The 72,089-nt window shown below is 38.2% G+C and overlaps 2 protein-coding genes across 2 annotated transcripts; both read right to left on the bottom strand.

Moving 5' to 3' along the window:
- Positions 1-11,652: 11,652 nt before the first annotated feature.
- LOC128511719 (adhesion G protein-coupled receptor F5) lies at positions 11,653-26,725 on the bottom strand. The gene is made up of 18 exons (XM_053484699.1): positions 26,630-26,725; positions 23,047-23,095; positions 20,431-20,568; positions 19,889-20,062; positions 19,250-19,285; positions 18,566-18,672; positions 18,362-18,426; positions 18,129-18,265; positions 17,242-17,442; positions 16,922-17,125; positions 16,563-16,721; positions 15,864-16,042; positions 15,590-15,766; positions 13,319-14,671; positions 12,905-12,946; positions 12,442-12,501; positions 12,207-12,270; positions 11,653-12,021 (listed from the first exon to the last, which is right to left on the bottom strand). Exons 1-18 carry the CDS (start codon positions 26,723-26,725, stop codon positions 11,939-11,941), a joined length of 3,324 nt encoding a protein of 1,107 aa, XP_053340674.1. The 3' UTR covers positions 11,653-11,938.
- Positions 26,726-35,975: 9,250 nt separating this feature from the next.
- tnfrsf21 (tumor necrosis factor receptor superfamily, member 21) lies at positions 35,976-65,323 on the bottom strand. The gene is made up of 6 exons (XM_053484576.1): positions 65,003-65,323; positions 58,316-58,940; positions 54,998-55,432; positions 49,505-49,770; positions 39,700-39,913; positions 35,976-37,934 (listed from the first exon to the last, which is right to left on the bottom strand). The coding sequence occupies exons 1-6, from the start codon at positions 65,024-65,026 to the stop codon at positions 37,705-37,707; spliced, it is 1,794 nt and encodes a 597-aa protein (XP_053340551.1). The 5' UTR covers positions 65,027-65,323; the 3' UTR covers positions 35,976-37,704.
- Positions 65,324-72,089: the final 6,766 nt, after the last annotated feature.

The raw sequence follows: 72,089 nt of genomic DNA, 5'->3' as shown, positions 1-72,089 counted from the left end.
TATATGTCAAAAAACAGCTTGGATAATATTCCTATTCCCAGTAATAAAAGTAAAAGCTGTGTTTATAATGTTTTCAACATGTAAAAAGGCTTTTTTCAGTTGAGGTAACATATGAATAAGTGTTAAACCTATTAATTTATTATGAGTCAAAACATTAATATTTCACTTGTCTATGCCTACCTGGTGTTTAACATTTAATGGTCACATTATATGAAATTTTTGCCCTCTTCAGCCATGTGAAAATACCATCAGTCATAGGGGTCATAGGAAAATGTTGTAGAGGGAACAGCCCTCTTTTGGCTTAGGTCCTATTCGACTAAGCATTATGTTATTGTGTAAATGGTGACTCGAACTAAAGTTAAGTTCGGTGTTCCACAGTGTTCTGTTTAGGCCCACTGCTGTTTGCTGTATGCCTTTTCTGGGTAACATAATTCTAATCAAGGTTGTTTGATGACAAATATATATATTTAACTATAACAAAGTATAGTTATACTGTACGTCTCAGCAAAGCCAGATGAGACACACCAACTTAATAAAGTTGAGGAATGTGAGAAGGATATAAGACACTGGATGGTAATTAACTTCCTTCTGCTTCATTTTGACAAGACAGAAGTACAGAAGTTCCCCAACTTGTAATCATTCGAGTTGGGAATTCACAGATATTTCACAGATATTATGTAAAAATGTGCCTCTGGAAATTACATGATGCAGAAAAATCAGGTCATGCTTTTGTCTCCTCTAGGTCGGATTATTGTAATGCTTTACTGTCTGGATGTTCAACTAAACTAAAGTTCTCTATAGTAACATAAAAAGTGAAGCTACAAATATAAAGTCTGCTCAGTCGATCCCACTTATTATCATTTACAGACCCCCAGGGCCGTACTTCAAATTTCTCTGTGAATTTGCCTTTGAGAATAGCACTTACGTCCATACTGGACTCAATAGGAATAAATCAGTGTGTTACGGGACCCATTTTCATTCATACACATTTACAATTTATACAAACTTAAATTATTATTTTGGTTGTGTAAAGCTGCTTTAGGACAATGTTAATTGTTAAAACCACTATACAAATAAAATTGAATTGAATTGAATAGATTGACCGAAGTGGGGTAGGGGTGTGACTCTGTAAGCATCAGCCACACTTGTGTAAACATGATCCAGTGTTTTTTGTGTCCCCTAGTGAAGCAGAAATTTTGGCAAAACAGATCTTAAGTTTCAGTGATTAAAATTTCCAGTGATCCCTTAGGACGCACTGTAAATGCTGTTAATAGCAGCACTAAATTCTTTCATGGCTGTACTAGCCTTGGGGGGGGGGGGGGGGGATACATTGCTACCACAACAACACATGTTATACACATTCACCTTTTACATGTGACTGTAACAATGTGATTATTTGACTCATGTTGTATAGCACGGACATTTTAGTATGTGGCACTTTATGGAAGTTAGATGTTGTTTAGTAAACAGAGAGTTATGAACATAACGGTAGTGGTCTAAATTATTTATACATTCACTCTAGAGAAGAAATGAGAGGGAAACATGTTGGCAGCGGCGAGATTTTTTCTACCTGATGTCGAACGAATTTTGTCTTAGTGCTTAGCTGCGCAAAATAATGTGCTGGCGAAGAAACAAGCCCTGATTTCAGCTATATCTGGCTCTAACCTTGACAGATCCATTGGAAGGCAAAAAGGTAAAACACAGTGACATCAAAGATTCTCTAATCCGTGACAGGAATGTGTGCGGCATGAATAGTCCAACCCTAAGAGAGAGATTGTTGAGAAAGGAAAATTTGACTCTGCAAAAATGTGTACAGGTTTGCAGAGCTACAGCAAAACCATTGGGGGAAAAGGATGACCAATAAAAAGCTGTCATTAGTTGCAAATTTCGTGGAAAGACGCACGAAAGAGACAATTGGGAATGTCCAGCTTGTGGGAAAATATGTAGAAAAGCCAATCATTTTACAGCATTGTGCAAATCCAAACAAATGCCATCTAAAATTGAGAAATCCATGTAACAAAAAGTTGTACAGGCTGGAATTTATGGTCATTGATGGACATTCTGCAGTACCGTTACTAGGAAGCAGAACAGTCCAATCCAGCAGTATAATCTAAGAATATTCTGGTGGTGGATAATGTTATGACCAGGACAGACAGAGATCATGCGGTTGAACAATGGACAATGAAACAAATACCAAGATGGCTGTCTGGCTGGTCACAACAAGATAGAGATAGATCGGGGGAGTACCAGGTAAGCGCAGAGTGCCAGTTGCAATGATGGGACCACTAAAGGAGGAGCTGAACAATCTCTATGAACGAGATATAATCACACCAGTAGAACATAGCACTGATTGAAAAAACAGTTTTGTTTTTGTAAGGAAACCCAGTGGCAAGTTGAGAATCTGCATATATTCCAGACCATTGAGCAAAACTTTAAAAATGAGCTACTTCCCACAATTGAGTACATTTTACCCGAGCTGTCAAAAGCAAAAGTATTTACGGTCTATGATGTAAAAACAGCTTTTGGCAAGTCCAATTGGATCTGTATCTCAATACAGATCTCACCACATTTGCAACACCTTTTGGGAGATACAGGTGGCTGAGAATGCCTATGGAAATAAGCCCAGATGAGGTTTTGCGGAAGATGCTGAACGAGGCATTAAAAGGACTTTAAGGTATACACATGACCGAGAACAGGGGAATGCGAAACACCACGAAGAAAAACTGAGATTGTTCTCAGACAGATGCAGAGAGAGAAACATTAAGCTGATTGCTGACAAATTCAGACTCAGATAAAGCGAAGTGCCATACATTGGACATCTGCTCACGTCTGAAGGCCTAAAAGTACAGTAGATCCAGAGAAAGTACGGGCCATAAAAAAGATGCCAAGATCAACTGATGGGAAAGGAATTCTGGTCATGGTTAATCATCTGTTCAAGTTTTGCAGACACCTTTCTGATCACTGTGAAGTGCTCAGACAGCTGACACACAAGGACAGTTTGTGGGACTTGTCTGAGGTTCATGAACAAGCCTTTAAGAACATAAAAGACCTCATAACCAAGGCACCGGTACTATCCTACTACAGCCTTATTGAACAGCTAGTTCTACAAAGTAATGCCTCGGAAACAGGTCTTGGTGCAGTGTTATTGCAGACTGGAGAACCTGTTGCTTTTGGAAGCCATGTACTGTCACTGACTGAACTGGGTTACTGTACATCTAAATAGGAAAGGAGTTCCTAGCCAGAGTGTATGGCATGGAAAAATTCTATCAGTACACATATGGACAAAAAGGGATCATACAGTCTGACCATAAGCCTCTTGAAAGTATTCTCAAGAAGCCACTGCTGCCAAGAGCACTCAAGACACTTCAAAAGATCTTAATAAGGGGGGGCGCGCTAGAGAGCACCACATGGTGTGGACGTAAATTTAGAGTGCTCCCTCAAAGCTCCGACAAATTTGTGTTTTTTCTTTTATTTTCATCGTGAAAGCTTGCTTGCCATTATATAGTTGTGAAATGAAGAAGGCCAAACTCAAGAAAGATGATTCACCAACTTCCTCAGGCAAACAGCCGGCCGAGAAACCGTTGTCTAATGACGGCAAGGCGGGTGGCGATATTCGCGCGGCCACAGATTCAACTGTCATTCTATCGGCGATTCAGACTATGAGCAATGGTATGAATGACAGATTTAATTCGCTAGAAGCTACTTTATCTCAGCTGCAAACGACACTTTCTGCAACCACCTCGCGTACTGCTGACCTGGAGGGTGCTAAAGCTGAGCATGAAGCCCGTATTTCTGACCTGGAGGCCTCCTGTCAGGAAATTATTGCAGTTAACAAGGCCCTGCGTGCTAAATTGGACGATCTTGAGGGTCGTTCTCGACGAGCGAATATTAAGATCGTGGGGTTACCTCAGAACGTGGAGGCTGGCCGTCCAACCGAGTTTGTGGAACAACTCATCCCGAAACTCCTGGGTACTGAGAACTTTCCCGAACGGATTAAAATTGACCGTGCACATCGCACCGGGCCTTTACCATCAAAAGGAGGACGTCCCCGAATCATGATGGCAAGGATACATCATTATCCGGTCAAAGAGACGATACTGCGACTTGCCTGGCAGAATGCCCCTTTAAAATATGACGGAGTACTCATCTCCATCTTCCCGGACTTCATGGCAGAGGTACTTTCTCAACAGAGGGCGTTTGACGGAGTGAAAAAGAAGCTAAAGGGGGCCGGTATCCGATTTGGATTGCTCTTCCCCGCACGTCTTATTGTCACCCAGGACAATAAAAAGAAAATTTTTAGCTCGGTGCCGGAGGCTGAAGAATCCGTGAAGTCTATCGTGGAGCAAGACCCCTCTTGATCTGCAGTTCGGGACTGTTTCTCAGTGCTGTGACCATTGCTGAAAGACTTAATCTATTTGCTTACTGGCCTTTATAGGACGCTGTGAGTATGTTCTCATATGTAGAAAAGAAAAAAGGACATTCATAGATCGTTCACGGTCTGTTATTGGATTCCACTATATATGTAGTTATTAATGCCCTTGTTCACATGTGAAGGTTGAGACCGTCATATTTGTTGAATTAGTTTTTAAAATAGTTTTATAAACAGTTTTATATCGGGTAATAGAGTTCTAAATCCGTAGCTCAGGTACATTGAGCAATTGCTTATATGTTTTGGATGGAGGCTGCGAGGGAGCCCCTGTTTCTCTGTTTGAGGTTACTTTGATAGGTAGGTTTTTTGTTCACTCCTTATGCTGCCCAGCAGTTCCACTGTTCGTATGGTTTTTTTTTCCCAGCTTCATTTGGGGAAGCTGTTGAAAAGGGTGAAAAGGGAGGGGTGGGCGGTGTGTTTTTTCTTTATTGTGTATGTAGTGTGTTGTGTTTGTGTACCTCCTTCACCGGCTTGTATCTCTCCAAATTTTAAATGGTATATAAATATTATACATTATGATTTAGGTAATAGGTCTTTATCTAAAGTTGGCAACGTCACCCTTGCCAGCTGGAATGTTCGGGGTTTAAGTTAAGAGAGCCAAAGTTTTTTCTTATTTAAAGTCTATTGCTGCTGACATATTATTTTTACAAGAGACGCATATAAGGCACTCTGAACAAAGGCGACTGAGATGCAGCTGGATCTCTCAGGTATTCCAGTCTTCTTTCTTATCCAAGGCCAGGGGGGTAGCTATTTTAATTCGTAAATCTGTTACTTTTAAGCACATATCGACTATCAGTGATCCTAATGGTCGTTATGTGATTTCAACCCATGTCACATTGCTGAATGTGTATGGACCTAATTTCAATGATCCCACTTTTTTTTCGCAAAGTTTTTAATCTTTTGCCTACTACTGTAAACACACATCTGATAATAGGCGGCAATTTCAATTTAGTATTAGACTCTTTTTTAGACAGATTTCCTTCACGTGCTGATATATCCCTGACTAATTCTGCCATTGTTCTTAATGATCTGATGGCTTCCCTTGACCTTGTTGATATCTGGAGATTAAAATATCCAACAGACAAGCAGTACACCTTTTTTTCGCAGGTTCACAAATCATACTCTAGAATAGATTTTTTTTTTAATTGACTCTAAAATAATTTAATGTGTTAAATCAATTAAACAACATAATGGAATCATTTCTGATCATTCAGCAGTGACACTTTCCCTAGATCTGTCAGAAATTAGGCCCAGTTATAATTGACGGTTTAATCCTACCCTGCTTTTGGACTCCGGGTTCTGTGAGCATTTAACAGAGTTGCTTGCTGAGTTTCTCAAATTTAATGACACGGGTGAGGTTTCAGATTCGATATTATGGGAAACTCTAAAATCTGTCCTGAGAGGACATATTATTTCTTACGAATCCAGTCTTAAAAAACAAAGAGAGAAACGTCTCCTAGAAATTGATAATCGTCTTTCGCAGTTAGAAGATGCATACAGAGATTCTACAGATTCGGACTTACTTAATGAAATTGCTGCACTCAAATTAGAATATAACTCAATTCTTTCAAACCAAGTTAATAACATGCTGTTAAAAGTTAAACAAAAACAATTTGAACTCGGCGATAAACCAGACAAATTGCTTTCTCGCCAGCTAAGAGGGCTTCAAGCCAGTAGAGCAATTCATAAAATCAAAAACAACGAGGGTGTTTTTTTAACAAATCCCACTGAAATCAACAAAACATTTAAAGAATTTTACAAAGAATTATACAAGTCGAAGGGCTGCTCTGACCCCTCAGCATTAAGTAATTTTCTTCATTCAATACATCTTCCAAAGTTAGGGTGTGCAGAGCGGACAGCTTTGAATGCTGTTGCTATTAAATCTTTCCCAGGTGGGAAGGCACCCGGCCCAGATGGGTTCGATATTGAATTTTATAAAAGATTTGCACAGACACTCTCCCCTTTGCTGTTGAGAATGTTTAACCACTCATCTGGTAAACATCACCTTCCCCAGTCCTTGTATGAGGCAAATATCTCCTTAATTTTAAAAAAAGGTAAAGAAGAAACAAATCCATCATCATATCGACCCATATCTCTTTTGAACTCTGATGTTAAAATCTTCAACAAGATTCTTAATACTCACTCTGAGAGATTTATATATATATATATAGACAAAGATTTTCCTACTTTTTCTCAACTAAAAGAGAAATTCGACTTTCCTGCTTCGCATTTCTTTAGATACCTACAAATTAGAAATTATGTTCGTTCCACTATGCCGAACTTTAAAACTCTACAAGCTGATAATGAACTACACAAACTACTTACTTGCGTTCCCAATAACCCAAAGTTAGTCACAAAATTTTTAGATTTTTTTACAAGTCAGTTAGACGTCTCTACTAACCATCTGAAAAACGATTGGGAAAAGGAACTGGATATTCATGTTTCTGAGGAAGACTGGGGAAAGTGTCTTAAAAATATATACAGCTGCTCTATTATTGCTAGGCACCAACTTATTCAGTACAAGGTGTTGCATAGACTGCACTACTCTAGGGTTAAACTTCACACTTTTTACCCCACTATTTCCTCTCTTTGCAATAAGTGCGAATCTGCTGAGGGTTCGCTTGGTCATCTTTTTTGGACATGCCCCAAAATCAGTGAATTCTGGTCAGAAGTTTTTCAATTTCTTTCAGGATTTTATGCTTGTGAACTTCCCTTAGACCCTGCAACTGCTCTTTTTGGCTGGTCAGTCTCCTTGCAGCATCTTAACAATGCTTTCCGAGTGCCTATACAGTATCGTATGATGATCACAAAAAAAATCTATTCTCTGCATGTGGAAGAATAAGTCAAGGCCACTATTCAAGATTTGGTTGTCTGAATTTTTTTCCACCCTTCATGTAGAGAGGCTTAGATATAGTATGTCTGGAAATATAGATCAATTTGAAGTTTCTTGGCGGCCTCTTTTCAACTACCTGTTAAAAATCTCAGATAATCGCGAAACTACTTGAAACCTTGTAATCGTAGTGTCGGTTTTAATACACCATTTCTTTTTGTTCGTTCTCTGTTTTTATTTTTATTTATTTGTTACGGAATTACCTAATCCCATATGTGTTATTTTATAGTTTTGAAATCCCCAGTATTGTTGTAGAATGTAGAAAATAAATCACTAAACAAAAACAAAGAAATTTGCAAGTGACCCCAAACTTTTGAACGGTAGTGTATGTTCTCGAGATGCACTGAGCCAAGCGTATCTGGAGGACACCGAACAGGAAGGATCTGTGGAAAAAGAGATCGAAAGTGTGAACATGATTCAGTATCTCCCAAGATCTGAAGAAGAACTAAATGTGATCAAAAGTAGAACAGCAAAAGATGACACACTTTAGACATTAATAAAGGCATTAAGAGAAGGATGGCCAACAAACAAAGAAATCTACAGAGTGAAATAGATCACTACTATTCAATCCAAGATGAACTGTCTGTACAGGATGATATTGTGTTTAAAGATGAAAGAGCCGTGATACCAGATGTTCTCAGAAGTGACATTGTACAAGTAGTTCACTCAGCACACCTTGGTGTTGAACGATGTTTGAGGAGAGAAAGGGAATGCCTTTATTGGCCCGGAATGAATGCACAGATAAAAAGATACATTAGGAAGTGTGATCTGTGTAGAGTGCTGGAAGTAAAACAACAGAAAGAATCACTCTGACCACATGAACACAAGTGGGCACAGACCTGTTTGTTTTTAATACTCATGACTCTCTGATCACTGTGGATCTATATATTTTTCAAATTCCCGGAAAGTGGATTAATTCCAAAACACAAAGTGTCTAACAAGTGATTAACAAGCTGAAAGCCCATTTTGCCAGCCAATGTACTGTATACCTTACATGTGATAATCGCCCACAATATACGTCAACCAAATTCCAATGGATCAGTTGACGGTTGACTCAAGCACACTGGCCACTGGTCACAAAACAAGAAGAATGTGCTTAGAACACCAGATCAAACGATCACTGTACTCAGCCAAATAGTGACGTTTGACGTTTGGATTAGTGTCAGACTACAGTATTTAAAGGACTATGTTACTTAAGTTAATGTTTTAGCCTGCTCAGACTGTTGATGTGTTCATGTGTGAAGATATAGTGTGAAGTGGCACTAGTTGAAAGAAGAAGAAAAAAACGTAGGCTGTAACCATGTGATTATTTGACTCATGTTGTATGTGGCACTTTATGGAAGTTAGTTATGAACATACTGTAATTGTAGTGGGCTGAGTTATTCATACATTCACTCAGAATTTACTCCAGAAAGAACAAGAGTGAAACAATGACCATACCTACTGTACCTGCTCGCTCTCTCTCTCTCTCTCTCTCTCTCTGTTGCATGCTGTGAGTTACACTGTAAACCTGAAAGTTGGCAAAACTCAAAATATTTGAAGTAATCAGTTACATCAAATTTTTTGAGTAATGATGTTTTTAATTTAAATAAACAGAACTACCAGTTTTTGAGTTTGTTGTACTCATTCATATTTGCATTAATAAGTAGCCTAACTCATACTATTTAATAGTAATTATAATTTTTTTTAGTTGTTGCAAATGAAAGAAATTGTTGTTGGTCTTTCGCCTGCTCCCGGCAATTGGACGCCACAGTGGACCATCCAGTCCGCACACAAGTTTGGCACAGGTTTTACACCAGATGCCCTGCCTGACACAACCTTCCCACTTTATGGTCTGGGCTTGGGACAGGCTGTTCATTCAGGGAATCGAACCCAGGCCTTTCCATGCATTAGGGTTTACAGTGTACATTTGGCCTTTTTGGAGGGTGAGACCCTGTGAGGGCAGGATATCTATTCACAACATTTTTTTTCCTTCTGTGACTTAGTGAGTAGTTTGTACTGGCTTGAGTTGTATCTCGAAGTGGAGATGGTGTCTCATAAGGATAAAAACATTAGCTGTGTACCTGAAGAGAATTGCATGGTGGAGGACGTTCTCATGGTGATGTGGAGAAAAATGGCTATAAAAACATGACTTTTGCTGCCTATAGCCTACAAATAAAGCACTAGTGGTCTTTTTAAAAAAGAGAAACATCTTGCTAATCACTGGCTAGTAAGAGACGTTGTTATAAAGGATATGATGGTCCACTGTTCACTGCTGTTTATTCCCATTTATGAAAAAAAATCACAATCTCAAAATGTCCACAGTTTCTCCCCAAAAAAGCACCGGAGCCTAAGCTCTTGCGCTTCTGAAAACGTGCTCACGATATGCCGCACAAATGGCTGGCATGTACTCACAGGGGACAGAGAAAAGGAATCGTTAATGGCGGTACTGAAGAGGGTGGGGCAGCCAGTGAAGCGACTGATTGGGAGGAGCTCATTCCAGGGTGCTGTGGTGAGTCACGCGGGAGAATCTCTACACCTCGCTCTCAACCCAAGCAGGAGTTTCCCCTTGAGCGAAACAAAAAAGGGCAGCCTGTATGGAGAAAGTTATAACTACCACGAGTAGTGAGATAACGCAGAGTGATAAAAATATGTTCCAGGCAAAATATGAAGATGTTTTTTTTTTTTTAATAATGCAGATGAAAATGTGTTAATGAAAATTACCCAGTGATAGCACGAGAACCTGCTGCTGACCATAAAGCTGTGTTGTATGGGTCTTTAGATACCCCAGTCCCTGTACCCCTTAGATAAAGTAAATGATTTCCTGGATGTGACATTTGGAGACACATGGTCATGAACGATTTTTTGCTGAAGAAGATGTTGAAGTTAATGAAATCAGTGGGACAGCATAAGTAAAGTGTTGGCAAACAGAAAGACGCACGTTACAATGCTGGAAATAATAAAAAAGAAACAAATGTTCTGTGCAAAAAAATCATCCATCACGGGGTCACTCTCCAGAGAAAGTGACCACTCTTTCCTCCTTTATCTGCTCTCCTTTTTGTTCTTCCTTTTCCACTTTAATGCTAGGAGTAGGCTCTCTTAACACCACCAGAGGGAGGAATAGACATAAATGTGCACTAGTGACAGAGGTTATACAGCAAAAAAGATTTTATATTCTATTTTTCTGATGAAGTTAAATGGGCTATTGTGGGAGGGGCAGCATGCTCTTAATCATGCTCTAATCTATTCCCTACTACTATTGGGGTACACCGGTCTGCCATTTGTGGAGAATTCTTCATCCAATTCAGCAGAATTTTATTTCTATAACACTTTTAAGGCTCCCAGCAAACCTCAATGAAACCCACTAAAACATGGGGAGGAGCTCCACATGTTCAACCTTCTTCAATCCAGTAGTATACACTATCACATGTGTATACACCTAAGATGCTGCTTTGAACTTTTTAGATTAGTTTTAAATTAATTTATGTACAGTAAAGTGCTATAAATTATATATTTCATGAAAAAGACTTTTAAAACTTTAATTTATGATCTAGTGCTTGTTAGCCAACTGGCACTGCCAAAGGATATGGTAAGCAATGTAAGGCATGTCCTGAAAAATCAACAATTATTCTGAAGACAAACCTTTTGCAAAACGAAATCTGTGCTCTCTATAATGTACATTTAGCTTTGATTATCTGGCCCTTGGGGATGAATTCTTGATGCACAATGCCACGAAAAGACAATCAGCTTGCGCTTGGTCGAGCTGCAGACCTGCCTTGCCTTTGTAGGTTCCACCGTGAAGACTGTTGCTTTGTCTCAGTGTAGCACCCATACCGTACACCCATGTTTTGTAACTGGTAACACGGTAATATGCGGCACACTGACAGTTCTTGGCAGACTTCAATGGGATGTTCCTTCTGCTCCTGGTTCTGCAGTCTGGGGAGGAACTTGGCAGCAACACGGTGCATCTTCAAATCACATCTTTTGAAACAGGATTGCCTGGATTTTCCATACAAGTCGCTCAGTGGTTTAACATATAACTTGCTGACGTGGTAACACAGGTGGTCGGAATAGTACCAGTTGCACAGTCCCCCATGTACACAGGATGATGTCTTTTGGCACACTGACTTATGAAGGTCTGTGCTCCCTGTGACTGTGCGTGCTGCCTTACGCTGCCATCTATTGACGTGTTACAAAACATTGAATCGAAACTTTTTGATACCACCTCCTATAAGTAGAATGATTTATACCTGGTAGTATTTTGGCTCACAGTTGATCAGGTTCACAGATTTTTCCACAATCTACAGTAGGCCTACTAGATAAAAATCTGCATAATTTCCAACAGATTATCTAATGGAATACAAGTATTTTTATTGACCCACAGTCTTGCCATGAACAAAAAGCAAAAATCATCTCACATTGGTACAGTATTTCTTAACAGATAAGTATTATTATAGTTAAATCAGTATTATATTAATGTTAAATCAGATGAGATAATGGTAATGTAAGTCATAAATATCATGTACTAATAGTGTAACAAAGTATTCCTTTAATGTAATAAATCATTTCTAGTTCATAAATTACATTATGCATTAAATACACCTCAAGAAATCAGTTTGACTCAGGTCAAGTCAGAAATGTCACTTGCGCGTGAACCGAAACGTTTCTGTGTTGCTTGATGGTGGATTTGAACAGCAGGCTGCCGTGGATATGTTGTAACCATCTGTAAATAGCATATTTAAAAAAAAAAAAATTATTTGCAAGAACAGGCTGTGTGTAAGGCATTAGGAATATAGAACAAGCAACTTGAGATAGATTTGTAATGAAAGATATTGTTCAAAACGTGAAATAGACACGGTAATCTGCCTAGAACAATAAGAGTATTATTTGTGTATGGATGTTACTTACATCTCCTTGGGAAATTGTGATAGAAACCCTCCGGCTTAGAAGATGGTGGTCCTCCAAAGGCGCTCTGAAATGTAAAGATAGTTCTCAAGTTGCTCAGGTTATGTAACTCATAGGTTTCGTAATTAAGAAATTATGTTAAATTCTTAAAAAAAAAAATTAGTGCAGTTTTAACATGTTAGCTGTCAGATAAAAGGCCTCAAAAACTGGAGTGAACTTGGTGTGAATGTGTCTTTACCCCAGTGACGTTAGAGCCAATGTTTCGCTGCGTCCATCTCCTTAGGAGCATGCCGAAAATCTACAAAAACAACAACAAAATGTAGTCATTCAGTGTCATTTCCAGAAACTGCCATGAACATTTACAGTATTTATTTATTTATTTATTTATTTATTTGTGTGTCATGAATCTTAAGTATTCTTTGCTTTAAGTTCTGCAGGAACCCTGAAAGAGTGTTTCTGTAACATTAAATAGAACCTTTTTTTGATACCATGAAGCCTTAAAAAACCTTTTATGTAAAGAGTGTAAAGAGTTTAAATAAAAAAAATAGTTCAATGTCTTTTTGGTTCTTCAAGGTACACTAAACTTAAAAATCCACACTGACAGTGATCCAATTTAGCCAAGAATCAGATCATTTCTATAAGTCAGGTGCTTTTTGCTGAGAATTAGTCAGCACACAACCTAAGGATGTGAAAGTACGAACCTTTTTGTCCAGTAGCGTTCCAAAAACTAAAATAAAGAAACCCTTTGAAGACATAAAAGTAACAAATAACACAGAGTTATTGTATTGTTCATTTAGATAATACGCAGTGACATACACATGGATATCATGCGACATCATTTTAAAGATAAAAGTAAGACTAATGTAAAACAATTTATTGTCATCCTGATTATTATCACTTTTCTGTCATTTGTATTTAATTGCAAATATGTGTTCCTCCCTAAGTAGCATCACATTTCCAAAGCTACAGTAAGTTACATTGTCAGTGCTGTGAATTCATCATTAACTGAATTAATTAAATTAATATTTTTCACTTAACAGCTAGCCTGCTGTGCCTAATAAATTGCAGTGTTCATTTCTCTTTAGAATAAAAGTGTATAAAAATGATATTGGTACCTGTAGTGAATTAAGGACGGCAAACACCACATGAATACCAAATGCTGATGACACCATGGTTCCAATTCCAAATCCCCAAGTTAGACCAAAGAGTGGTGTTAAAATGCCCACACACCTGGCAATGATTACTATGGCATGCTTCTCATCTCGCTGACCAGCTGTTCTAAATCCACTCTTCAGTATCATATATACAATCACAATCAGCACCAGGAGATTTATAGCCACTATGACCAGGACTGGAATCACAAATGCCAACATAGCTTTAGTTTGATACCAGTTGAGCCAGCAAACATTTTCTTTTTGAATGTATCCATTGTTCCCTGCTGTCACTGCCACAGTAACAACAACTATAATTAATGGGCCTCCGTAGCCAACTGTGAAGGCTATGGCTATCATCATGGCCCTGGACAATCTGGAGAAGACTATAAAGGTGCGGTAGAGAAGCAAAAGGGCCGACAGAAGCAACCAGAAGAAGAGTGCAAGGTAAAAGAAGTGCATAAAGAACGTCGCTGTACTGCAGGGACCCACTGGTGTCAGCTGCCCTGTTTTTCCAAATGCTGCTCCAATTATAAAACATATATCCGCAATCAGAAGGGACAGAGCGATGTTGGTGATGGAGACGTGGCGCATGAACGATGTATCATTTTTTGTCACTGATTTCCAGATAAGGCTTTCAATAAGGAGGCACAAAACCAAGCTGCCCATCGAAATGCCTACACCAATGTACGTTATATATGCCAGTGTTTTGTCATCTGGGACAAATGGGGACATGAGGATGGAAAAGGAGGTTGTGTGGTTGCACCGGCATGTTAACTTTTTACTTGAATCACTTGGCTTCAGTTCACATCCAGTAGAGTCCCATGCACCCATTCCATTTAAAAGGTCAAAGTTCCAAAAGACACAGTGTGGATTTCCTAATGTCTTATTTTTAACCTCCAAAAAAAGAGAGACATTGCTTATTGTTGACTGTCCATCAATTACTACTATATCCCCATTGATGCTGGATTGAGTTTGACTGCTGTCAATGTTGGGTGCACTTCGAACAGGTAACACACTGCTTAGTGCTGAGAAAATAATAACAGTGACTGGGAACGGTGTGCCAGTCCCCGGAAGGTCTATTTGTGTTGTGGAACTTGTGTTAAACATTTCAAAGATTAAGTTGTTTAGATTCCTCACTAGCTGGATATTTGGTGTTGTTATGGAAAAATTATCCCTCGACAAACTGCTTCCAATACTTTCGATTGATTGAAGAAGCACAGAGCTTGCATTCATGTTTGCACTGTCATTGTGAAAACTCATCCATGTTGCTTGGGCGTTCTCAGAAGTAATAACGTCTACAGTTTTGAGGAAATCCTGAAAAAAGAGATTTGATGGTAAGAGAAGACATACAGTATTTGTCTTTACTATGATTACCAGCAAAAAAATAAAACTCTCACTATGATTGTGTGAGATCTCCTGTACAACAGCATATTTTATTGATTTATTTTTGCATGAGATGCTGTATGAATTCATTTAATTATCTTTAATCACATGGTCAATTAAAAGTATGTATAGTGTTAAAATTAGTGCTGTCAATCGATAAAAAAAAATTAACTAATTAATCGCACAATTTTTTGCAATTAATCGCGATTAATCATAATTAAAAGACTGAAACTTTTTGGATATGTAAATGTAAATAATTAATGTAAACTCAAGACAATTAAACTATTTAAATTCAAATATGATTGTTTATTGAAATTTTTGTTCTTCAAACACAGATTTTCTCATGTAAACAACATACCTGCAATAAACCATCAATATTCTCCAAATTAACTGTTGGCTTGAAAGCCATATTTATTACAGAAATAAAAACACAGGTATGTGCCATTTGTGTCATTTGAATTTCAAAACAATCAATGCAATTTACATTGACGAGGCCCTGTAGAGATTGTTTCGGTGGGGTGTTTTGCTTTTAAGTGATATGTCAAAGACGAATTACTTCTGTGGTATTTAAATTCGGCTTTGCAAAATGTACAGATTACTTTTGTTTTATCCACAGAACCATCCGGCAGAGTTTTATACTGAAACTTTCCGTCTAAAAGTCCTTCCTTGGTCTTATCCATACTTCTTTGCACGTTGAACACACGTCGGCCACAACAGGAAATAAAAAAAACTGCAACCGCGTTAATTGCGTTAAATTTTTTTAATGCGTTAAATATTTCAAATTAATCGCATGCGTTAACGCACTAATTTTGACAGCACTAGTTAAAATACATTAAAATGTATACGTACCGTCATCGTGACCTTGTCTACAGTAAATGATTGTGATTTCGAAATAGCAGCAAGTGTGCTGAGCAAATCAACAACTTTCAAGAGATTCACAGGGACCGTAGTTATAGTCTCAGCGTTCTGTACTGCAATGGAACTGAGATTAGCAGTAAACTGTGGCACTGCTCCTGCAGTTAAATACTGGGGGTATAAAAAAAAATAATAAATGATGTGAGATTTTAATCAGCTGATCGCAATCTGTTTATCTTTAACCGGAATTCAAAGTATTTATATATACTTCAATGTTATCTTCCAGGTTCTGGATGACACGAAGGGTGCAGTTTTTAAACCTTATGCTCCACTGTCCTGTTTTATTACATACTGCCCACTGAATGCCAATCTCATCTCCATTACATTGTGCAAATGTTGTCTGATTTACATTCCCAGAGCCGAAGGTACTGTCAGAGCAGTCGAATGCTAAGAGAGAAGAAATAATTGTATACAATTTACATGTGGGTTTTAACAGAAGCTTTAACTATCCAAGCTTAGGTCAGCAGAATCCCATTACAGTCTGAGAAACACTTATAAATGCAATTCAATTTACAAATCAACCCCAAATGGAGCCGTCACAGAAAACCCCAAGCCTCGACAGTTATACAGGCAACTCCCTACTGTATTTATAATATTTGTCATGATCCTCGTCTCATTTTGTCCATATTCCTTACCTGTACTTACCTTACGTTAGTTAGTTATTAGTAGTTTAAAAAAAAAATCTAGATATAATTTAAAATAATTATAAAAATGTTATTAAGCTTAAAGGCTTTGTCACTCAACTAACATGAAAAACCATTGCATATTTGTAGTGCCGTGATCCAGTTAAACTGAAAATGATTTAATGATAAGAGACTCTAAACATTTAAACTAATATTTGATTGGAATGAGAAGCCTCTGTAAGATTTACGATATGAAACCACAGAGAAGTAACCTGATAACTCACCTTTTTGGGTTATGTTTATCGCTATGCTTTTGGAGCTGTAATTAAACACACTCAGGCTTTTTTCCGAAAGCTGACATGTGAAAATGATTTGTTGGTCACCAGCCTGACAATCCTGTTTCAGGACAGTGTAATTATGCACGATGCAGCCGGACACTGTACCTGTGACACAGAATACTGAATTTAATTGAGGTGAATTAAATAGGCCTAATTATTGGCCAAAAGACAGGTTAATAAATGCAATGTACATGTTTTATTTTTAAGGAGAGTGTCAGTAGTATTTAGAGCAAACATGATCTGCAACATATAAACATTTAACAATTTCTGCGAAAAATATTGATTTGGTGAACTGCATGACCGACCTGTAGATGTCAGTGGAGACCCGGAGCCCTTGGTCCACTCTATTGTATAGCTGCTGTAAGCACAGCACTGTAGTAGTATGGACAAATTGTCACATTTGAAGACTTTATTAGGATCCACTTGTATGTTGGGAAAAGGCTGAATCACTATGTTTTGCCACTGGATAAATGTAAGTGAGTTGTTTTCAGTTAGGCATTTATATGTACCTGAAGCACAAGATCACACGATGTTAGGTTACAGAATCAGGCCATTACTGCTTTCAAATCTCAGTCGTAAGGAAACTTTCACAATATGACAGATGTTTAAAGATATTTAGACTCACCACTGTCGACTGCAGAGGCATGTATTACTATCAGAGTCCGGTTGTTATTAAGGATGATGTATTTAGCAGGATTTAGAGCAGGATCAAGTCCATTCACACGCCATTGAATGGTTCCCATTACACCAGTTGAAAGACCACAGTTTAACTGCACATCTTGCAGAGGATATAATGTGCCCCAGTTTTGGGCTAGATTATACTCATCTGAAAGATCAGAATATTAAGAATAATATAACAAGCCCTACAGTATTAAGGGCAGTTCCAGTATTATGAACGTGACATTGAACCTCATTTCACTGAAGAAAAAGCCTCAAGCACGGACAAGCTTCAATTAATTAATTTGGCTTACTTTTAATGTAATCTCTTAAGCAAAAAGCCCCAAAATTCCCCAAATCCCTATAATTATTTATATTCTAAAAACATACAGCATTTTAGTAGTGTTATGGCATTGAGCGTGAATTTATAAAAAGTTTATCAACACTACAGAAAGTGTTGTAGGGACTTGAAAGAGACTTGAATAAACACACAAAGTCTAGACTTTAAAAAATGTTAGTCATTCTGCAAGAACAGTTTTGCAATAAATGATTTAATTTTCAATTGTGGATGTGACATATATATGAGGATCAGCTCTTTAAAAACTGTATAAAGAACACACTACAATGGTGAATTTACCATGAAACATTTAAAACTAACTAACATGAAACATAGAAAAACTAACAATAGAAATAATAATAACATTTTTTAAATCAATTAGTGCTAACATTTTTTGGTCCGTTCCTCTTTTTCTTTTTCTTCTCTTTTTCTTTATCGTTTTCATTATGTTTGGGAAAAAAAAGAAAGCAATGGAATGTGATACAGTCAGTGAACAAGTACGGAGATAATGCACTTACCACTTAAAGCAAAAGAATTTGTTTCAACATTAAATCCATTGCTGGTAAGTATTTGAGACAGCGCTCTGTTTGCAGATTTAAAATCGAGTTGGTTTGAGGTTGTGTTAATTGTAAAGTCTACAATTACGCTGCCAGGCCTAACACACAAACACACGCAAAAACAGGTAAAACAATATCCCAAGAACGTACCAATTTAACCTAAGACACGAAGCTTCAGCAGTGATGCAGTTTACCTGAACCTTAAAACTCTCACAGAGCCAGGTATGTAGCCTGCCATGCCTCGGTAACTCTGATCAATCTAAAGAGAGTAAAATAGCACAGTGTCCTACAGAGTCTATATAGTCAGGGGTGCAAAAGAACTTAATCTATTCTACCACAAATGATTGTTTCATTCTTCATTAATTTAATTATTTATTTAAAAATTCTGACATACTTACTGCACTCTCAAATGTGGTCTTATATATGTTGTATTTCCCACTTATTTGGTTGGTAAGTGCAACGTCAAACGTTTCATTTAACGTCAATGACATACTTATTTGGATCCCTAACAAAAAAAGAAAAAAGAAATTAATTTGTATGCAGTTCTGTACAATAGTTGAAAGCACCTAATTTTCGTACAGATTTTGCCACAGATGTTTAACATCTCTGCCCAAACGTAACATTAAATAAATAAATAAATAAATAAATAAGGACATAGGGAAAGAAGTATATGAGACATATTTTCCCGCTCAGTAAAACCGAGCTCAAACAAGTCCCCTTTCTAGAAACTTCTTTAATGTAAAGAAAAAGTTCCATTTCCTTATTTTTGAAGCCATCTTTGCTTATTGCATTTTTTTGCACAGAGTACTGTATACTGTATGTGCATATAATATATATAAATATATATAAAATTAAATTACATTACATTGGCTGATTGGTGTACTGTATATTGCAGTACATGATATAATACTGCCAACTACAGGTCTATATAGGCAAGTATACGAATACTGCTTACTAAACTCCAAGTATCTAACTTTAATTCTGTGCAAAAGCCTTGTTTACAAAAGTCTAAGGACACATTATTATCAAACGTTCAACAATACAGAGAACAAAAGACAGTAATATCATCTAAAATACTTTACCTTTAGGTGGTGCTGAACTTGGACATGCGCTTCCATCTGTGAGTGAAAAGTTCAAGTTTAGTTAGGGAAATACTTTAACTGTTCAGTAATGATGTTTAATTCATCCAGTAGACAGACCCTTCCTATACTACAGTATATGTAGAAAAGAAAAAAAAACTTTGAGATAAAATAATTTTTAATTAAAAATGATGGTCATTAAGGACATCTATTTTCATTGTGTTAATTCAACTGCATACTATTTGTACTATAATTATCATAACATTACTAAACTGACTACATTTTAAGATGTATAAATAACTTTCTATAATAAATCTTTATCAGAATAATAATGATTAAAATGTTAAAAAGCTAAAAGTTAATTCACATCCAGTAAATATATATATATTGTACTGTACTGTATATAGAACACTGCTCAGTTCATTGTTTTAAAAAAATAAAGATATCAGAAACACTCTGTATTTAACAAACTGTATGTGTGTGCTCTCTCTGTCCATAGACACTCAGACACGTGCAGCAGATTTAGTATGCGACACGAACTAATTGTGGCTCTCATAAACCCTAAGCCTTTTAGTATTTGCATGCAATCTCCAGACAGCTGGACTTTTTCTAAGCAAGTGCACAGTTTCTACATGTACCTACTTGATATGTCATTCAGTGCCGGACAGAACTGTCCATCATTTGGAAAACCATTAATGCAGGAACATGAGGATGCGGTGGAGCCATCACATTGCCCATATTTCATGCACTTGTCACATGGCCAAAAATACTGATCTTGACACATGCACTGGTATCCAGTATTATTTACTTGGCAGACTGAAAAAATACAAAACAATCAATTAATTCAATTAACAGTGGTATTTTTAAAAAAAAAAAGGAAATTATGTAAAATAATTTTTAATACATCAGTAGTGTTATAGTGTAATTGTTGTTTATTCATTATTATCAGGGTTTGTAACACAAGACATTATATAATCCAGGATAAAATTTTAAACACCCCGTGTTATACTGTAACTCTGTAAGGAAGCTGTAGAACATCATCCCATGGATAGTATAATTTTCACATTTTTCTTTAAGTAACACACACTCCTAAGTAAATCACACTGTGTACTGTATACAGTCAGGTTAGGTTCCTTCCCCAGTTGTGTGTATTGTCTATAAAATACACTGAATTATAAACTTACCAGTTGTTAGATTCACAGAATAGATTAGCGTGGAGTTGTCTAGCTGAAGATTGGAGAATGATTTGAGTTGCTGTATCAAAATCACCTCAGAAACATTTATCTCCACCACCACGAGGTATTCTAGAGCATATGGACTAGCTGGAAAGACAATAAAACACAGTATGAAAAACAAAAAGTATACTGAGTTTTATACCTCATTTCAGCGAGATTAACTGACTGCATTGTTTGCATGTGTGAGTGGGTGGGATATATTACACAGCAAGTGTACACTCACTCACTCGTCTTCTATACCGCTTTATCCTGTGTTCAGGGTCGCGGGGACCTGGAGTGTATCCCAGGAGACTTAGGGCACGAGGTGGGGTACACCCTGGACAGAGTGTCAATCCATCGCAGGGCACACACATATACACACTCACACACTCATTCACACACTACGGGCAATTTGGGGACGCCAATTAGCCTAACCTGCATATCTTTGGACTGTGGGAGGAAACTAGAGTTCCCGGAGGAAACCCACCAAGCACGGGGAGAACATGCAAACTCCATGCACACAGAGACGGGAATCGAGCCTGGCCGGGAATCAGGGAGGTGCAAGGCGACAGTGCTAACCACTACACCACCGTGCCACCTAGCAAGTCTACAGTCAGTTACTAAATGATGTGTTGGAAGTAGGAAAAATTGACAAGCGTAAGGATCTGAGTCAATTTCACATGTGCCACACTGTGATGTCTACACAACTGGGTCTCCTAAACAGCAGGTCTTGTGTGGATTTCCTAAGATACAGCAGGTTAATACTTACTAAAAGTGGTTCAGGAAAAGACAAATGGTGTAGGAATCTGCTCCGAGGGTCATGTACAATGTCTGGAAGTGTAGAGTGTCTGAATGATGGCAACTGGATAGTTGAAAATTATGGAATAGTCTTCCAAATAGTGTTCGGGACACAGACACAGTCTCAGTGTTTAAGTCCAGGCTAAAAACCTATTTATTTAGCCGAGCATTTTTATAAATAGATTTGCCATAGGTAAAGGAGCAGATCTGGGGGACTCATGGACGTAGAGTATTATGGTGAACTGGTATGTTTGGATGCTGTCTTCCTCACTCTCATTGATCACTCAGGTTTGCTGACGGTGAGGTGATTGTTTGCTTTACATCTCAGTTCCCCCTCATGTCTGTGTTTCCTTCTGGCTCTCCCTTTTAGTTATGATGTCATAGTTAGTCCTGCCGGAGTCTCTGCTTGCACTCTACAGTTAATATACATTCACATTATACATTGTGTGACTGTGACCATACCTAACTGCCATCTCTCCTCTTCTTCTCTTTCCCCCCCTCTTTCTTTTTCCTCTCTCCCCCTGTCTCCCCCTTTCACTCTTTCTCTCTCTCTCTCTGTCGAGCTACACATGTCGTTCCTGAGCTGCCAGTGATCCAGACTCCCTCTGCCCTCCGGACCTGTCTGACCCATCCTGGTGCCCCGCTTCTGGCTGAAGATCTCGTCACATGGATGCCCCGTGTGTCTCTCTGGGATGCGTCTGGTGTCTGGGGATGATTCTCTCTACCTAGAAGATGGTTCTGGCCTCGACTGGTGTTGGCAACTGTTTCTCTGGGGACTTGATAGTTCGATAGTTCATGACTGGAACTTCTTACAAGTCTACCTGGGTCTTCAATAACTACCTGGACTCCATATTAACATCAATTAACATCAGCTATTATAGCTGAACTGCCTCCCACCCTACACACTGTAATAATGCAGATCATTTACTGCTTTCTGTTTCACCCAAATGAGGATGGGTTCCCTGTTGAGTCTGGTTCCTCTCAAGGTTTCTTCCTATTACCATCTCAGGGAGTTTTTCCTTGCCACTGTCGCCCTCGGCTTGCTCACCAGGGACAAACTGACCATTTTGATTCATACACATTCACATTTCATACAAACTTAAATAATTCTTTTGTCTGTGTAAAGCTGCTTTGCGGCAATGAAACATTGCTAAAAGCTCTATACAAATAAAATTGAATTGAATTGAATTGAAATGTTTAATAACTCATAATATCAGCTTCTTAAGTCTGAGAAAGACTGGTTAGGAATCCCAGTTGAAGTGGCCTGTTAGGTGGACAGTAAGAGTAGGCAAGAGTATGGGAAGAGTTGCAGAATGTGACAGCGACAACTACAATCAGTAGCAGTCTTAATCTTCCTGGATGGATGAATGGGCGCCCATTTAACAAACAAGCAGCTTAATGCTATCGCTAGTGAGAGATCCTGCTGGACGTCCATGCTTCTATTCACTGGGAGAGCGGTGATGAGTTTATTGGTCCTCAGAACCACCCTGAGTGTCTTCTGGAACAGAGAAACTCATCCCAACATAACCCTGACACCTACTAGCAGGATTTCCTCACAGTAGGCAAGAAGGAAAAAAAGATTGTTTTGAGAGCATGGTGTTTATGGTGAACACTGCCCCATGCATCACTACGTGAGCTTGTTGAAAAACAGTGCATAATCTTATTTTGCAGGTTAGCTTATTGATAAGGATGTGATGAGTAATTAATGAGTAATTTAACAAATTATTTTTACAGAATATAATTATCTGTAATTAATAGCTAAAAAATAAAAATATATATTTTGCTTACATTGTCGTTTTGGTCTCAAGTGACTGAGTTGCCCATCTTTAGAACTGACCTGAGAATGAAAAAAAATATATCAATGTTATATATATAGCAATTATAGAAAAGCTCTTTTAATGCAACAAAAACAGCAATAATAATAAAGTAATGATAATAATAATAATAATAATAATAATAATAATAAGTGTGGTGAGCCGTATAAAATATTGTAGGCCTAATCCAATAAAACACAATTAAATGCAAATCTACAAATCATGATGAACAAGATGTTTCTTGCCAAACAAAAGCTTGGAGCCAGTTCAGGACTGTACGGGGGACTCCTAGCTAAGTTCTTATAATGTGCAAATAGTGTGATTGTGTGTACTGATGAAGCTCAGCAAGTTTGCAACAAGTTAACCATCATTTTTCAAGGATCAGGCTTTTCACCCGCTGGATGTTCAGGGCATCGTCTTCTGTAAATATCAATTGCTTTTACGCCCTTCATTTATCAGAAATACTGTTTTATCACATGTCCTGGTTTGACTTTAATGCCAGTTGAAGTATAACATACACAGTTAAACGAGTCCTGAAAGTCTCGTTAAAGCACAGCAACCCACAGCACCTCTAGTCTCTCTGTCCTTGTCCATAATAGTGTGTTTTTTAGTTAGTTTATAATTAAAGTTAATTTAACTTTTATAGTTAACTGTTAAATGTTTAACTATTAAAAAAATACACCAAATAAAAACCACTTTAAAACACAAACTGGATAAACTATCAGACCTGGAATGATTTATTGATCAACAACCTGTGTACAATGGATGATGCTTCGCCTACACCTACACCTTTACTGGACTCTCTCAACCTGAATAAAAGGAAAAAGGCTCTCGACTGATACAAGGCTGTGATTACATTCCACAACACATGCACTGCATTTCATCTCAAAGTGGTGTGAGTGACTGGATCCAACATTTATACTAAATTATCTATACATGATATACAGTAGATGTGCTGATGATCCTGATGAAGGGCATCTGGTTGGGCATCCAGCGTAAAACCTGTGTCAAGTTGTGGCGACCCTTTGCCAGTAGCAGACGAAAGTCTGCCAGTGGTCTGCCAGTTAGAAAGTTGGAGATCCACTGACACAGAGATTACCTGAGTCCCAGGTGCTCTAGCTTGGTGGTGAGTGAGGCATAGAGAATATTTAAATAAAGTAGTCTTTAAAGCAGACAAAAGTGGCATTCTAAGCAACCAAGTCTTAAGGAGGGAGACATAGCGTTACTTAAGGACAAGCAAGCCAGAAGACATAAATGGATAATGGGACAGCTGATGAAAGCCTTTCCAAGCAAGGATGGATTAGTCAGGAAAGTGACAGGTCAAGGTGACGTCCCACCAACCGCCCAGGACATACTTTATGCCTGTTTCAGACTTGGTTTTGCTTTTAGAGTTTAATAAACCCAAATGGCATGGCACTTAAGGGTAAGCTTTTATTCTGTAGTTTGCTTTCAGGAAATGGTATTTTCAGAAAGGAAGTTCTGGTTAAATAGATTTTCTCGGAACACACATATTTGAGTTAAACAATCCTTATTAATTCTGCTTCACTTTATTACAAGAGGCATTGGCATTTCGGCATTTCTTCTGTAAAGTCCTGCCAATTACAACACATGGTCGGGTTCTTGGATGTTTAATGAACAAAGAGTTTAAACAGCTGTTGAATTTGATTGCTACATTGAAGGAGAACAGTATGATTACTTCTCAGCAAATCAGTTATAATACCTGGTTAAAACCTACTGTACAGCACATCTGGAAAGTATTCACAGCGCATTTCACATTTTCCACATTTTGTTATGTCACAGCCTAAATGGATAAAAAAAAAATTCCCCTCAGAATTCTGTAGTAATGGTGGACCAGCGCTGGTGTTAATTGTTTGGACGACAGAAGGAGAGATTTCTGTGGATCATTTTCTTTCCAAGATTTTTTAACTGGATTATCTTTGACTGGACATATTCCCCGGACTTCTCACCCTCCGCCAGCGGCCTCTCGGACTTCATTAACCCCGGTAAAACCGAACCATACTCGGTATACTCGGATAACACACATACTGTACGATAAACATGGACTTCGGACATTCGCGATTACACTCGCAATTACATACACATACAGTTTATTATATATAGTTTGTTAATATTGTTTATATCTTTGTTTGGTTGTGGTGCACCTTTTTCGTTTACTTTATTTAGTTTTGTATAATACACGTTTGCTTTATCTACTTGTTTGTGTTTGTCCTTTTTGCTCACTGGCCTTTTAACGCAATAGCGACACAAAGATAAAAGACCCCTCGATTTTTGTAGCCACAGTTAATATAAAATTAGCTGGTCGTGACGCGGTAAAACCGACACCATCTTTTCTATGTATTGACGCGTCTCCAGAGCCGTTGTTCAGTTATGGTCATGGGCGTTTCGTTTTCCGACACACGCTGTAGCGGTAGACCAATCATAAATCACCGCGCCATCTGACCAATCACAGCAGTGAGGGCTCACGGAACGGAGGGGTTTAGACAGACTGAATCTTCAAACTGCTTCACATGAGTCGTTTACAAATCATTTAGAAATGGGGTCAAATTAAATCTATTTTTAGAGAAAACTAAAGTGTTTTTTAACCTTGCATACATGTAAACCTGTTTTAAGAGACTTATTAAGCAATATTAGCAACCTTTAAAATGGCATAATAGGGGCACTTTAGTTATGGTGTGTCTGTGTGGTTTGATGTGTTGTGCTGCTGCCGCATGATTGGCTGATTGGTCGACTGCGTGAAAGTACATTTACACAAAATACTATTACCCCCATCTCTCTCTCTCTCTCTCTCTCTCTCTCTCTCTGTGTGCATTCATGTACACACACACACACACACACACACACACACCTCCATGGCTTTATTTACTAAATGTATCCATTACCGTTTATATCTTTGTCAGACACTTGTTGTACGTTGGTTTGTTTTTTCTCTCAGTTCTCTGCTGCTCTTGGTGTTGGTTTACATACAGTATGTGTATTACTTTGTACAGTAATGTGCAAAAGTCTTAGGCACATGCAAATAACTAAGGCTTTAGAGCAAGGACGTCTTCAAAAAAAATCTATATTAAAAAATTACAATAAAAAGCGGTAAATGTTTTCATGAATTGTAAAATAGAATCCCAGGCACAATGTGTATATAACTATTTTATAAGGAAAGGAAATCTGCCTAGTTTTACTGACTATCCTGCAGAACTAGCCACAGGCCTTCTGAGGATTTTGTCACACCTGCTTCTTTTTTTATGCATGCAAAACCCAGCAGGTGTGTGTGTGTGTGTGTGTGTGTGTGTGTGTGTGTGTGTGTGTGTGTGGAATGTGGTCATAATATGCTGCTTTCTTTTCTGTCCTACAAATATTTTTTCTTTTTTCTTTTTTTTATTGAATTAATACCGTAACACTGAATTAATAATGAAATAATGAAAAGTCAAAAACATGTAAAACAAAGTCTGAAGAAAATGTACTAAAGTGCTTAAGCCCTTTGCACATTATTGTATATATTACAATCTGTAATTAAAAAGTACTTTTGTGTACTGTAAAGCTACCTCAGCAGTGTCGGCTGATAATTTGAAGAATCCTTGTGTTTCCACAACACACATTTTCATTAGCAAGATGAAAGTCAGAAGGCAACTTGATATCATCCCTACATGGTGACAAGAGAAATCATAAGTAATAAAACAAACTTAATTCATACTGCAAACAGAGAAAAAAATTCACAAACAGTGCTAACCAGTCTGGCCAAGGTCAATAAAATCATAAAAAAAATTAAATTCATAATATAATTGTCTTTATGTAATAACCTCCAATCTCAGTTTTTTTTCTAACATAATTCTTAAATGGCAATAACGTCAATGATTTTAACTCCTCTAGCGGGTTTTATTACACCTGCGTATACCCTTTAGCATCTCTACTGTAATATTATGTATATTGCCTGGTCGAACAAAAAGTTGAAATATTTAGTATAAAAGTTTCTCTTCCTTGAATGCACGGCCATATTCCAGGTTTAAACTTCTACAGTATGTCAGTGTAGTTCAGGTCTACAGGTCCTTTAAATCAGACCAATCAGCCGCCTGGCCTGGGAGGTGACAGCCACGGTTTCATCTAAAACTGTAAATATAACATCTCCAATGTTCCCGTCCCTCATGAATGTTGTTTTTCATGAAAACAATAAGCGTCATATTTCCTAAACATTTAGGATGACCAGGATTTCGTAAATCTGACTTTACAACAAGCCCTAAAAAAGATGTCAAAATGTGTAACAGCCCTTCTGTTAGCCCAACTGCAAGCCCCACTGTTAGATATTTTGACATCCTTGTTCTATTATGATTTATTAATAAATTAATACATTTAGTTGCTCTATAAATAATATTGAGACGCGAATTGAATCTCGGGAGATTACCTGTAGTTTCCATTTTGAGTCTTAAATTTTAAAGCTGTTGTCCAGGATTATTTAAAGGCTGTTTGTAGAACAACATATGATGATTGATCTGGGGAAAAAACATGATGTATACTATAAATAGATTCAAAAAAAATTAGGGTAGGATACTGAACAAGATTTTTAGATAAGTAAAGTAATTTATGTACTTTTACATAAATTCTAAAACAATAAATAAACAAAAAAATTATCTTAGAATGATATTAAAATTAAAATTAGTTGACTACTCACACAGTGCAGGGAACGGTCAGTTAAAATACCTTAAATTTTTTTTGGTGTCTTAATATTATACAGTGTTATTGAAAAGGTTTTTTTAAATATCACAGCATAAAAATGTTTTACTCAGCAATTAAAATAACAAACATTGATGTAACAAAAATGTTTTTAAATTTTAAGAGTGAATTGTCTTCCACTCGTCATTTACAGTAGAGACTGACAGCTTTGGAGCCCTCAAAGAATTTTTACCACGGTAAAATGACCATGGTAGTCTGAAGGTACCTGTAACATGGTATTTTTGACATTACCATAGTACGTATTGGCTGGTATAGTACATGTACCACACTATGATATACTGTATGGTTGTAACAATGTTACGTACCTAAGGACAATAAAACACGTACCAGGATCCTGTCAAAATGTTATACATGTTTAAATACTATAATGGTAGTATTTACAGTATATATTTACAGTGTACCATGTTTTTTTCTCCCCAAAACTTAGTGCCACTGTGTTGATTTCAAGTGCCCTGGTAATTATGGTAATGACGATGAGTGAGTAAGTGAGAATGATTCCCTTCAAAAGCTATTACACAATACATTGGTGAATACCATGGTCCTTATTGGGTACCACAGAGGCTACCAAAGTTCAGATCTTATATAGTGTTGCCTGTTCAATATAATACCAGCAGTGTGTTCTAACATATATAGTACGGAACAGTATATACAAACATACGATATTAGATACTTAATAAACTTTTCACTATGGTACCAAATATGTAGCATGGTATTCACCAAAGAACAGTGTTAGACACCATAGTACTACCATGGTACCCACACTATCTACCCTGGTACTGTATAAAATCCTATGGTGTCTACCATGGTAATGTCCGAAGTACAACTGAATATATGGTCTATACTTTATCCTAGTAATAAATAATACACTTACAAATAAATTGAATGTATGATCTCTACAGTTTTGGGTGTGGTTTGTAAGGTTTCTTTAAGAATCTGACCAATAATAATGACACATATGTTGGTATTTATTTCAGGAAAGAAGTTGTTCAGAGAAATAGAGCAAGACCAGAAAAGGGGTGGAGCGAAAGCTTTCCTCAAAATTGCTAAGTTTCAGAAAATTAGGTGGTGCGAGTGTAAACAGTGTAAACAGTAAATAAAATATGTTTTGTTGATCCAAAGCAAGTAATTGACCAGTATCGGCGCAGAAAGTTGAAGGGAAGAAATCTTCTCTGCATGGAACATCATTTCTGATTCATTAAATTCTAAAAACTCAAGCAGCACAGATCCGTGTCGGCAACGCAGCAAAGGTCAATGACGACTTTAAAGCCAAAAGCCTTGCTGGTGTGTGTTAACAGGGAGGCTTTAGACATCAAACTGGGCAATGAGGTTTTGGTATATGTCAGGTAGAAACTTATAATTACTTTTATAATCGGTACGTTTTACCAAATATGGGAATGATGTCGCAAAAATGTAGGACCCTCAAAATTATTATTATTATTATTATTATTATTATTATTATGGTTGTTTTCCATAAAATAACTGAAAACAACCAGAAAAAAACATGATCATGTGTATCTGTGCTATTTTCTTGCCTATGTCAACCATTTTTTATCTTTTTGCTCAATCATGTGTGTATAGAATAAAATTCAGTTCATCATATTGCCTATTTTGTACTGAAAAAATAGAATATGTAACTCTATACTGCACAATTCTAAACTCATATATGTTTATTTAAAAAAAACAGCAAAACTTAAGAAAGGATAAAAAAAGAATGATTTTTAAGGGCTACAAAATGTTTAACATTTTTGTCTTTAGCACATACTCCATTCAAAAGCTGTCTGTCAAAATGCAGCTCTGTAGAAAAATAGTTCTCAAGTAGTGCATTAGAATTTCAATAGCTTAAATAAAATTCTAATGCACTACTTGAGAACAATTAAATACTGCATAAAGGGATCTCGTCGTCTTCTCTCCTTTATAACCCAGGTGGAAAACATAAAAGTACAACCACGTCAAACATTGCTAACTAAAATAATAAAATATCTGCTTAAGTAATTAAAACTTTCCATAGTGTTAACACTATGCTTAAAACACTGAAAATGCTTTAAGCATAAAAAAATAACATAAATTTAACATGTAAACAAGGAGGACGAATACTCTAAGTCTTTTTTCTCTATGTTCATTTTTTAAATAATTTGCTAGTATTCTCAATAATTAATTCTCATCTGATTTCATTCCTAAATATTTATTTATTTATTTATTTATTTATTTATTTTACAATAAACAGATCGATGTATGCCTAAGCACAAAGCAAATGTTTTATCATGAAAATGTTAAAATATTTATTCTTCCCATCAGACTGCTCTGCTGATTGTAAGATAAAAGACAAACGCATATTCATTCTGTATACCCGGCTTAAATTAAAACCCTGCGCTTCCCCCAATACCTCTATCAATGCATAAAGAAAAAAAATCATCATTTTACCTGTATTCCACCAGCCAGGCAACTACAAAATACACTAATCATCTGGCTATAGGGTGGAGGCTCAAAAACCGCCCTCACAGCCGACAGTGTACAAAATAAACACAAAGCTTCTTGGAACAAAGTAATACATCTTGTAATACGTCTCGGTTACCTGCAGTACTGTACCATTACTAATGCATTCAAATCCAAGCTAAAACAGGTACTGTATTGTAGTTATTATATTCTTTGTTACAACCAAGATCAGAAAACACAGTTTCCAGCTACTAAAGACTAGTTCAAACTAAATATTTGAACATCTGTTGTTATTATTATTATTATTATTGTTGTGACTGGAATTCTACACCGTCTGTGAGACCTGCCTTTCCTGCTCTGGTTTTGTCCTGCATTGTCCTGCCATGGTCACAATTGGCCTCCACGGTCCCTGGTTGGACTGGAGATTCTTGAGGATTTCTTATTTCTGTAAGTCTGGTATAAGATTAGTCAGGACACTGTTAGGTTTCGGTGTGTAGAGTTTTTGTGACTCTTGTGTTTAGCTGCTGGTGAACAGGACAATGGGAAAGAGGAGGAGAAGTGAGCCCCCTTCTGGACAAACAATTCAGACCAGAGTAACACTAGTACAGTACAGACAAAATCTTAAATTAAAAACATTCGTATAAGCCTTCAACCGCTCCTGTTGAGTGTAAAATCACAAATAAATTCAAGCCTAAACACGGGCTCAAGAAGATTGAGGTTAAGGTCAAGATTGAGCTCGAGATGTTTGTTCTACCAGTAAAGAGGCTGGATGTCTTCATGGATATTGGTGTATTGACAGCATTGCATGTACAGAAAACAAAGAGAAACATGTCAGTTTGAGTATGTTAGCTTTGGGTGGAGTAGAAATCCGCACAAAAGCACAACGTCTTTTTCATGGACACTAGTTTACAATATGGCTTAATTATTTAATTAATATGGTTAACCTTGTGAGATTTGTAGTGGCACCTGCATGGATGATAAATTTGTATGCATATAAATGCTATTTAGATTCTGAATGTCATGTTACATGATATTAAAGGAGAATAAGGAGTATTAGGTATATATTGCAGAAAGTTTCTTTATATTTGCTGTAGTGCCGTGGCAGTGTGATTTTATCAGGTCTGGACCCAAATGCAGGCTAACCAGGTAAGATTTTTAGTAAAAGGGTTCATAAATATGGTGCAGAAATCAGTGTGAGGAAACACTGCAGGGAAGGAACGGTGGCTGTGGAATTAGTAAAACAGAGGGGCAGATTACTCTTAATCAGCAGAGAGTTACAGTACTGTGCAAAAGTCTTAGGCACCGTATTATATGCTAGAGAATATGAGTTCTTCTGGTAACTTTGTCACACTCGCTCCTTTCTATTTTTATATGAGTGTACTGTACATTAGGTTTTTTGTTTCCATCTGAAAACTGGTCTGTCTTGTACTATATATTTTTCTTCTTTAAAGCCATGCACATATTTTTCTGTAATGTTATTTATTTCTTAATTTTTAAGTTATATATGGAAATACTGAATGATTTTGTACAAAATTATCCAGACATGATAAACATACACCACTGTTCAAAGTTTCTAAAGTTTCTAGTTTCCATGATGGTTCCTGATTTTTATTTCTTTCTACATTGTAAAGGAATGCTGAAGGCGTCCAAAAATGCATTAATCTCCTTTGAACAGTTAATGGTGAGATGTTTCTGCTACTTCTGCTCTGTAAAGACTTCATAACGCCTCTAATCTGAGGTGCTGTTAATTGGTCATTTTTCAGGCTGATAACTCTAAATGAACTTCTCGTCTGGGGCAGAGGTAGGTTTTGGTCTCGCCCTCCTGGGACGGCCTTCATGAGAGACAGTTTCATTATGGTGCTGGACGGATTTTGTAAATGCACTTGACAATACTGTTCTTGCAAAAACTATAACAAAAAGGCCGACCTCTGTGTCTTATAATAACTAACTGTTGTTTTTCTTGTTGTTATGTAATTACCTAATTCCATATGTGTTATTTTAGTGTTTTGAAATCCCCAGTATTGTTGTAGAATGTAGAAAATAAATCACTAAACAAAAACAAAGAAATTTGCAAGTGTTCTAAAACTTTTGAACGGTAGTGTACAGTATAAAACAAAATTGGTACAGCATATAATATGGTGCCTAAGACATTTGCACAGTACCGTGCCATTTCCTGAAAAAAATGTGAGTGGTGCTTGCTGTGGAAAAACTAGGGCATACAGTAGGGCATGGCTTGACAGCTTCACAATGATTCTGCATGTTGCTGAATGCAACCACAGGTGGGGGGGGCGCAATCCAGTGTCTTCTTGTGCCAGTCCCAAGTCTGAATAAATGCAGAGGGTTGTGTCAGGAAGGGCATCCGACATAAAACATTTGCCAAATCAATGACGCAAACCACAAATATCACTTCCATACCGGATCGGTCGCAGCCTGGGTTAACCACGACCGCCACCGGTGCTGTTGACCTACAGGGTGCTGGTGGAAATTGGGCTACTGTTGGTCGAAAAAGAAGAGGAGGAACACATGTTCGAAAGCAGAGAAAGAAAAGCAAAGGCAAGAGTTTAGGAGCAATAGTGGTAGTTGCTTTGAATGTTGGGACCATGACAGGGAAGGGAAGAGAGTTAGTTGATATGATGCAGGACTGATATGATGTGGACTACATCTTGTGTTGGCGTTGTAACCTGAAAGAGATTGTGAGAGAGTGACTGCAAAGTGTTAGTAGGGGAGAGTGTAGACAACACAGCATGGTTGTGTGTAAAATAACCCTGGTGGTGAGGAAGGCGAAGAGGACAAAGGCAGAGCAGAGGACAAAGTGGTGGAAGCTGAGAAAGGAAGAATGTTGTGAAGTCTTCAGGAAGTACACTGTAAATTCCAACAGCTTTGCTGACTCACATATAACTAGTAAACTTTAGTCAAAAAATTCGAACTATACTTCTTACAAGGTTGTGTTACACTTAATTGCAGGGTGAGTAAAACAATTTACTTATTAGTTTTAGTGATGCTTACTTGCAACACATAAGCAATGATGTTATTGTACCAGTGAGAGGCAGCAGTGCACCCAAGAATAATAAAAAAGTTAAAAAAAAAAAAAAAAGGTGTAGAAGAAGCAAGACTTGTCAGAGCATGCGTAATAGAATTTGTGTGCTCGCTCAGCTCGTGAACGGGTGAATTGGTGCCAATTTTAAGATGTTGAAAGAAGCAGCAGGAAGTTTTTAACATCTGAAGCTTCGTTACGATTTTAAGTATAAGGATGATTTGGGTTAGATTTCAATTGGTCCTGACAGTGGATACTGATCGAAGTGTTAAATCTGTTGGTTTAAGATGTTACAGTCAGGTCAGGGTCTTTCTCCGCTGACCCCCCCCCCCTCCCCCCCCCCTCCCTTTGGTACAGAAAATTTATTTCATGTAGAATTCTAAATAAATGTATTTTACAATTTAATTATTTGTATTTTATTTTAAAAATGTTAAATTGTAAAACCTAAAGTTAATATTTGAAGTAATTTTATACCCCAATGTAAACTAAGGTGGACCATCCCTGTGCCTGTCAGTTCTTAAAAAATACAATAAATTGACCCTTGAACTGTCACTGCCTTGAGTATTTGTCAAGGTGTAAGTGGATTCCTCTGTGAAATTGCGAACCACTTCTCAGTGTTTTATACGTAATAAACAATTAATGCATTTAAGGCAATCAGTTTGCATGGTTTTAATAAGTAAACTGGGTCGCTTTTGAAGTAAATTTAACTTAGAAATTCAAGTTGAATGCAGAAAATGTCAAGTTATCTCAACTTGCATAAATCAGTAGTTTGGAATCCATACAAAGGATCTTTCACTTGAAATTCTATAGTTGTTAAAAATAGTAATTCTGAGTAACCTGTACTAAAGATAAATACATCTAAAGTAAACAATCAAGTATATAATACAATGTAGCTTTAAGTTACTGGAACTCTCTTGTAAGTATACAATACTAGATAGCCGTTTGTTAATACTACAAATTATTCTCATTTAACTTTACTTGTTTTTTTTAAGGCAATCGGTTTGCATGCTTTTTTAAGTAAGGTTTACTAATTGGATTTTACAGTGTAGTTGAGACAGGCTATGGGTGGTCAGGAGGGGCTTTCAGTTGACTGGACAACTACAGCCAATGTGATCAGGGAGACAGGTAGGAGGGTACTTGGTGTATCATCAGGTAAGGGAAAAGTGGACAAGGAGACTTGGTGGTGGAATGAGGAAATCCAGGAGTGTATACAGGGAAAGAGGCTAGCTAAGAAGAAGTGGGACACTGAGTAGACAGGAGTACAGGGAGATGCAGAGTAAGGTGAAGGTAGAGGTGGCAAAGGCCAAACAAAGAGCATATGAGGACTTGTATGCTAGGCTAGACAGTAAGGAGGGAGAGGTGGATCTGTACAGGTTGGCGAGGCAGAGAGATAGAGATGGGAAGGATGTGCAGCAGGTTAGAGTGATTAAAGATAGAGATGGAAATGTACTGACAGACGCCAGGAGGGTGATGGGAAGATGGAAGGAGTACTTTAAAGAGTTGATGAATAAGAAAACGAAAGAAAACAAAGAGTAGAAGAGGTGACTGATGTGGAACAGGAAGTAGCAAATATTGGTAAAAATGAGTGAGAAGGGCGTTGAAGAGTGGGAAGGCTGTTGGTCCTGATGACATACCTGTGGAGGTATGGAAGTGCTTAGGAAAGGTGGCAGTAGAGTTTCTGACTAGTTTGTTTAACAAGATCTTGGAGAGTGAGAGGATTCCAGAGGAATGGAGGAGAAGTGTATTGGTGCCAATTTTTAAGAACAAGGGAGATGTAGAGAGGTATAAAGCTAATGAGCCAGACAATGAAGCTGTGGGAAAGAGTAGTGGAAGCTAGGTTAGGGGCAGAGGTGAGCATTTGTGAGCAGCAATATGGTTTCATGCCTAAAAGAGTACATCAGATGCAGTATTTGCTTTGAGGATGCTGATGGAGAAGTACAGAGAAGGTAATAAAGGTTTAGAGAAAGCGTACGACAGGGTGCCGAGAGAGGAGCTGTGGTGTTGTATGAGGAAGTCTGGAGTGGCAGATAAGTATGTTAGAGTGGTGCAGGACATGTATGAGAGCTGTAAGACAGTGGTGAGATGTGCTGTAGGTGTGAAAGAGTTCAAGGTGGAGGTGGGTGTGCATCAAGGATCGGCTCTAAGCCCCTTTTTGTTTGCTCTGGTGTCTAACAGATGAGGTTAGACAGGAGTCTCCATGGACAATGATGTTTCAGATGACATTGTGCTTTGTAGTGAGAGCAGGGAACAGGTGGAGGAAAATTTGGAGAGGTGGAGGTACGCTCTGGAAAGCAGAGGAATGAATTGTTAGCTGCAGTAAGAAAAAATACATGTGTGTGAATGAGAGGGACTCAAGAGAAACAATGAGACTACAGGGAGCAGAGGTAAAGAAGGTGCAGGACTTTAAGTACTTAGGGTCAATGGTCCAGAGCAATGGAGAGTGTGGAAAGGAGGTGAAGAGGCGGGTACAGGCAGGTTGGAATGAAAAAGAAAAAAACATTAAAAAACAAAAGTTCCAAACGTAGAAAAACAAGCTATAAGATACTCGCACAACAATACAGTAACTCAACTACATATATTGAGCTTTAAAGTCTCATGTATGTAAGATTTGTCTTCACTGTTGTCTTCAACTCTTCCTCAATTGAACATTTTACTTTTTGTCTAGTCTGACATGGCAAAGACATTATAAAACCAAATTCTGTAACAAAAGTTTTTTTTATTTTAATTGGTCAGTCTTCAAACTTGTCGTACATAACAGTAAATATCTTGGTTACATGTTTAATCTTATGACAGAATATAAGGTTTATACTTTTTTAATCTTTGTAACTGACACCATTTGATTTAATTACAATCCAGTTAAAATAAAAGCTGCCAGTGTACATCCCCAACACGTGACAGTCAAACAAAGGTAAAGTAACCCTTTGCACCATGTTGCCATAAGGGAGGAAGTATACAGTAAATGTCAAAATTCAGCAGAAAAGTCTCACTACAACAGTTTACTACATTGCTAGATCAGTACAGTTCGCCATCTTGAACACCGCATATCATCATTTGAAATATGATCGATGGAACAAACCTATTTCCTCTGGGTCTATTATCCTTTGTTTAGCCATTTTAATCTAGCGCTCAGTTAAAGGATCACATACCACACTATGTGTGTTCCTTCTTGGAGATCTACATCTACACACTAACTCAAGCGGAACATTAAAAGCATATCTTCAATCATGAATGATGTTACAACCAGTAGAGTTACTCTAAAATGCACTTAGAAATCCTCATACAAAGCTACAACAGCAGGGTTCGATTAATGCAATCAAAGTGAACACATTTTGGCCGAATGCTCTAACATCAGGAGTGAGGTTTAAGCACTGTCGGCTCGCCCCTCCAGGGTCGCACATATGAATCTTGCCTCCTTTACATGTTCTCCCAATGCTCGGTGGGTTACCTATGGGTACTCTGGGTTCCTCCCACAGTTCAAATACTTTTAAATGATTCATTTGTACATTCTCATTTAGCATCTGCAAGCAACCAGGTGTGTATTTAGTAGCTAAATACAGAATCAAGCAGGGCCCAACCGACCTCCTGCCTCCTGACCCCGGTGGTTTTAAAAGGAAGTGTTGCTTCTTTGTCCTCTCCAGCTTGGACATAATATATTACGCATTTTCGTCGTTCATTTCTTGGAGAAGTCCAGCAATATGCTGATTTGATGTTACCAAATGTAAAGAATTTATGATTTTGACAAGGCAGCCAGAAGTGTTGCTTATTCAATGCTCATAAATTCACACAGGAAATCCCTGTTATAGAAATAGCAATATTCACAGTAACAGAGGATGGCACGATGGCACCTCAAGGGGGTTCACGACCCAGTTCTCCGGTCTGTGTCCCCAGTGATCGGTGTGCTCTGCAGGTTTTCTGCGGGTACTTAGGTTTCCTCCCATAGTCCGAAGACATGCGCTGTAGGCTGACTGGTGTTTCCAAATGCCCGTAGAGTGTGAATGTGTGTTCCCTGGGATAGGCCTCAAGCTTCCCGAAAAGATGATGGATGGGTCGATGGATGGATAATAGACACAGAGCGAAAAACAAGAATGTCTCTACAGGTTAGGCAAACAAATTTTGGCAGAATGTGTTAGGATCTGGAAATGAGCAGGAAAATCACCTAACTAATGTGTCAGTAATGTACATTAGTTTTAGACATTGAGAAGTGAATATACTGGTATGTCACAGCATTATGAAAGTTAATATAATCACACAGACCAACATGAAGCTCTGAAGTGCAAAAAAAGTTACATTTGGCTACCAATGGCTTTTAATATGCTTAGAAACTCCTGTGCTCCATAAGGACATGCAGGATGGCTTGTTTGTCTGCCCTCCTCTTACACTTTCAATCTATGCAAATGTCTTTAAGTAGCAGTGAATGAAACATGTTTATAAAAGATCAGGCAAGTGGCTGTAGACGGAATCGAGCAGCGTCTGACTGGCCTCCTGACTCTTCACTCCAGCGATCTCAAACAGACGGTCCAGTTTATCCTCGGCCATGGGTATCTGCTCAATAACCTGCAGCTCCTCTGGGTTAAGAATGTGCAGCATGTCATCAAAAATTGGCTGCAGGTCACATGGGTCAAGTCGCACCTGCCGCAAAACCGTGTCTTTCTTCTCTGTTGGGAAAATTATTATTATTATTATTACTATTATTATTAAGTACATTTTCTATATGAGCAATTTCTATATATGGTTTACAGTAAAATTCTAATATATACATATATGTTCAAATATGAGTCAGATAAAACTAAAAAAAACTTTTAGCCATGACACTAGATGCAAATTGTGCAAATTGAAGAAAAAATGGCTGAAACTAGTGCAGTAGAAAAATCATGTAATAGTTCACTTCATCCACAAGGGGGAGCACAATCAAAGAAAGTTTACTTTTAGGTCAAGTCCCTATGTGCTTATTCACTACATGGGAGGTTGTTGTTATTTTATCCTCTCTATTTTTTTTTTGTATTATACAGTATGTGGGTCAGAAGTGTCTGTTTATCTCTGTTTACTTTAAACAAGATTCACAGTGTAAAAAACATGACATCTTTACATCATAGACATAAATACATTTTTTAAATGAATTAATTACACAAAAAAAAATGTATGCAGCATAAAAGTCTAGAACGTTTATTAATTGACCTTAAACTTTGCTTTTGAAACCAGGAATCTGATAATCTTAAAATTTACAGATTTTTATGAAGAAGACAATTTGTTTCTTTTCCTTTACATAAAAACCAGTTAAACCTTAAAATGTTTATATTGGACTTTTATGTAAAAAAATATTAATGAACGAATGAAAAGAAAAGCACTGGAAAGTTGTAGAAAATTGTGGAATATGAAAAAATGTGTATTTTTTTACATAATTGTTTAGATCTATTTTTATGAACGTTATCGTCTATACATTAAGACCTTTCCAGTAATATAAAAAGCAATATAAATGCTATATATGAAGTTTAGCTCCAGCTACATGAATGAAAACATTTCAGCATTTTTCTTAGATGAAATCAAGAGGCTGTTAAGCATCCGACACATTTTGCTACAAGTGAGTTTATCAAGAGAGAGAGGGAAAAGCCCTGTGGAAGCACCTCCTAAGATATACGAGGGCTAGGGATATTTTGGCAGGACCAAGCGTGGTTACATCATCACACCTGTAAGCACTGGGCCACTGCACATTACACTGGGCCGTTACATACGATCTCTCACAGACCAAGATCAGACGTCAGCAGCCTTCCAATATATTTGAGACTTTCCTAAGAGGTCTGAGGCCACTTCTCTCGGTGAAAGCTATTCCCAAGGAGCTCAGTAGAAAGGGGGAAGGGGATTGGAACTGCTTTGTCATGATGTCATGGAGTTTCATGAGTGATCAGAAAGGTGAAGACTAGCTGGTGCTGGTTGAGATTTTGTTGAAGAATTTCAGCACAATAGGCTGCAGTATGGGTCTTAAGGTCCATATCCTTGATGCTTCTCTTGAAACATTCAAAGGATCAAGACCAGAAGTTCCCCCAGGATATACTGGAGTTTGAGCAAAGCCAGTATAATTAGACCATAACAAAACTAAACTGGGGCTGATTCTTCAAAGTTACCATATAATGATGAATCTAAAAACGACTCTCTTCTGAATCTTGATTAATCTAGCATGTTTCTATAATGTTTCTTTAACATGACAAATGAAACTGTTTCTTAACAAAAATAAGAACATCAATGTCCTTGTTACAAAAATAAAGTTTAAGGGTATTAATACACATTTTCTAGATTTTTCAGCCATAGCCAATCAGAAGAAGACATATCCCACCAATAACTGTGTTACATTATGTAATTAATAGATTACGAATATGATAAACACACTGTCACGGCAGTTTAATTAACCTGATCCAGGACACTTGCCTTTGGTAATGAAAGAGCCTGTGCGGCTCAGGGCTGAGTCTTTGCTTGACGTGGAGTCACAGCGCAGCAGTGGCTCAGACTCGTCAATGAAGAAACCTTTAGTGCGGTCAAGTGGAGAGTGCTCCACCACTGATCCCAGTGCATCCACAGGTTTATGGCTGGGGCTCGCACCTTGACTTACATTCACAGATGTCATCAACTGGTTCAGATCAAACTGCAGGAGCAGAAAGATGTAATTTATATACAGTATATATACACATAATTTATAATTTTATATTTACATTTAGGCATTTGGCAGACACTCTTATCCAGAGCGACTTACATTTTTATCTCATTACACATTTGAGCAGTTGAGGGTTAAGGGCCGCGCTCAAGTGCCCAACAGCAGCAACTTGGTGGTTGTGGGGTTTGAACCTGGGATCTTCTGAACCGTAGTCCAATGCCTTAACCACTGAGCTACCCCTATTATATATTATACATTAGACACACACATATATATATATATATATATATATAAACATACATACACACACACACACACACATAACCACATAACATCATAACAGGCCCAAACACACACAAATACACACAGCACCTGCGTGGATAAACGGAAACACTTATCTATCAGGATTTATTTGAACTTTTTCTTTATTAGAAGGTTAAAAATCCATTTCTCCGCCTATCGTTATGTGTGCGAGCGCACGTAATTTGACACAGTGCGGGTTCACACACACTCTCTTTCGCCTTTAGTGTGTGTGTGTTTGTGAACCAGCACGGTGTCAAATTACGCACGCGCACATATAACGACAGACCCAAACACACACACACACAATTATTTTTATGTATTTATTTTTTTGGGCTGTGGAAAGAGTAATTTTATTTTCTATTATTTCTTATGGAAAATTAAATTTGGTTTACGAGTGTTTTGGAATACGAGCCCACTTCCGGAACAAATTATGTTCATAATCCAAGGTTCCATACACACACACTCACTCTCACACACACACACACACACACACACACTGCTGTATATATACTGCACTGCTCATTATTGAAAAAAACACACATCAGATCTTAATGGGAATAAAATACGCTGGATATACAATCATACTTATATGAATTGTGTCATGTGTTAGGAACGAAAGGATGAAACATCGTTAGATGCAAAAGAAAATTTTCAACTTACAGAGGGCTGAATTCAAAGACATCCCCAAAATATAATATAATAGTATAATTTGCTAATTAAATTTCTACCGCTGAAATTTTTAAATGGCTGATCTTGAGTGGCAGATGCCTGGTCCAATCAGGGGTTGGAGATGTTTAACTACTGAGCTTGAGTGATAGATGTCTCAAGTCAGCAATAAGAATTTCATTCGCAAACCACCTAACGTACCTTTTTCAGTTTGTTGATTCTTATCGCTGACTGGACGAGACGTCTGTCCCACAACATATACAGGAAGTACTGCAGCCTCACTGTATTTAAATCTTCATACATTATTTATGTCTTGATTGACATTGTTCTTACAAACCAAGTCTGTTCGTCCAAATGTAAATAAAACGTGCAAATAAATAATTAAAAACCCTACAGATGACTTTAGTTTTTAGAAGGGTTTCCACCAATCTAGTCCTAATTCAACCACGAGCCGGTGCGTCAGCACAGATTTACAAATGGCAAGCAAATGAAAGAGACTCTGTTCACTGCCCACAGGTCACATGGACCAAGCCATTCAGATAAACATCAGATTTAGCCACAGTACTATGAAAATTGCAAAAAGCTCCTACTGTTACTATTGGGGAATCCTGCTGAAATCAATAACACAGGCTGGTGTATAATCTGAAAAACTTTTATGTCTTCAGTGAGTGTTATTTGAAATATCAGTTCCCATTCAAACTTCAGTTCAATTCAATTCTATTTTATCTACAGTATATATATATAGCACTTTAAACAGCAGATTAACAGGGCAAAGTGTAGTGACTGTTCTTTAGTAACTTTACTGCAACAACGGACCCTGTGAAGAAAACGAATAAAAAGGCTCTAGCAGTGTGGAGACGGATCTGATTAACGACAATACAACGTCAGGTTTCAGTGAAATCTTTAAAAGGAGGCAAAAGCAAGTGTCACTGGATGGGTTTCCTTGTTAAAGTCACGCAAAAAGAAAAAGATTCCAGTGAGCCAAAAGAGGCTCTCTGTCAGAGAGGAATGATTCCATTAGTGTGTGTATGAAAGTCGTTCCAACACAACAAACCCTCCTCCTCCTCTCTCTCATCTCCCTCACACCAGTCAGGATTCTTTTCAACAGTAAAGTGTAGGTTAATTTGTTTTATTTTTACTTCCTATTGTATATTAATTATTTTATATGGATTTTTTAGGTTGTCCAAGTTTCCATTATTTCTTAGGGGGACATTTGCTTAGATATACGAGTGTTTTGGATTACCCCATTAGGGGATGTTTCCCGGACAAATTATGCTCGCAAATCAGGGTTATTAACCTAACAGATGTGGCCTTTAAGAATGTCCGTCTCGCGGAAAGGGATCTCACAATTTCCTGCGGCAGCGAGCGGGCAGCAGTAAAGTTTTCAAGCCGATAATGTGTTAATTGTCGAGGTCAAACTTTAAATACTGATATAAATGTACTCTTAATTCTCTTCTCTCCTTTTGTATCAATAAAGATTCTTATTTGACTATGCTTTTTCCATTCATTATTATTTTTATTATTATTATTATTAGTAGTAGTAGTAGTAGTGCTGTGAATTTATCCTATCAATATGGGCCAACATTTTTAAAGAATGCTTTCAGCACCTTGTTGAATCAATGCCACGTAGAATTAAGGCAGTTCTGAAGGCGAAAGGGGGTCAAACACCGTATTAGTATGGTGTTCCTAATAATCCTTTAGGTGAGTGTATATACTGTATAGTGTATATATATAAAGGATTATTAGGAACATCATACTAGTACGGTGTTCATATATATATATATATATATATATATATATATATATATATATACACACACACACACACACACACACACACACACACACATTGGAACCTTGGATTACGAGCATAATTTATTCTGGATGCGGGCTAGTATTTCAAAACACTTGTACACCAAAGCACATTTTCCCAAAAGAAATAATGGAAATTCTAATTATTCGTTTCACAGCCCACAAAAAATAAATACATAAAAATTATGAATATAAAATATTAAGTAAAAATAAAACTGTCACAAGCCAGCCCGATCAGCCCAGCACATCCAAATCATAACTCCTGCCAGGACTCTCTGCTAGGACAGCTAAATACTTCCAAAACTAAAGTCATGTGGTTTGGAAAAAAAGGTCACATTCGATCAAGCTTTCCAAGTATCTGCTCCCTTGATGGGACACCATTGGATCAGACTACTGAATATAAATATCTGGGTATTTGGCTAGATAACAGATTGGTAATTTGAAGTCCAAGATCAAATCAAAACTTGGGTTCCTTTATAGAACGCGTTCCGCATTTACATTATCTGCTAGAAAAACTCTGGTGCAAATGACCATTCCCCCCATGTTTGATTATGGTGATGTTATTTATAGATCAGCATTCAAAGGCCTGCTTCAAAAGCTTGATGTTCTTTACCACTCTGCCATCCGGGTTATAACAAACGCTTCTTTCAAAACTCATCACTGTACCCTGTACTCTTCTTTCAACTGGTCTTCATTGTATACCCGCCGCAAAATCCATTAGAATATGGTTATTTACAAAACTCTCTTCGGTTTTGTCCCCTCCTTATTTACAACAATTTTACTTTCAATTATATTTTTACGTTTTATAAAGTGGAGGACCTGAAACCAGTCTCAGTCTGTCTGTATGTGATGTTTGTCCAGCCAGATTCCTTCAAGGTGAGCATGGCTATACGCATCACTCAACAGAGCCAATCAACATAATAGTTTATCATGTATAAACAAAGTATGCAGAAGACAAAGAAACGACTGTAATACACCTACGAGCTACCACAATCCTCAAAAAACAGAAATAAAAGCACAACACAGCATGGTTTACTCCAAAAAAAAAAAAAAAGGAAAGTAGACAAATGAATAGACAGATCACTGTATGTTTATTCTTCCTGCGGGAAATTTAAAAGCAGTCCTGTAAAGCACCACTATGAGATAAAACACATTAAAGCAAACAAATCCACAGCAGGCCAAATTAGGGGGTTGAAAATTAAACAAACTGCAAGCCTAGTTTTATGCGCTAAAGTGTCCCCCTGGCACATACTGACCCTACAAAATCTATACAAATATCTATTATAATTTTAGCACGAAAACGGTCCGAATAAATTTATGAATTTGATTCAACTTTTGCAGTACCTGAAGTTTAACCTGCACCATAAGTGAAATCAAAATGTTGAGTAGAACAAATTCAAAATTACAATTGTTACACTCTTTTCTTCTGGGTATAACACTTGATCTGCTAACCTGATTCTGCTGACAGTTCCTAAGGCTTCTTCTGTACTTGGCCTGTCGTCTTTTCAGAACGCTGCTGCTAGAGACGTTAAAATTGGACAATCTCATTCCTAAGTCTGTTTTTAAATCTCGGATATCAGCTCACTTTAAAGACGTGTGTTGCTGTTATTTAGACTAGCTGCTCTTATTCATTGCTGCTCCACTGCTCACATTGTTCGTATATGTGTATGAATGTATGTGTATATATGTATGTATGTATGTATGTATGTATGTATGTATGTGTGTATATATTTATATGTATACTGTATGTACATGTATATATATATGTGTGTGCATGTATGTGTGTGTATATATATATATATATATATAGATTTTATTATGTGTAATTAAAAAAGCTACGCATGTAGGGTTTTGTGTCATCTTCTATTTTGTGTTCTTTAAATTTGTAGTAGATTTATTAACTGAAAAAGATGACCAAAAATTAAAACATTGTCAGAATGTTCTGCTGCGTCAGCAGATGTTGATGTCATTCAGCCCCGCTTGTGTTTTTGCGTTATTAGAAGAATAAAATATAAGAATAAAATGCAGTAGGCTGTTGTTGCGGCGAGATTCTTATGTGCACATTTAGAATATTTACTTGACAATATTTTTTGTTGTTATGTTGTTTTTGATATATTCATGAATTACGACATTCGCATAGTTAGCATTATCAGATAGCCTACTATCAGGAATAAAATTAAGACAATTTAAACCAAGGCATTGCCATGTCTTTCTCTGTTGTGTCCCTGTTAAGACATTAACAAAAACTATATAACAAACTTTTTATTATAGATTTTATTGCATGATCTTATTTCATTATTATGAACATAATTTAAAGTGCATATACACACATTCGTCATAAAAAATCTATTGTAAAACAAAATGAAATTCAAGTTTGCTTCATCATTGGAAACAATATTGTTTAAGGCTAACTTATTATACACAATTTTTTTTTTTGTACTTGGTCTGGCTATTAGATAAAGTCCTTCCATGTGCCATCTGGGGGATATTCTGTGAAGAACAACACTTTTATTTAAATTCTAAAATGGTGCTTGCGGGATCTGGCGGCACCCCGCGAGACAAATTGCGGCCTTCCATTGGGGAAAAAACGGGCATTCTTAATGGCCACATCTGTACATTTACTTCTAATGAGCAAGCCACAGCGTGTTCAGGAAAAACTCCCTGAAACAGTATGAGCAAGAAACCAGAACTATTCCAAAGAAACCAGACTTAAAATAATCATCGCAATCATCATTTGGGTGACACCAGTAGTTCAATTAAAACTAATTCTCTTCTATCCGATTACTCGCTAAAATTTTTGGTAGAATACTCAATTACTAAAATATTCGATAGCTACAGCTCTAGTCTGCTACAGGTCCCAAAATAGTTAAGACAGAGTCAGGTTTTCCATCTCCTCTTCTTTTAAAAACAGTTTGAAGATGTCTGGGCATTTAGGTTATGCATTTCTGGAGTTTTAGTGTTGGAATTTGGTCCTATTCTTGCCTTATATAGGTTTCCAGCTACAGGTTTCGTGGTCGTGTTTGACATATTTTTCGTTTAATGATGCGCCAAATGCTCTCTATAGGTGGAAGATATAGACTGCAGGCCATACAGTCTATATCTCTTCAGACTCTTCTACTACAAAGACATGCTGTTGTAATAGCTGCATTATGTGGTTTACCATCGTTCTGCTAAAACAGATGTCATCTAAAACCGTGATATAACTTTCAGCATTCATGGTGCCTTCCAAAACACGCAAGCCCTTCCATTTGCACTTATGCACCCCTCATAACATCCGCGATGCTGGCTTTTGAACTGAACGCTGATAACACGCTAGAAGGTCTTCCTCCTTTTTAGCCCGAAAACAAGACGTCTGTGATCTGGAATGTCAAACTTGGACTCGTCTGACCATAAAATAATTTTACACTTTGAAATAGTCCATTTTAAACGAGCCTTTCTCCTCAGGACACGACCCCCTCCTGGATCATGTTCACATACAACTTCCCTTTAACATGATCAAGCTTTAGTTGGCATCAGCAGTGGCACGGCAAATTGCGTTTAATCAACAGTGCTTTCTGGAAGTCTTCCTGGGCCCATTTAGTCCCCGTCATGACAAACACAACCATGCCAATGAGTGATGCAGTGTTGTCTGAGGGCCCGAAGACCATGGGCATCCAACAAAGGTCTTCTGAGATTGCTCCAGCTTCTGGACCCTGTTTTATTTTTAGGTTGGTTTTTATGGTTGTTTTGGAAATTACTGAAACTAATTTCATTATTAACGAAAAATGTTTGTCACTTTGGCAGGGGATTGATTCAAGGACATCCTGTGGATGTTTAAGATTCCTATATAATATAGTGAAGCATTTACACATAATCTACACATATCCTGCTGTATACATAATTTTTTTCTAGATTACTTATAATAGCTAAAAAATGTACAGTATGTAAATCTATGTAAATACTGTATTGTTTAGATGTTTAGAAAAATGACCTTATCGAGTGATAGTATTGTACCTTCCCTCTTACCTTTTAAGGGATTTTTTTGGCCAGTTTAGATTGAAAATGTACAGGGGTAATACCTGCAGCCTAATACCTTTAGGGCTTTTAAGCAACGGGCAAGACACTCTCACAGGAAGTGTTTAAGAACAGCAAAGCAAAACAGAGCCTCGCTTCTGTCATTTGATGAAGTGCAAATTACTGTTTTTTTTTATTTATTTTCTATAATATGCATCTGTTGGGAAGCGATGAGAGATGTGTCGGCTATTTATGCTCTGTAAAGCCTTTATAACAGCTCTAATCTGATTATATTATTCTGCAGCAGAAGAAAGTTTTGGTCCTGGTTTCCGTGAGAGCCAGTTTCATCGTGGTGCTTGATGAGTGATTGATGGGTTTTGCATTTGACAATATTCTTCTTGTAAGAACTATTCCACAACAGCTGACCTTCATGTCTTTAAAAAAACAATCAACTGTTGCTATAATAGTTGTTACTTAATTACTATATCTGTTATTTCACAGTTCTAAAAAAAAAACAGTATTGCTCTACAATGTAAAAAAATAAACCATTAAAGAAAAAAGGTGAATTAGAAGGTGTGTACAGACCTTTAACTGGTACTGTATATATTTATTTTGACACTAAAATGGTTAAGCGGAATCGAAAAAAACTGCAGTTGAATTTAACACAGCAACAGAAGTTAGTCTTTATATCTGTATTAAAACGTAATAAAACTCAGAATAAAGTTAGTTAATAATAAACTGTAAGGCCATAAACCCATAAAAATCCACCACTTCTCTCCTTCTGTAAATCCTACTAAAATGTACCCGTCATTGCAGGTTCAGGACAGTGTGTCTTTCTTCTGTCGGTGACCCCAGCAAACCATGGGTGTCTGTAACTACTCATGGATTATTAAATAGTGCTGAGATGTGGATGTATAAGACAAATTAGTGTACAATAGGAGCTTCAGAATGAATCAGAAATGCTTATCTGCACCAGCTCACCTTGAGACAAGGGCAAAGCACAGAGCATGTTTATCAAGAGCAGGAAGAGGAAGATGGGCATGCTTTGGCCTGAGCTTAAAAATAAAAGTTGATGATCGACTCTCTTTACCAAGAACACGATTCAGGACTGTCACTGTGAGATAGACCAAAGATAAATCCAGAGCAGTCGCAGGTTATTGGTGTATGTGTTCTGGCTTTTCTGTGAGTGATGAGGGGTTTGTGGTCTAATCCACAGTTAAACATCATTACTTACTTCTTAGTGATAAAACCATTTTTAAACAAATTCATTTAACTTATTCAGATCTTTTTTTTTTCTTATTCTACTGGCCAATGAATAGAAAAAAACTGGAGCAGGCCTATTTGGCTGAACACAGTAGCAGAGCAACAGAGAGGCTCATACCAGTGACCTTCCCAAAGGTCATGTCACACACAAAACCACAGGATTACAAACACCTGACCCTCGTCCATGCACAATGACCAGTATTTATGTCACGTTCCCACGGCACTTCTTGAGCACAGATTCATGTCATTAATGGACGCACATTCCAATGGCACAGGATCACTTGTACATCAGCACTTCCTAGAAATGTCACATGGCAGTCAGTTGGCTGCAGGTCTAAGGCCTTGTTCACACAGGCGTTAAAATCGAGCGTTTTCTTGCGTTCGTAGCGTCCGGTGAGCGCGGATCAAACGCAGAGTGTTTTCTACACATAGGAGTCAATGAGAGTGTTCACACGGGCTTTGGTGACGTGCGTTTGTCCAGCTGCGCGCTTATACGGCATTAAAAAAAACGTTGCATGCAGATTTTTCTTGACGTTTAAAACCCAACGAACGCAAGGAAACCGCTTCTAGTGCGCTTTCTTCATGTTCATTTTACGCTTCGGAGGACCGGATATATCCCATGATCCTACATGCTATACATAGGGAAATGCGGAAAAGGGCAAAATAAAAAATAATAATTGTTGAAAAACTTACGCAGAAATTTTCGCATTTCTTCATATACCACAAAAAAACATTGTGCAGTCAGAGGGTGAACCCGGTAGGTCCATCCTAACTAAAAATAAATAAATAAACAAACACGTTTTTTTGGGGGGGTTCATCGTAACTGTTGTGTTATATGTTATATTATCTTCTGTTCTACTCTAGAGATGGGAATCACCAGGGCCGACCTGATACGATATTATCACAAAACCGAGGTGCCGATATTATTTGCATTGTGATTTTATCACGATTATATAAACATCCTGACTAAATTTTTTTTATTTTGTTGCAATTCTATACAACTTTGCAAATAATTTGCTCCTATCACACCTGCCTGCCAGTGTGTGAACAGATGAGTGTAGGATCACCACTTATTGATTATTATATAATCCTCTATAATTGAGGATTATAGAGGAACGACCACAAAGTTACAAACTTTAAATGCAAACATGTATAAATTAAAAATTAATAAAGAAAAAAAAGATTTTGGAGACAGTGTGGCAATAGATGAATTGCCAAGCAAAAGAATCACGATACATAATAGAATTTTTTTCCTAGTCTCTATTATATTTTTATTACTTTATTATTATACTCATAAGTTGTATGTAATACTATAACAGACAAGGAAAAAATCTATTTAATCACGATACGTTCTTTTTTCCTCATTTCTAATATGCTCTATTACTTTATTATGGCATCTTCATCTCACAGCATGTCATCTGTTAGCAGGCTGCTATAAGCTTTGCTAAGAATGAGGTTGTGCTTCAACAACACACACATTACCCAATGATCACGGTTATGATTTAGCCGTAAGACTTTTGTAATATAAGGTTTTGCGCAGCCCACCTGAGGATTGTCTTCTATGATGCCACGGATCTTCTCGACCACATCAATGCGCCGGTGATGATGAAGGGCATTTATCAGCTTGACTAGGTTGGCATCACCATCACAGATGGTCCAATGCTGTAGGGCAGCATATGCTCTCTCATGGTCAGCTGAGTAGCCTTTGGAAAAGGCAGCCACTTCCCGCTCGTTAGCATTAGCCAGAGCCTGGTACATGTCGATCCACTGGCTGCCAACTTGGGCTGCCACCAGTTTAAGAATATCAATACCTGTAAATAGACCAAGACCAGTGTTATAAAGATATATGATGTATGTATGTATGTGTGTATGTTTAGTTTATGTGATAAGTATCACAGCCTAATTACAACCTCTCCAACTGTACAGTAAGAGAACCCAAGCTGACAGAATCCAAACCTGAGAAGCTTGTAGTGGAGATGACCGTCTCTGGTTCCTTTTCAGGGAACATTAAAATTACCCTGGCACTGACCCATAATATATACACGTCTTAATATTTCATTCAATATTAGTTTGCTAAACTGTTTTAATCAACAGGACAGTCCAAAGGCAAGCAACATTTGGTACACAGAGGAATTGAGTGAACAATGGAGACCCATTTTAAGTGAGGCTGCACGTTTTTGTCTGGGAAATGAGGCAGCAAACCAGCTGCAACAGGTCTAACCGGGCTGGGAAACAAAGAACCTCGAAAAGTGAGAGCAGGGACTTCCCTCTGCATGCTTAATACGATCTCTGTGATGGATTTGGAAAGCTTTATCACAGCCACAACATGACACTAATTGGTTAAACCTACAGTGGTGTCACCTTCTCTCCTTAACAGAACTGCAGCATCATCTATGTGGTGGCTTTTCCCCTTGTAGAGATATCCAGGGATTTCCAACACTTGCCTTAAGTGCAAAATTTCAGTCAGAGTAACCAAAAGTTGTCTGAGGACACTTCTAAAACCGAAAGAGAAAATGAACGAAATAAATCATAAATAACGAGCTCCCTCCAGACTCTACCGCACAGACTCAGGCTCAACCATAAACTTTATGATCAACTCAAATAAAAAGTGCTCAGCCAACCATGCGTCTGAGCCCTGCACTTTTATACACAGCACCTATCAAGCATGTTGTAACGGAGGACCTTTGATCTATGCTAAAGTGGGCTTTGATATGCTCTTGAAGGCACCGTCTGGTCTCCAATGAAAGTATTCATTATTTCTACAACCACCGTGTTCAATTTAGATCTTTCCCATCAAGTTGTTTACTGGCCACGTTTAACTCCTCTAGTAAATTTACTCTAATGCCTGCAGGCTTACCAGTGAAACACACTGGATGAATTAAGTCACAGGCTTATGGGATCAAACAGCTGCAGAAAGTTTAGCTTGGCTTCTTCACCCACATGCCGAGCTGCTCAGAGGAAACGACACTGTGTGGGTGCACCTTAGATGGTTCGCTTATTTCAGGAAGTAAAGTGCTATTAAATATCTTTGGAGTTTAGAGACAGTAAGGTTTAAGTATAAAGGCACAGAGGATGAAAAATATCACGGTAACAAGATTTTGTGGGGGAAAAGAGATCGGAATCGTTATGGTAAAAGTTGTCGATGTGTTTATTATTATTATTTTTTACATTCTGTATTGTACAACAACTTTTGACTTTAAATATGAAAGTCGGTCAGATAAAGATGAAGCTTATTTCACTGGGAAACAGGGACCTCTTTAGTCTAGTAGAACATTTGGCCATATTTTGTATAAAATGTCAGTTAATCAACATGGAATACTTATTTACAGAAGATATAAGTGTTGAACAAATTAAAAAATGCTCAACATTTAGGTAAAACTGAGTTAAAGCTTACTTACTGAACACGTCGAAATCAGAACTCTTCAATCCTTTTCACGAGACAACAGCATTTCATATGTACACATTAGCCTATTCCAGTCCTCTCGTCTGCCGCTGCGACCAACAGACTGAGAGTGGCCTTCTGTCCTTTAACGGAAGCGTGCTGCGCCCAATTAGTCAACCTGTACAACGCTTCTGAGCCACACTTGCATATTCCTCACTTTCTAAAACACTTTTTTATTTCTCTTTTCCCTAATTCCCCCATCTTTTCTCTAAACATACCCTTTATTATTCAACAAAAAGAAATCCTTTTTCACATCTCACCCCGTGTCTGTCTCTAAAGTTTTGGAAACTAGACTCCATATTTAACTTAAATGCCTCTCCTCGGGCTAGAAGAGTCATTGAGAAGAACTGTTTAATTCTGTTTCCTGTGTACTGCACAGCATAACGTCTATGGGAGTCACGTGGCAAAAGAACAAACGATTCGGACCGAAAGACTTGAAGGTACCCATTTCTGTTTCCTGTAAATAACCTACGGAGGTTTTGCGATGACTCGCGCATGCGCGTCCAGTAGACAATAAACGAATCACTCAGAGACTACTCGTTCTTCACGTTAAAGACTCGTTTAAAAAAGAATGAAGAATGAGTCTGTTGTGCTTATTCATATTAATCCTTCTTTATTTGCATTAATAAGTAGCCTAACTAATACTATTAAATAGTGATAATCATTTTTTGTTGTTGTTGCAAATTAAAGAAATTGTTGTTGGTCCTTCGCCTGCTCCCGGCCGTGGGTCGCCACAGTGGACCATCCAGTCCGCACACAAGCCTGGCACAGGTTTTACACCCTTACATGCCCTTCGTTAAACAGCCATCCCATATTATCTTGGGGCAGGCACTTCATCCAGTGACTGAGAATCGAACCCGGGCCTTTCATGTGGCAGGCGAAACACCTACCACTGAGCCACCAGTGCCCTCTTACAAATCAAATAAGTCATTTTATTTATTTTTCTTCAGTTCAATCTGAAAGTACAAAATCTATGAATATTAATACTAAAACTAAAACTAAAAAGGTATTCAGGATTTATATTTAAACAATTTCAAAAACTAAACAATTTATGCTAGTAAAGTAGTCGGTTCAAATTAAAGATTGATTTTTGCCAATTACAAGAAATCTTGCTTTCTAACCTCCTAAACAGTAGGTGGCAAAAAGTGAAGCTTACGTTTTCTCCCCTGCGTGTTTAAAAACACATTCGATTCATAACTCTAGAGAGCAGTCGACAAAAACATCAAGATTATACTTACACCATCATACAAAGACAGACCAATCCACCATCGTGATCTAAACAATGGGCAGTTTACATGTGCATGTAGGATGAAAGGTTTTAAGTTGGTGGAACTTTAAAGAGACAGTTACTGTGGCTTAAAATATCAACGTTGTTCAGCTAACTTGAAAAGTGTCATTTCTACAAACTCATAAATACCAAAAAGTTCTAAATACTCATCAAGGTCTATTAGTTTGAAGTAATTGTAATTCTTCAAGTTAACAGGACTCAGTATGTTTCATTACTTTGAGCATTAGGGTTTAAAGTGCACCTTATACACAGCACACCATTGGAGTCAAAGGGCAAAGCTGTCTCCATCCCAGTCTCATGTCTTGCTGTATATCTTATAGTCTCAGAAGAGGCCTAGTCAATCCGTGACTATCCAGAGCCCAGTCCAGGGTGCAAACTAACAGGTTTCTTCTAAATGCTCCTTTTACTAAATTCTGACAACACAGAAGGTACTAGGACCATATGCAGCTAGAAGAAACCTTGCTGATCACACAGTAACTCTCTGTTGTATTTCTGTTTCATCTTGTTTACCAGTAAAAGAACATGGTATGATAATAGATTCCAGTCTTACATTTGAAGCTCATGTAGATAATAATTGCCAAGATAAGAAATATATTGTCAATGGATGATAAAGAAAAAATAGTTTTTGCTTTTGTAACCTTTAGGTTGGGCCACGCTAACATCTTACTGTCGTGATGTTCACTAGGTGCATAAACAACCTCCAGTTAGTCCAGAAGATATAAGCACTATCTTATCCACAATGTATTAGCCCCCAGGTAACTTTTTTACAAAAGAGCTAATTGTGTATTTCCAGAAATCAAAAACCAGCGGACACTCTTGCATCTCCATCAAAGGGACTGAAGTGGAATATCATGGTCCCAAGATTCTAATTTCTTGATATCCACATCTCAGAGGATCTGTCCCTGCATCATAACACTTTCTTTCTAGGTAGAAAAGTGCACAGTGTTTTTTTAATTCCTGAAGAGACTGAAGGAAGTGCATCTGTCACCCTTATTTGGGTGATATCAGGGATTGATTTGCAGTCATACTGTGTGTTAGGAGGCTGGACCTTCAGTATAACAGGAGATGTGTTTAAGTTGACATGTATAATAAGTTTAAGTCCACTTTCGTTTCAGTTTTGCACCTAAATGTCCACTGCTGAACAGTTGGTATCCTCAACAGAGTGGACTTTATATAAACTAAAACACTTTTATTAGAGCAGAGAGACATGTGGCCTTCTTGGGATGCGTGTGTTGACTGGGGACTTTACCATGAAGATAGCCTTGGAGTCGACTCTTCTCAGAGCAGACGCCTCAACTTGCTCATCAGATACAATCTGATTACTATAACTCCTAAATATTTCCTTACATCCTGTAAAATTATTTCCATATCTTTTTATTCCGTAAAGCTGCTTTGCGACAATGACCACTGTTAAAAGCACTATATAAATAAAATAGATTTAAACTTAAATTGATTTTACACACTATACACACTTTCATATACAGTAATTCTGGCAAAGTCACATCAGCATGCAGACGAGATGAAGAGGCCTTTAAAGGAGGACGTGGGGGGAACCCTGCACCAGGGCACTTCCCGTAACACAACTCCCTTTGTCTCATGCCACCATGCTTTAATACTGCACTGATAAACCCACTCACCATACAGGGAACTGGAATGATCTGGTTTAAACTGCTTGTGCTTGGATCTGAGGTGCATACACATGACCGACCACACACACACACACACACACACATCAGTCAGTGCTCGATGCTGCTGTGATGAAGTCTCACTAGTGTAACCCGGCAGCCCTTGATGCCGTCATTCCTCCTAACACTCACAGTTTACAGGAAACAAATGAGACAAAGAAACTGAAAACCACCATAAAAGCAAACGAAATGGAAAAAGAGAGATGCAGACAAGAAAAAGACTGACATAAAAAGGAAAAAATAAGAAAAATGTGAAAACTATGTGATTAGGATCAATAGCAGAATTCATGTTCAGTGAATAAATAAAAGAGAAGGAGAAAGACAGACAGGTAAATATGTGAAAAAAAAAAAGAAAAAAGAACAACATGAAAGTAGAAAGTCTGTCCAAACTTCTTCTACATCGATGAGCTTTCTGCTTATCGTCAATAGTGTCACGAGCATAAGTGTAACCCTAACCCTAACCCTAACCCATGAGGAGTCCAATGGTAACTGTCATAAGAGAACTAGTCTAGAACAGTGCACGCATATATGATTTGTATAGCAGTGGTAGAGTAGAAAAAGCATTAAACGTTAAAGCTATAGAGCAGATAATCATGTCAAAGCTCTAACACTTCGCCTCTCACCCTGGCCATTGGAGTAGTAGATCCACTTCTCCTTGTTGTGCCCAGCAGGAGAGCTGGGCTTCTTGTGAATCGCTTTCTCCATGATGCTGCTGGGGTCTTGTCTCGGCCCTTTCTTCAGCACACGTGAACTGCGCTTCACGCTGCACACCACAATCACTATGAGGAACAGCAACAGGAGGAGCACGATCATCCAGGGCAGGTGCTCGTTGATGTCGAAGTGCTTGTGCATGCTGGGTCGAGGCGAGCCTCTCCTGATAGGCCTGTAGGACAAACTGTGGCTCTTCTCTTCTGATTGAGCTTGATGATTGAACAACGGCAAGGGATCCGGCGTTGGAGAATTCAGGACTCCTGCTTCATCCGAGGGAGTCAGAATGTCTGACACTCCGAGGGCAGTTTGTGGAGTTGTAATTTCTGAGATTGCTGGTGATGGCCGGACTAAAACGCACAACATGGACAGAGAGAGAGAGAAAGAGAGAGAGAGTTAATTGTAGTGTGGGCACAAACGCACACAAACATATGTTTATAATATACACAAGATTAAACATTTCAACTTCATCACATTTAACTTCTAAATGAAGCATGCACTCAAAGTTCTAAAAAAACAAAACCTTGGATTATGAGCATAATTCGTTTCAGAAGTGGCTCGTAAACCAAACCGGATTTTCCCATAAGAAATAATGGAAACTCAAATTATTCGTTCCACAGCCCCAAAAAAAAGAAATATATAAAAATTATTAATACAAAATATAAAGTAAAAATACCACTTCTGCCCTGAGCTGTATGGGATAAGCTCCAGTGCTCCTGCAACCCTACATAGGGTAAGCGGAAGAAACTGCATCTCTAAAGTACAATCATGAACTTATTCAGTTTGTGTTCCATGCCAAAATTGAACATGGCTAAGCTTTTACTGGTGTGCAAGGCTGCTAGGGTTTTCACCTGTTTCAGTACAGTCAGTGACACTGTGTGTGCGCGTGTGTGTACGATTTTTGCAACATGGATGATTCAGACTGATAGTAAGTAGTAAGTAACTCTAAGTAAGTAAGTCTTTTCATGATAAGCATTTGCTTAGTTTTTTGCCTTTTGTCAATGGAATTAGCAAAGCCTCAAACTCCACACATGACACTAAGGAGGCCATCGCAGCCCAACACGCAGCAGCTGTGATAGGTCAGTAAATTCAGATAATATTTGGTCATTCCACATATAATCAACCAGATGTTCCAGGACACAAATCACAGATTTCCCTTAGGAAGTAATCTAAATTATTAGTCTGAATTCCTACCAACGCCCACTGCCAGCATTGAGTCACCAAAATCATATTACATTCTGAACCCTCAATTATCGAATTCATTAACAGGGTCAACTCAAACCGTTATTTAGCAATAGTTTAGGACATAATAATGACAGATACAGATTGTTTCTCATGTAAGGTTGATTATATATGGAATGATTCCATTTTAATTATTTAAATATTCTTATTACACTTAACAAATATTTGTCAAGCTGTTTGCTTTCCATTTGTTTCAGCATGTGTCAAGAACATCATTAAAGTACAATAAGGGATGCTGAAAGTGCTTATTTAGAATGAAGACAAAATGTGGAGGAGGCATTAAACCTTTCCAGGCCTCGAGCTGCAGTAATAATACTTTTAATATATTCATATTTCTTTTTTTTCCCGAGAACTGGATATTTTAACAAACTAAAAAAGAACACTGTGGGTGTGTCCAGTCACACACTGATTGACAGCAGTGTCTCCTAGCAGAGGCACTAGTTAAAACCGTAATATTGCTTTCAAAATGCTTTCATGGTCGTTTATTTTAGTTGTTTTGAGTGTTTTAAGTGTGTTGTTTTATTGATCTTTTTTAGTTCATTACAATAATTTTGTTTGTAATGTAGTTATGTTATACTACAGCACACATTTAGATTGTAGAAATACTGTAAGTATTTTTTAGCTTTATTTAAATTGTGTATACCCGTATATTTTATTTGCAGTACGACTTCTAGATTAATCGCAGTAGACATTTAATATTAAGTGCAGAAAAAAAACAACCTGCACTTATTTTGTGTAAGGGCTGAGGACAGAGCATGAGGTCACAGGAGTGCACATGGTAGTACAGTAGGGCTGCATTCAATAACAATGATTGTCTTGGCAGATGGTCGTTTTTCTCATACCCAGCTGACTTAAGCTTTTGAGGCTATATATTTGTATGATTTTATAAAATTGAACAATAAAATCAAAATGGATTTTGAAGGGATTTTAGGGAAATTTGATTAGCTGCATAGTCCACATAGTCATTCTACTAGAGGCAGCTATATCCTGTGTATTTAATACTGTGCACTGTCCTCAAGAACAGACAAATACACAGATCAGAACATTAAGTCCAGTATTGTGTAGGTTCATAATGTGCCACTGGGGCAGTTCTGGCACCCCGGGGCATAACTCACACAGGGTGCGCTGAGGTGCCTGCCACCAGGATGTTAGAGGTTAGCTAGGGGGTTTGGATGCCGTTCCAGGAACCTCGGGCTCTTCGCCTGCCTGGCCCAGTGCGTGGTGGGTTGTGGTGCACTGCGTGTTCTGGTGCCTTTCTATCAGTGATTATTTATGCATTGGTTTTTCTGTGGGATCGGACCTGCGGGCTGGCCTTTGCTCCCCTCAGGCACAGGTGAGCCTCGGGTGTCCATAATCCTGTCACCAGTTTACTGGGATATAACTGATAATCAGTGTTATTCAATTCACCTGGTGTTGGTGTTAATGTTGTGGCTGTCGTTGTATTTGCTCAATTCTTTACGAGCTCAACTAAAACAATCTCCTACTGTTTGCTCCACCTAAACTTATCTATTACTGTCTTTTTGAGCAAGTTACCAGGACAAATCTCTTCTACTGTATCAAAAAATAGACCACACTAACACATTATTGGGTACATGGCTTCCTCGCCAAGAAACAAGTGGTCAAGTGGTTAAACGATATACATTTAAATGTCAAATTAATAGAACATTTCTTCATTATCTAGACATCTTCATCAGCAAAACAAGGGGAACAAATAGAAAAAAAACAAAGGAATATCAGAGTCTGCTAAAGGGGATTTTCTAAGCTAAGTGGTGTGTATTGGAGCTTGAAATTTAACGATCTTTTAAACAAATTCTGCCTGAAAAACATTTACTTTGTCTTTGGTCTATCTGATTTTTTAAAGCTGTTTTTCATAAATTTATGAAGAAATAAATACTACTAGTAAGACATTTGTTGAACATTTCCTGACAAGGGTGTAACAACAGGATGGATGCTCTAGGCCAGTCTGAAACAGTTATGTTACCTATTCTTACCTCTGAGTCCAGGGTCAGTGCTGTTTGAGAACGATGATGATGATGATGATGCTGAGACATGGCCTGATGATGAGATGCCACACAGATTGTCCGTCTTGTCAGTGCCTTTGAGTACCAGACGCATTCCTAGAGCCTGGCAGTCTGTGTGTGTCTGGCACCTCAGTGCACGCGATGGCACATTAGAGAAGGTGCCACGTGGACACTTGCGGCAGCGAACATCCTCTAACTTGCGGACACCCCAACCAGGCAGGCACACTGGGTGAAAGAGGCACTCCCCATCCTTGGCGTAAGTGCCAGAAGGGCAAACACACACGCGGTCCGTAGTGGCTGTGCAAGGAAACTTTTCAACAAAAGGAGCTTGGCAGTGCCTGCGGCACCGGTGGCACTGCTCAACACCGTTCTCACCCCGTGTGAATGTTCCTGCTGGGCACTCGGTGCACTCTCGCTCGCTGATATTGGTACAGTGGGATGACACATATGTGCCTGCTGGACATTTGTCACACACAAGCTGGGTTCCTGTGTCAGGGTCGAAGTGGTGGTAGTGACGGGGGGACAGAGACCCCTCGGAGCCCGGGCTGGAGGTTAAAGCCTGGACTACGACATCACCAAGCAGAGTGTAGAGAAACTAAGGAAAACGATTGACATTGATTAATTGGTTTGGTGGTTTAAACATAAATAAACAGACTGAAATTAGTCATCAGTCCAGCACATAATATTGTGCTTATCGGTAAAATTCAGAAATATTTTATATTTTCATTGTGATCAATTTTATAAGCTGAATCAACTCAGTATAACAAAATATTTTTTTCAATCCAACTGATTTTGATTTTATTTGATAAAACGTCTCCACTAGAACTGAGAGAGTCCTTGTGCTTCCATAAAATAAATGAAAAGAATGACTTATTGCATGTTAAATAAAATAGTATGATGTAATAAGTATGTTAATTCATTAATGGCAGTTAAAAATTAATTAATAAAATAGTTTTTATTCATTTTTTTTAATTTGCTGAATTTGTGCCCTGAGTTTCTGTCAACACTGTCAGACATTTCTAAAAAATTAATAAAGTCAGGCATCCTGTGATTAACCAAAACCCCAAGGACCCCTTCATTACTCCCTGTCTGTTCTATAACCTGTTCAACTGCTCAGGTTCTTGTAAGTTTAATAATTTGTTTATATTTTAAAGATTGATACTATTGTGGTCACAACCATAATACACCAACACCAGCTGTCTTAAAGTATATTAAATTTAAGATAACTTTTAGTAAAAATGAATACATTTCAAGCCAGCATAAAAGTCGCAATAAAATACTGTATGCATTTAACAAATTATGCAAAAACAAACTGGAAAAGGCGTTTTGTAAAAAGAAAGTTCAGCAACCACAGACATTCGCATTCGGACAGGATTAGATTTCTCAGAGGACCTCAGAGTTTGCTGAAAAACAGTAGGTAATTTGCATTGGAATTTTTACAGAGGTCGTGTGAGAGAAAGACAGACATGGCAGATTCAGAGTCTGTGAAACAGAAATTTCTCTAACGACCCCCTGTAAAACTAGTCCCGTCCGAATCAGGCTTTAGCTAATGAAAGTTAGAGAAAACCCCTAAAGTGTTTAACAGTTAAGGAGTAGGTCTGTGGTAAGTTACAGGATCTCTCTCTATATATATATCATGTAATATATATAATTTGGCTTCAGAGTCGCTAATGCTTATCTACGAGGAGGAGGGAGGGGGCTACTGTGTAGGACAATTTTCACACAACTTCACACGCGCGCACACACACACACACACACACACACACACACACACACATGCACAAACACACACTGCAGGTGTTTGGTCATTATACTTGGACATAAAATTTTAAAAATGCTTTCCGCGCACATTCATGGTCACAATGTTATAGTAAACACTAAACGTGTGCACGGATGTTTACTATACAAGTGATGTAAGCGCACTGACCCTGAGCATGGGAGACGATTACCCACAATCCCACAGAGCGAGAGAGGGAAGAACCATTGGTTCAGTTGTGATCAAGTGACGCTCAGCAGACATAGTGCATGCACACTACTCGTATTCCAAGACCTTGCTCGTTTATCAAGATAAAATTTATTTCTAAAATAGTTTTTTTTAAGTTTTTACCAAGTTATTCGCAATCCAAGGTTCAACTGCATTTTATTTGGCCAGCAAATTTTTCTAAAAGTTAAGTAACCTAAAAAGCTGTGCAGCTTGTTACTTGTAACTTTTTTTTTTGTGTCGTCAGTCAGACAAAAAGTGTGGATGTGACTTGAATGTGGATGTTACCTGTGATGAGGTAACAGTGAACAGTGTGTATTGAACATTCCTATTTAATCCATTTACATGTAAATACTTGTAAATACAGTTCTATCCAAAAAACAGAATAGTGTACAGTCCAAGCACACAGCTAATGAATAAAGGATTTAGCCTAGCTAGCTCAGAACCTACATTTCTAATAGATCGTTTCATAAGTATTCTGATCACAAAAATGGTAAAAAAAAAAAAGCCCATTATAAAAGATAAAAGAGAAATGCCCAGATTACACTGTAGCAGATGACCTTTAAGGTTAAACACTCACTTTGATCCAGGGGAATCATATGACCAGTAAAGGCCATGAGATCTTCACCTTACAGCTATTACATTTTTAGGAATTACTACTGAAGGTGTTAATATGATTTAAAATAGTCAGAGCTCACAGCAGGACCATGGATCCAGGAGTCATGTGATCAGATTGTAATGTTCTTATCAACAGGTGTCTGTTCAAATACTACTGAATGCCCATCATACATATCCTCCATGGTTACTGCATGGCATTCACTAGTGTTTTGCTCTGCGAAAAGTGCTTTGGTCTAGAGTAAAAGGTTCAAACCTACATTTTTAGCTACCTTACCTACAGCTAAAGTTAAAAGTGATCTGTTATGCAAATGCACTTTGTAGTCATTTTTAGATATTCAGATGGGTCTCCATTGTCTGTGATGAAAAAAAAAAAAAACACTCTGCTTTTTGTTCTTTTTTGTATTGATAAAGCCAAATACATTTTCCTCCCAATGTGACCTCATATAAGAAGCAGAGAGCAGATCAGCTCTACTGTTCTCTGACAGGGCGTGGCTCAACAGACGCTCATTTACATAGACACTGGAACAGCACATATGGAGGAGGAGTGAAACAGAGGATTTATTATCTGAGGGATATGTTATCTGAAGCATCAACACACACACACGTATGATAAAGCAGTTATGTGAATAACACCAGATGGGTTAACGCAAGCTCATCATGACTGGGAGAGATGAGTCTAGCTGTGAACAAAGAAATGACGATCATACGGAGAATTTTTGAGCTCTAATACATTAATCACAATCAATAAGACTCATTAATCAAAAAAGAGAAAATACTTTATCCTGTGAAACACCACACTGCACTGGGGGATATTCATTTATGTCACTTTTTACCAAATATATGTAGAGGACTAGACTGACAGATCTAAAGTAGCTGGGGTTTAGACATAGTAACAATATGGAACATAGTGATGAGACTTCCATGAACAGCTCTTTTATAGCAGATGGGCTGTTTAATGCATCACCAAATTTTCTGTAATTTACAATAATTATTAGCCATGACTGGCGATCCTGACATGCATTTTTGCCCTGATGATAAATTTCTCTCAGTATTATGTATTATGTACTCTGCTAAGTGACTCAGCACATCTTCAGGCTGACCCGTGGGTGAGGCTGGATGAGAAATTGATGCAGCCGATGTGTTTGCTTTTCTTCAGCCCCATATTGCACTGCTGCAGTGCTGCATGACAAGTCACTGAAGAAGCACCGCATCTCCGGCCTTCCTGCCTTAGAGTCGTATAATATATGGTACAAAGTCAAGTTTGTCATGTTCGTGAGACAGGGTGTGACACAGGAAATGCTGGCTGTGACATTTTCCACAGGAGTACAACACAGGAAACACAAGGTCAGGTGTATCTCATCATGTCTACATATCTAAAGCTTCGCTCTTTATCTTATCTGCCTCAAAGAACAGGATGTGGAATACCGTGTTAACAAGTTGCCATGCACTGCTCTTCTCGATCACACAGTGCAATGCCACGGAGTACCTTAATTAATATAGTAAATTATGTTTTAATTTTAAAAAATTTTTTCTTTTTTTTTCTTTTTTTTTGGGGGGGTTTCCCGATTTTCTCCCTAATTTAGTCGTTTACAATTCCCCCAATCACTAGGTATATATATACTATATAATATACTGTGTACTTAAATGTCTGTATTTATATGTTTATGTTAAGAAATTTCTTATGTGCTTGTTCTACTTGAGTTTATCCCATCTATACAGACAGGATAGTAATAAAATTTAACTTAAGATTTCTTCAATAAACTTAACTTTGATATTATTCATAATTGGATCATTCAGGATTCAGAAATGTTTCTGATGAAACGGAACAACATTAAATATTAAGGAACCAGGAAATCAGGAGTCAGGAGCAGGGACAGCAGCGCACCTGTTGTTGGCACATCATACCCAGATCAGAGCAACAGACCCAGCCGTCACTGCCTGTAGGCATTTGTGTCCAATTTCATCTCACTGTGAGCAACAAACAAATCACTTCCTCTGATTATTTCTTATCATGTTTAAATGTGAAATAATAATAATAATAATAATAATGACCATTCTGCAAAACAACATTATTCATCTTCAGCCGTCTCCAACAGAGAAAAATCAGCTGTAGCTCTGCTCACTTTAACAGAGTTTTGTGATGTTTGATATGTTACATTAAAACTTCCTTATCTCTTTGTTTTATAACCATGGTGGCTTTGAAACCAGCAAGAGAAGATAATGAATCAACCAAGATCTAACCACACTTATAGTTTTCCTTCAGGCTGATCTGATGTCAGTAGTGCACTAGAATCACCCAGGAACAATAGCTGCATTAAAGGAGGAAATTGTCTCTCATAGGAACATCATCAGTTAATAAAAAAACTTTTAATGTTCTCATATTTTTAGTGTACACACGTGCTGCAAACTCAGAGGCGCTCAAGCAGAGCATTTGCTGTAATTTATACTTTTAAATACATTTTGGAGAATGGAATTAGATATGACCGAGGCCACCCTGTACATTCTGTAATGTGTGTGTGTGTATGTGTGTGTGTGTGTGTGTATATATGTAACATAACTAGTGTAAGTACCTGTCGTTGATGGAAAAAGTGTTTGTAGAAGTATTTAAAAGGTTAAAGCTACAAATAAGCTGATCAGCTTAAATGTACGCAGTATTATTATTGTTTCACATGACATGTCTACCTAACTCTCTGCCTAATTTATTAATGCAAAGAAATAAATTTCCGTAAGTTTGAGTATATCGTACCTTGTTTACACTAAGTTGTACTTCTTTCATCGTCAGCCAAATAAACCTCCTAGTTTGATAACCGGAGAGTGAATCAGAGATGAGAAATCGAAAAGGTAAATCGGATTAGGATTTGTCATAAAACGACTCCAGCGAGTTAAAATAAACTTTTTACCATTTCACCTGTGTTATTTCAGGAATGAAAATAATAATCCCAGCAAAATTATTCAGTATAGCTTTTCTATTTAATATTTATTGGTGCAGGTGTTTGTTTACATTGAGAAAGTATCTTATTAGTAGATTATTTTAAAGTATATTATTAAAAACCGCCACATAACTGTTCATAACATTACTTTTACTCCACATTTTTCTTTCACTTTAGGTGCAGGTTAAACTTTAGCGCAGGCAGATATCTAAGTACAGTACTGCCGATGTTTCATTAAATTCTGTCCAGCAGTCAATTTAAGACGCGCCCACAGTCTGATGCATGTGCAGTACAGTGTCGAAACTTCCGTTTTTCAAAACTGGTACAAAACTGCAGATGACTTCCCGTCTACTCAACATTTAGATTTTATTTATTAGGCAGGTCTAACTACAGACAAATACCAAAGAACTGGCTCATTAAATTCGGTCCAGACAGTTTTGCGTGATGCTGTGACACAATCTGCCTGGACAGACAGACAGACAGACAGACATGTAGAATTTTTCAGAGACTGCTTTTGGGTCCTCCGATGTCTGAAACGTGATGATAAATGTGTGTGCATTACTGCCAAACAAATTGTTGTGTAAATAATTCCATTTCGATTTGGACCTGTGCAATTATTTAATCACGGTCAGGAAGTTAAGTTGGGTTTGTCAATAATTTACCTATTTGTTTATTTTTGAATTTATATTGTTTAATTAAATATTTCTGCAAAACATCCCAACCATGTGATCATGTGTGACATTATTTCCTGATAGCCTAGACAAATATATGTAGGGTGTGTGTGTGATGCATTCACACACACACACACACACACACACACTAGGTTTGAGATCATCATGGTGACATCCTGACAGTAATAAAGTGAAATCAGTTGCAGTGTGAGATGATGGAGGTAATAAAAGCCCCTGTGTGAGTATGGGAGGTTCAGTAAACAATACAAGTTGCTGATGGTGAACTGCACAGGCAGCGAAGGATTCTGGGAGCTCGGAAACAGACAAACACCCCTGCATGAGATGCCAAACCCAGTAAAATGTCTACACGGGTCTGTACAGGTGCACCGTGAGGTTATGAGGTTAATCCCCCTGAGCCCCGGTTACAGTCCCGGATAAAGAGCCTCCCGTTACTCACCGGAGCTGCCCAGCCCATGGACATGGCTGTGTCGGGTTTGTTGCTCTTCACGCGCGCCTCCGGAGAGCCCAGTGCGCAGAGGGGGAGGGGGAGGCCGCCGGGATCAGCGCGCGCTCCGCACGGTGCCGCAGCCGCTCCTGCCTGTGCGCGCGCCGCTGCCGAGTGACTCCGCTCCGCTCTGTGTGCTCGTGCTCGGGCTGCGGGTGCGCTGGAGGTGAGAGAAGCCCTGCGCGTGGCCTTACTGCTCGAAGTCCCATAGCGGTGATGTAGCCGGTGACTGTTGCCTCCTCCGGTCCGTCTCACCCGGGATCCACTCAAAGCGGGTGGGCTCTGGAGACACACGTCACCACCGGAACTACACACACACACACACACACACACGGCAACAGCGCCCCGCAGAGGACACACACACACACTACAGGGGAAACACACACACACACACACACCACAGAGGAAAAACACACACGGTAACAGCGCACTATAGATAGAGGACACACACACACACACACACACACACACAGTAACACACTACAGAGGAAACACACACACACACAGTAACACACTACAGAGGAAAAACACACACACACACACACACGGTAACACACTACAGAGGAAAAACACACACACACACACACACACAGTAACACATCACAGAGGTAACACAAACACACACACAGTAACACACGGAAAAACACACACGGTAACAGCATACTATAGATAGAGGACACTCACACAGTAACACACTACAAAGGAAAAACACACACACACACACACAGTAACAGCGCACTATAGAGGACACACACACGGTAACACACTACAGAGGAAAAACACACACGCACACACACAGTAACAGCATACTATACATTGAGGACACACACAGTAAGACACTACAAAGGAAAAACACACACACACACGGTAACACACTACAGAGGGAAAACACACACACGATAACAGCATACTATAGATAGAGGACACACACACGTAACAGCGCACTATAGAGGACACACACACACACATGCATTGCCTATACCCAGTTACAGTACAAACTGGAGAACACTAAGACAACTTCTAATTGGGCCGATAAACACACACTCACACAGATACACAGACTCAGATAAACACCAATGTACCAATTTCGCACACAAACCTACACAGTTGTTTTTTGCACTATATTTTACTGCTGGTATTTAAGAACTGTTTATTTGCTGGGCGAACAATGGCTTAGTGGTTAGCACTGTGGCCTCGCACCTCCAGGGTCTGGGTTCGTTTCTGGGGTCTGTGTGTGAAGTTTACATCATCCTGGTGCCCCGCTTCTGGTTGGTGATCTCGTCACATGGATGCTCCGTTCCTCTCAAGGTTTCTTCCTATTACCATCTCAGGGAGTTTTTCCCTGCCACTGTCGCCCTCGGCTTGTTCATCAGGGACAAACTGACCATTTCGATTCATTCACATTCCATACAAACTTAAATAATTCCTTTGATTGTGTAAGGCTGCTTTGGGACAATGCCAATTGTTAAAACAAATTATGTTATACAAATAAAATTTAATTGAATTAAGTCTTAGGCATAGGCACCTATAACACCCCCCCCCCCCCCCATAACACTTTATCCTATATACAGATAGAAATGATTAAGCAGTATAGACTGTACTATGAGTGATTGGGTGTTTCTCTGCTCCTACCATGACATTAGTGTCATGCTTGAGAACTCATCACCCTGACCTCATGGCCACTGCATACTGTAATTCACCAGATGGTTTTGTGTGCCAGCCTTGGAGAAAGGTACTCAGAAGTCATGACAACAGTCATGAAACTAGTGAACTATCTGAGAGCATCCTCTGCTCTGCAACATCGTTTATTGCGCTCATTCCTAATAAAGGTGAATGCAACATTTGATGATTTGCTCCTTCACAACAATGTCCAGTGGCTTAGTAAAGAGCTGGAGACATTTCTGTTGGATCAGAAGAGTGCCAAAGCCAAACCGTTTGGGGATTCCTTAAAGACTGATGAGGAAATGGAAATTGTTGCCTTTCTAACTGACATTACTCCCCATCTAATTGACTTTAATATGAAGCTCCAGGGCAAAAACAGCACAGTGTGTGACCTCATGTCAGCTGTTCGTGCTTTCCAGAGGAAGCTGGAGGTGTTCAAATGTGACTTACAGCAGGACCTGCTTCACTTCCCAAGACTTTTGGATCAGACTGCAGGCAAACATCACCATAACAATTATGCTGAATTTCTGGACAAGCTGATTAAAAATTTCCAAATTCGCTTTGAAGATTTCCCTCTGGGAAAACAAGTCTTGCTGTGCATTAAAAATCCATTTCTGTCAAAATATTGCAGAATTCTCTAATGAAGCCACAAAAGTCTTCCAATGGGCCAGTGCTGCTTCTCTGCAAACAGAGCTAATGAAGCTGCAAGAAGACCTAGCACTGCAGGAATCTCACTGTGACTTTGTCACCTTCTGGACAAGTATGGTTACTACAGCAGATGTTCTTCTCCGGAACCCTCAATGTTTCCCTCAATGTACTGCTGTGAATCTGCCTTTTCAACCATGAACATGGTGAAAAACACCCTTACCAATGAACATTTACATCAGTGCCTCCGTCTGGCCCTCACACCTTTTATGCCCAAGTTCAAACAATTGGTGACACAAAGAAGGTGTCACCTTTCACACTAAAAGGCCTACCATGTTATTTTTTTGTGTATAGTTTTTGGATTGCCTTTTTTTGTAGTTCTCTATTTGGAATTTGATCGTCACTTTTCCAGACCTCAGACTGAATGGAAATTTGGTACTGTAAGTGGACCTTTCAAATTTATATTTGAGTAACCCTGCTGTATTGTGTGATGCTACTGTTTGCACAATCGCACAAGTGCCTTTTATGTTGTCTTTTTGTATAGCTCTTAGGTAGTTTTTGCTAATTTACGGTATTAATTTATGTTGTTTAAATTTTTGCTAATTTACGGTATTAATTGATGTTGTTAATTTATGTAGTAGGACCTTGGTCCTGAAGGAACACGGCAGCAGTGCACTACAGAGGACACGCACAAAAAAACTTTCCTTGACTTTGCTAACGTTATGGCATAAAACGCTTGCTATGAAATTATACTCAGTATTCTGTTTATTTTGTTTTTGTCTAATTCTGTAAGCTAGTGACGCAGCAGGGCAGGGTAAACATAAGTAACACTCGCCTATATGAGTGGCGGTCATAAAATTGTTATTATTGATAAAAAAAATGAAATATTGGTCGTGAGCTTAGTGCTTATCCTCGTGAGTTTAGTTCATATCTTTCACCTAAGGTGACACGCTTCTCCAAAAAATCAATGAGCTTGTAAAAAAGAGGCTTCTTCAAAGACAGAATAATTTTGGCAAATATTTCTGAATTTAATAATACAAAGTTTGTGACCGCCCCTCGTATTAAATACATCATATTATAAAGAGTTAACCGCTGTATACCTTTTTCCTCGCGCGTTTAATGCCGCCCCAATAGGGTTTGATACAAAACAAGACTTTTAGTTTCCTAATATGAGATAATTCTGTATTTTACTGAATGAGAAACCCTATTCTGGACCCAACTAGATTCACAATATCAGATCCATGATTGCATTTATGATCCTGGCTTGATTTACCCGAGTTACCAGCTTTACGATTCGATTCACTTCAATACTTCATGATTCAATTCACCAAAGTAGCTTAACAATTTGATTCACAATATTGTCTAAACCATATTATTTGATGCACAATGCCAGCATAATGATACCAGCTTCACAATTTGATTCACCATCGAATCTTCATGATTCAATTCAATACTATTTACATCATCATCATCACGTAAACAGATTTCCGATCAATTCAATTCACCATACTGACTCACTTACTCTCACGCTATACCACTTTATCCTATATACAGAGCCTATCCCAGGAGACTTAGGGGATGAGGCAGTGTACACCCTGGACATGGTGCCAATCCATCGCAGGGCACACAAATACACACAGGCTGAATCCCACAATACGGGCCCCCCAATTAGTCTAATCTGCATGTGGTTGGACTGCGGGAGGAAACTGGAGGACTCGGAGTAAGCACAGGGAGAACAAACATCATGCACACAGACCGAGGCGGCAACTGAACTAAGAAACCGGAGGTGCACGGTGACTGTGCTAACCACTTAGCCATTGTGCCGCTACATTACTGACTTCATGACGTAATTTAACAATGCACTGACTCTATAAAAACGGAAAAATTATAGATTGCTAAACACAAAGGTTTGAAGATTTAATCAAAAAATACTACAGATCCAACCTAGCTTTAAAATAAATGAAATGTTGATTGAAACATTTCTTTGGAATTACACTGAACTATAGACACCACAGAATACCTTTATTTACATTATGTTTGGAATACAATTATTACTGTAGAAACATCTGACACTATTACATATGTCTAAAGAATGTTCGTCTTTATGTAATGATGTATTTATAGTAAATAATGTATGTAAGAATGTATTTATACTGAACATATAAATAAATAAATCAATAGATTATTGTCTTAATTATAACTGAATACGTATAACTATAAATAAAGTGCTCCTGGCTGTGGTGTGCAATTCTAATGCTACTGAGATGTTCATTTTATACACTGTATTATATAGTAATGTGGCGAAAAAGATTACCGACTGTATCACTCTGTCTTACATCAACAACCACAAAAACAACAACAAATAAGAAACTCCTGATCATTTTAAGAGCAGACTCGTTCGTGACCAAATCACCCCACACTGTGGTGGAGTGTGTGTTGTTTGCAAGCTAATGAAGACCTCCTTTTAATTACTATAACATGGTCATGTAATCCAATAACATTTGACCTGCAGAGCTATCCAGTCCTGTGCTCACATTTATTTTATTTTTATGCTTCAAACTAGGGTAATGGGGCTGCTTTGTTACAAACATCAAACATTTTATCTTTTATCTTTCCTGAAATCACAGTAATGCTAGCCTTGGTATCCTGTTATAATTAGAAAAGCTGAACATGATCTCTGTAACATAATGTACTTATGCAATATAATATAATGTACAGAGAACTCTGCAGGAACAGGGTGAGACACTGTGTCCTTGACTAATACATAACAATAGCCCTGTATTGTTGAAAGGGTGGGTGGGAACACACCCTGCCGCTTGCCCTGCCCTAGTCACAGTCATGTGATATACCAGCCAAGCCACACACTCCCCACCCAGTGCTAACAAATCTCTGCTAAACCATTCCGAAAATTACCAGCTGTGACAGGAGTAACCATCACCACTATTTATGCTTTTGACTCCTTTGTTGAATGTTATATTATAAAAAGTGTGTAAATGTCTTGTATACCTCTGGACCTAAGTAGCGACCGGCACTCAGCACACTGCAAAGACATGAGGGGAACTGCCTGCGTTCTGCTAGTAAGACCAGGATCCTTAGAGCCCCAATAAACCTGCCCTGCTGTGGGGTCCAGCGATGGCACCATGGGGGAAGCAAAATGGGGAAGGATTTTGGCATACTGTATACTAAGCACACAACATGTGCATGCCAAAGTTTTCAGCTCTGGTGGTCACATCCCCTACAGCGTGTCTACTGGCTCTGGCTTTTTCTATTCTGTTGACTGGGGCAACACATTTCAGAAATGTAGTCCTCAGCCAGGCTCCTGACAAAGTGAGAGTGTTGGTGTGGTGGCTTTGAACCTGTTCAGTGGTCCTGGCCAGAACTGCTCGGATATCAACCAAAAGCTTGAGATGAAGGTGAATGAACAGTCTCATTCCTCCAGCATCCATAACCCAGTTTCTATAGAGGAATTATCGAGAGCGTCCTGAGCAGCTGCATCACTGTCTGATTTGGGAATTATGCCATCTCACAAAACCCTACAGTGCATAGCGAGGACAGCCGAAAAAATCATTGGGGTCAAAAAAAGGTTACAAATCATTTGGGTTCACATCCAGAGTGTGTAACAGATTCTACCCACACGACATCCGTCTCATCAACAAGAAAGGACTGGACTGATACACACACATACTCACTCAGATCGACACACAATCACCTTAATACAATAGAACTGGAAAGACACACACACACTCAGAGGAACACCATCTAGCAATTTTACACACCATGCAGAATATTTACCAGCTGTTATTTGCATAATAACAATTATTAGTTATATAACTAACATATGTAAATTCTGTCCAGGAGGAACATTGTTTCCTTTCACTGTGTACTGAACTGTATAAGGTTGAAATGACAATAAAAGCCTATTGGACTTGACTCTCCTGTGGAGCTCATCCAGGTTCACAACCTGTTCAATCTGACAGACAGTCAGATGATCCAGCTACATCTTTCTTTTTTCAGCAGGCCACTAGCTGTACTTCATCAATGAGAATATCAGACAGCGATACATCACTTTGGCCAGCCACATACAGTACTAAATCTGTGCTTTAAAACATATCCAGCTCATTGGAGAAGAGATGAGAGCGGACAAAAACACCAAAGAGTTACCTTGACAAAAAGAAAATCACATTTTGTTATACTTAAATTTAATGTTGCAATATTTTTAAAAAAGAGAAATAATCACTAGGGGGTGAATATTTTAGGTATCCTTGTATTGTGTGTATTTTGCACACAGTACAATGTTTCCTAATGGTAGGCATTAGACATGGGATTGAAGAGTCAGCTCCTCATGGCCGTGATGGCGGTCTGGGCATCTGGTGGGTGCATGTCCAGAGTAGCTAAAGCAGAAGACTAAAAGGGAAAATCCTCGACTTTTGGTGTTTTCTGGCATTTTACATATTTAAAAAAACTGGTAAAGAGATGAACTTCTATGTATTTTTAATCAAATCAGTGTAGTATGATGTGTGGAGCAATTTAAGGTTTGAATCAGAATCAGAATCATGGTCAATTTGAAAGAGATCCAGTATTTCTCTGTGGAGAGAAGAACCCTCCAGAAGAACAACCATTTTGTAGGATCATACTCAAAGACTTGAGGTTGGAATTGGTGCCAAAGGGGCTTCCACAAAAAATGGTTTCTTATGGTCTAAGAGTCCTCCAGGTGCTTCCTGGTTCTTGCAAA

The sequence above is a fragment of the Clarias gariepinus genome, chromosome 23 (genome assembly GCF_024256425.1).
Source record: "Clarias gariepinus isolate MV-2021 ecotype Netherlands chromosome 23, CGAR_prim_01v2, whole genome shotgun sequence".
Classification (NCBI taxonomy): domain Eukaryota; kingdom Metazoa; phylum Chordata; class Actinopteri; order Siluriformes; family Clariidae; genus Clarias; species Clarias gariepinus.
Note: the sequence above shows the minus strand (reverse complement) of the source record. Positions and strands in the feature narration are given on the sequence as shown.

Excerpts from the sequence above, each read along its gene's own strand:
- tnfrsf21 (XM_053484576.1), bottom strand. The coding sequence starts at position 65,026 with ATGTCCATGGGCTGGGCAGCTCCG. Across the intron at positions 49,771-54,997 it reads CTACTACTCCAATGGCCAGG|GTATTGATATTCTTAAACTG; the intron begins GTGAGAGGCGAA and ends GTCTATTTACAG. Across the intron at positions 39,914-49,504 it reads TCATAGAAGACAATCCTCAG|TTTGATCTGAACCAGTTGAT; the intron begins GTGGGCTGCGCA and ends CTGCTCCTGCAG.
- LOC128511719 (XM_053484699.1), bottom strand. The coding sequence starts at position 26,725 with ATGATATCAAGTTGCCTTCTGACTTTCATCTTGCTAATGAAAATGTGT. Across the intron at positions 16,043-16,562 it reads GATAAACATAACCCAAAAAG|CATTCGACTGCTCTGACAGT; the intron begins GTGAGTTATCAG and ends CTTCTCTCTTAG. Across the intron at positions 12,271-12,441 it reads TTGGCTCTAACGTCACTGGG|AGCGCCTTTGGAGGACCACC; the intron begins GTAAAGACACAT and ends TTTACATTTCAG.